At 47.2% G+C, this 72089-nt stretch overlaps 1 protein-coding gene across 3 annotated transcripts; it reads right to left on the bottom strand.

Annotated features, from left to right (window-relative positions):
• Positions 1-34800: 34800 nt before the first annotated feature.
• Positions 34801-70160, bottom strand: RAE1 (ribonucleic acid export 1). 3 transcript variants are annotated; one of them, XM_044299154.1, is made up of 13 exons: positions 70050-70160; positions 69793-69892; positions 69606-69710; positions 59792-59884; positions 59234-59320; positions 58664-58750; positions 57782-57853; positions 45892-45999; positions 44475-44581; positions 44321-44396; positions 43927-44121; positions 43768-43853; positions 34801-35357 (listed from the first exon to the last, which is right to left on the bottom strand). In XM_044299154.1, coding segments are annotated over exons 2-13 (1110 nt in total). In that variant the 5' UTR covers positions 69886-69892; positions 70050-70160; the 3' UTR covers positions 34801-35356. The 3 variants fall into 3 exon arrangements, with proteins under 3 accessions (XP_044155089.1, XP_044155092.1, XP_044155090.1); XM_044299157.1 differs by having other exon boundaries at positions 69793-69963; positions 70050-70138; XM_044299155.1 differs by lacking the exon at positions 34801-35357 and having other exon boundaries at positions 43767-43853.
• Between the last annotated feature and the right edge of the window lie 1929 nt (positions 70161-72089).

The raw sequence follows: 72089 nt of genomic DNA, 5'->3' as shown, positions 1-72089 counted from the left end.
CCTGGACTCACGCCTGGTCCGCGGTCGGTTGCAGTTTTTGGTCCATTGGCGTGGTTATGGTCCAGAGGAGCGTTCCTGGGTTCCCTCCACAGATGTCCATGCTCCTGCGTTGCTCCGAGCCTTCCACGCACGCTTCCCTCTGAAACCGTTCCTTACTCCGCGGAGGAGGGGCCCTTGAGGGGGAGGTACTGTCATGGTCTTACCTTCTCACTGTTCTCCTTCGTTTGACATGTGCTGGCGGCCATCTTGGTTTCTGGGTTTCTTGTAGCCTCCCACCCTGCGGCTCCTCCTTCCCACTGGGAGGAGCTGGATGCCTAGCTCATATATATAGAAGGTCTGTGGCTTCAGTTCCTTGCTTGGTCCTCCTGTGTGCACATGCTTCAAAGACTGCTGCTGCTTCTGGTTCCTGATCCTGGCCTCGTCTGACTACCCCGTTGGTTCCCGATCCTGGCTTCGTCTGACTACCCCGTTGGTTCCTGATCCTGGCTACGTCTGACTACCCCCCTGGTTCCTGACCTCCGTCTACGCAAGACCCTGCTTCAGTTTAGCCATCCGTTTGGACTTTAGCTACGGCTTGATTTTCAATAAAGCCTTCTTATTCCACCTATCTCTGTTGTACGTCTGGTTCATGGTTCCATGACAATATGTCATAGAAATATCACAAAATACAGCAAAAGTTTTAATTGGTGGGGGTCTGAGCGCTAAGACGCCCCCACAATCCCTAGAACAAGGGAGAGAAAGGTGCAGATATCACACTCTCTCTCCTCACTACAGAGGACGTAATCGAGACGCGCCCATAGACTTCTATGGAGCCTGTCCTGTGCAGCACATGCTTCTCCCCTCTCGTTCTAGGGATTGGTGTGTAATGCACAACACCCCTCTCCATGCACCTCTATGACATATCAAAAGTTTTGTGAAAAGTTAGTGACCCTTTAAGGTGGTCGTACTCATGAGATAACTGTTGGGTTGACAACTGTCTCTCTCTATCCCCGCATACACATGAACACTGGGCCAAGGATTGCATATGCATGTGTTGTGAATTGGGAGGAAGGTAAGATGCTGCTAGATACCTCTGGCGGGCAGCTTATCTCCCCGAGAACAAAAGGATAGAGACATTAAGGTCTGGCACTTATGGAGGTGGCTTATCTCGCTAGAAAACAAAAGAATTGGGTGTTAAAATTGAAAGCAGACAGACAATCCTTTTCTCCTCCGACATCATCTGTCAGGGAAGAGTCGGGAGCTCCCCATACACATAAGGTTGTTTCCTTGGATGGATTTGAACCCAGGACCCCAGAGTTGTGGTCAGTCCTGCAAAAAACTGTGTTCGCCCAACCATACTATCATGTGAATATGAGTTTTCATGTGTGTCCTGAAAAATTAAGGCGGTGTACAGTGAAAAAATGGCTGTTAAAGGGGTTATTCTATGATGAATCTAAAAAATGAAAAACAGATCTAGTACATGATAATCTCTTTCTAACAAAGCTAGAACCAGCCTTGTACCTCACATTGATCCAGAGATCTCCTCATTCATTGCTTCCATTGCTTTGTTAGGTTTATATCAAGCTGGCAGCTTGAAGGGAGTGTCCTTCCTGCTGCAGCTCAAGAGGGAGTGTCCTTTCTGCTACAGCTCTCTCCCTATCACTGTGGCAGGTGCAGCACTATGAAGGGCCTTTTGCGCTGTGGCATTAGAAGAATTTTGATATCTCTGACTTTTTAGTCTAACCAGACTGTCTATTACTCTGTAATTCCTCTAGCGCCGTTCTATGGAAACATGACGGAGGTATTAGTTATCTGTCGCTCGACCCTCCCCCCCCCCCCACCATCCCAACTACTTAATTGGCCCATGTCTCCCCCACCTGATCCCCACAATCCAGGTTAACTAACCCCAAGAAGACACGGACACCAATGTTGGATTAAATCGGCCACAGCAGCCATTTTTATTACCATAACATGCATATAAATAAATAACCCTTTTAATACTATAACCAAAAACGTATGTATAACCTATACTCCTCAATCCAAAAGGGGGAGGTTGTTGAAGCCCCAAAATAAATGAGTTACCCCACCGCGTTGAGTTGTCTTGCCACCAGCCATTAACCGCCAGCTCGGAGGCACCACTGACGGCCCCCCAAAATTCAGCCACAACCGACTGCCAACCCTGGGAGTCCAGCCCCAACCGTGGAGCCCTCCCATCCTCACTACCTGATAATCTCTTCGACTTCAAGGACCTCCCCCCGCCCCAGCCACCGTGACAAGATGCATACTTACTGCTGCCCCAGCCTCACAAACCCCCTTCCATTACCCAATCAAGACCCCAACCTGACCTCCGCCATTAAGCCGAAGCCTTCAAAACCAGGGTGGGTGGGTGGCAGCTCACGTTGCTGAGCAAAATGGCCCCTTCTCTCCCCAAACTATAACTATTTAACCTCTTGGTTCCCGCCCCCTTACTTAAACTAACCCTTCACCACCCGGGGTCTCCCTCAAACCAACCCCCCGTCATGACGGCCTCTCCTAAAGGCTTCTGCCCCCCCAGTCCGGCCATTACTTGACGGAGGTATTGGTTATCTGTCGCTCGACCCCCCCACCACCATCCCAACTACTTAATTTGCCCATGCCTCCCCCACCTGATCCCCACAACCCAGGTTAACTAACCCCAAGATAACACGGACACCAATGTTGGCCACAGCAGCTGTTTTTATTAACATAACATACATATAAATAAATAACCCTTTTTTAAAAACCAAAAACATATGTATAACCTATACTCCTCAATCCAAAAGGGGGAGGTCCTTGAAGCCCCAAAATAAATGAGTAACCCCACCGTGTTGAGCCATCTTGCCACCAGCCGTTGACCATCAGCTCGGAGGCACCACTGACGGCCCCCCAAAATTCAGCCACAACCGACCGCCAACCATGGGAGTCCAGCCCCAACCGTGGATCCCTCCCATCCTCACCACCTGATAATCTCTCCAACTTCAAGGACCTTCCCCCACTAATAACGCACAGGCTTGACCTCTCAAGCCTGCGCGTCCCTCTACACCCACAACGCAGTCTCGATACCCTCCTGCAAGGCCATACACCACATATCTAACGCCAGTGCATTCAGATGAACTCCGTCCGCCCACCCGCCAGAAACCACCAGTACCTTTCTCAAGCTCCACGTGCCTCACTGCTACCACCCCATTCCTCGCCATGAAACGCCCAATTGCCCGATTAACCTTCACCCGGGCCTTGTTCAAACACTCCAACGCGCCCCTTCCTCTGCACTATATCCGACCAGACAGTTACCGACCTCGGGAACATCGCCCACAACCGAAGCAAGTCAAATTTTATATCCCGGACTAATTCCCGAAAAGGTCGCGCCCCAAATCGTTGCCCCCGATATGCACGACTAGCACATCCGGAGCCCTGTCCTGCTTAACAAACCTGTGGACCTCAGGCAGTACCCCGCCCCACACCATTCCTCTGTGACCCAGCCATCTTACCACCGCTACTGAACGAGGAAACCCCAATTGCTGCCGAACCGCTGCCCGGATGACTCCACAGAAGACATACGAATGTCCTAGAATCCAAACTAACGCTGGGTCCGCACCTGTAACGAGACAAGCAAAAACACCAAGAAGCAACTCTACCGAATAAAAGGAGTGACTAGAATAACCTGCCTGCCCTATGCCCAACTGAACCAACTACTTCCTAAAAACAAGAGACTGTAAGTAAACTGGACTGTCAGTCCTACTGTGAAGTTAGCATTAACAACTGCTACATACCTTTGAACGCTCATATCACCGGACATCGGTACTGGGTGACATCATCACCATTACTGCTCTATCAGGATTGGCCATAGTGCCATTGCTACCATCGATTTGGCCATAGTGCCATTACCATATTATTAATACTGTTCCATCAGGATTTGGCTATAGGGCTACATTATCAATAGCACTATACAACATTAGGACTCTGATTGGGACATTGTCGGCACTAATACCATACGCACAGTGGATTGGGACATTGCTGCTGCTACGTAGAGGTCATTGTGCAGGAGTGTTGCATACTATATTTTCCATACCATTGATGTGCGTTTTTATGTACGTTTTATATTCATTTTAAGGGAGTGTTTTAGGGATCTGGAAAAAGGTCCACATCGTCCCCAAACAACCCCCACTCCCCCCCCCCCCCATCTCCTAACCGTCGGACAGACCAGTTCACCCAAACGCAACGCTCCAAAAAATGCCAGTGAAAAAGCTAGACGAAACAGCTGTAGCTCCCACCCTGACCTACAAACACTACCCAACTGTTCCCCCACCTCAAACAAAACCGCCGTCATATCATCTACCCCCGCCCACAAACAACGTCAACCAACCTTTTAATGCCCCTACCACTAAAAAAGATTTCGTGACATCCGTCAACTTCCACAGCTTTAAACCAAAAGACAACCCAAAATATAACAATTCATTTTAGACACTGACCACCCCTCTTCCCTACAATGACCTATGAACAACAACAACAGTATTTCCATATCATCCATCTCAACCCCCAACTGAAACCGCCACTCTTCCCAACACCGCCAGGAGTATGTCTCACACGTACCAAGCGCCAATGATGACTGGATAAGCCCCGCTAAGGTGCCTCCAGAAGTTCCCATAGGCAACTAGGGCAGCCAAGCCCAACCTCCTCCGCCTCCGGAGCCAGCCGACGAAAACGCTCCCACTGTGAACCAGAGAGAGCATCAGCAATGGAGTTGTAAACCCCGGGTACATGCACAGCTACCACCCACGCATTGAGTGACCAGCCGCTGTAATAGTCGCACGACTAAAGGCGACGAGGCCGACAACCCATTGATTGCCTGAACCACTCCCAGGTTGTCACAGTATAAGTGAACCTTCTTGTTTTGGATTAACTCCCCCTACAACATTATGGCCACTACAATCGGGAGCAGCTCCAATAAGGCCAAGTTTTTAACCCAACCTTTTTCTACCCAGCTCTCTGGCCATCTACCCGCGCACCACTGACCCCCGCAGTAAACACCAAAACCTCCTCCCACTGCCGCATCGGAAAAAAGCTCAAAATCGAACGAATCTACCACTTCCCCCATAAACAACGAACAACCATTATAACTCTCCAAAAATGAACCCCAAACTTCTAAATCCGCCCTCCCAGCCTAACCTAATGTAATGATAAGGTGCCGCTATCCCCGCTGTTGTCCCCGCCAGCCTCCTGCAAAAAATCCTACCCATGGGCATTATCCGGCATGCGAAATTAAGTTTTCATATCAACAAAAAGAGAATCGGTACAACATATTACCCAATAAAGTTAAATTTTATTATGACATACCCACATATAAACATACATGTAGAGACCATACAGTGTGCCTTAAGAACCAGTCCACAGTAACTCAGCCGTCTGCAGATATAATATCGTATGATTTCCTCAATCACAGTGGGAGTGTTGTGAGTGCAGGTCTAGATCAGCATATATTATTCAAAGCTGAATCTAGCTATAACAGCACAACTTTCTCAATGGTGTATATTAAGGAGGTACACCCTTGCTAACACAAGGCTGTGTTTGATCCAGTTGAAGAAATTAAGTTTTCCCAGAAGCGCCCCAGCCTCGCAACCTCCCCTTTGAAGTCTTCCAGCTTATCCAGGGGGAGCCTACATTCCATCCGCACCGAATCGATCACTTTTCCTAAAAAAATTAATTCCATTGTCGGTCCCACCGTTTTTTCTGCCGCCAAGGAAACTCCAAACGACTCAAACAGCACCCCCAGTGTATGCAGCAACAACGAACAAACGCGCAAAGCCGGGGGGCCAATACACAGGAGATCATCCAAATAGAATTCACATCCAGACAAATCCGCCATCGCCCATTCCAGAAAATAACTGAAAGTTTCAAAATACGCGCATGATAGAGAACAACCCATCGCCAAACAACGGTCCACAAAAAAAAAAACCCGTCCCAAAAACACCCCAGCATATGCAAACTATCCGGATGCACTGGCAATAACCTGAACGCAGACTCAATATCCGTCTTCGCCATTAACGCCCCTTCCCCGAACCTTTTAACCCACTACACTGCCGCATCATTGACCGACGATCCCTTCGGGAAAGACAAATGGTGAATAAGACGAAACGTATTCACCTCCTTTTTTGGAACCACCCCCAATGGTGACAACCTCAAATCCGCCAGAGGCAACTCCAAAAACGTCTCATCTGGGTATCTACCGAGAAACGGTTCCATCCTTTCCAGATGGACCGGCGTCTCCCCCTTTGCTATTACCCTCACCCCCTCTCTGCCTGCACCCCCTGAAGCACCGCGTGGCTCCATGGGATCCACCACAAGTGGAGCACTCGTGTTTAAACTTAAACTTGGCTCCAAATTTACATCCCCCCTCATTAAATAAAAAGCACAATCCCCTCGCGGATGCCTTCGCAAAGCCAGATTGCCCCCCGCCTCCCGATTTGCCCTGAAAGAACTGACCCGCCCGAACTGGCGCTGTCACCTTCAACCACAAAGTGATGTCTTTGTGATCCCATCTAAAATTCGGGCGAACTGCCTTCCGCTGCCTAAACTGCTCATCATATCCCAGCCAAGCCAGTCCCCCATAAACCCGGTAAGCCTCCCCAATGGCGTCTAAATAACAAAAAAGCATCGGGCAACACTTCCCCTATCATACTTGCCAATATCGCGAACGCCTGCAGCCAGTTCGGGAACGTAAGCGGTGCCTACGTTTTTCCTCGTCTTCCTTCTTTACCTCATCTTTCCTTGCCCTATCCAAATTGAACTTTTACAAGGGGAGAAGGGAAAAAATATCTACATACTCCCCTTTCCAAATCCGCTCCCTCACGTCCTGTTTTAGATGTGCCCCCAGCGGCCCCTAGAAGCAAACATATACTTCTCCCTTCGCTTTATCGTCCACCCATACCGCTTCCTCCTCTACCGAACCCCCCGCCTGCGTTTGAACCGACACTGTGCTCCCCCGCAAGCCTGAAATGGCCAACCCTGAACCCCCGGAGCCACTAGGGCTTCCCCCTATACCCCACGCCTGTAACGGGATCGCCCCCCCATGTTCCAATTCGCCAACAGCCCTGCCAAACCCCCCAAAAACTGCCCTAGTCCCCTACTCACATCCATCTGGGGTCCCCCAGCCCCCCCACCAGCCGAACTCACCCCCATCTGAACTAAAGGTCCCCATAGCATCTCACCTGGCTGCCTTGGTGCTGTGACCCCATCAGCCGTAGATCCTGTCTCCTGATGTCCCGTCCTCTGCGCCGCTCCAGGCGAAGTGAAATCCAATGGATGTCCCCCGGCTGGAAGGAAACCAGGGACTTGGAAAACCGGGTTTTCACTCCTCACCTCTGGGGAGGCGGAGCCTGCCGTCTCCTGATGTCTGGACGCCGAGGGCCTGCTGCCTCCTGCTACGTGGCTTGCAGCAGCCCCGTTCTGTTACTCATGCTGCTCTCGCCGAGGGGCCCCTTCTTTACCTCGGTCCTAAAGGGGGCCCGCCGTTCCTGCTCCCGCTCCTGTGCGTAGGCTCCGCCCACTGGCCGGATTCCTTCCCCGCCTGGGCCCCCGGGCTGAAGCATTACCCGAGGCCTTCACGCGGGAAGGGTCCCGTGAGGGGCTCCGTCTGCGGCGCTGAGTCCGAGGGGGGGACATCTCTGGACTGAGGCGGCCGTGATGCGGGCGGCTAAAGCGAGGTAGTAGCTGCCTCAGCCTCCCCCCTCATCACCAGTTGGATCCGGTCTTGAAGCCAGCTGGCACCCCACACTGCTGCTGCCGCCCTCAGCATCCCCAACATTGTGTCCAGCTCCATGGTAAGTGGCTGGGAACAACACTGCTGTCAGCTTACCTGGGTGGGTGATAGCTCACGTTGCTGGTGGGTGGGTGATAGCTCACGTTGCTGAGCAAAAAGGCCCCTTCTTTCCCCAAACTACCACTATTTAACCCCTTGGTCCCCCCCCCTTACTTAAACTAACCAATCACCTCCCAGGGTCTCCCTCAAACCAATCCCCTGTCATGACGGCCTCCCCTAACGGCTCCCTCCCCCAGTCTGGCCATTACTGTAGGTTTAAAGAGCACACCAAATGCTTGAAATAACTTCTTTATTAACTTCAACTTTTCTTCATATATAACACTGCCGTCTCCGCAGCAGATAGTCCATGTACATAACACGTGTTAAAAAGATATCACAAAATGGCGGTATGCATAAGATGGTGGTTCAACTGTTCAATCTTGTCATTCAACATAAAATGGTATATCTAAGGTTAACCAATAGTTCTACTTGCTGAATGTGGTCGCTATTTGCAGATTGGTTGAGTATGATCTGGTATGGTTGTATGCAATTTGGATTGCAATATGGAATTTGAATTTGGATTGTGAACTTTGTAGTTTGCAATTGGTGGAACTGTAAGTAAACACACATATAACTTGTTCAGTATACAGTTCTAATCACTATATTAACAGTAGGAACATGATATAACTGTTTAAAATACCTATTTTGGCCTCTCTGCTTCCATAAAACACAGCTCTTAGTGGAGTAAATGTCTGTTCAGCTTCTCTCTCTGGTGAATAATAATTTCCAGAAGCTTCTGCTAGGGAATTTCCCACAAAGGTTGTGTGTGAGGCTGGCTGTGATTGGTCTAGACTCCTGCCCAAAATACAGAAATAAAGGTTCTTGAGAAGGGTCTCTCCTTTGTCCCAACATCCAAGTACAATCCTTTCAAAACTGTAGTGGACTTGCATCTCTTTGCCCGCAAATTGCGATGGTACAAGTACTTTTGTAATATAAAGAAAAAACAAAGCATAGAGATGGGTGTCCCTAGAGACATGGTATCAGATGTGAAACTGCTACAAAGTCTAACGACTGCAAATGAACCGATCTTAGGTGAGGGGCCTTTTACATCTCTCAAAAATAAGAGTAAGAGGATACCCCCCACAGGCGAGACCAATTGTGTGGATGTATCCTTGAAACTGGTCAGTACTGACCTGGAAACTACCCACCTGTACTCAGCATCACAAAACTGTACTCAAGATGAACTGTGTGCACTGGACGACTTGTCTAAAAATAAAAATATTGTCATTAAACCATCGGACAAAGGTGGTAACACAGTCATTATGAGTACAATTAACTATGAAGCAATGTGTGAGGCTCCTCGAGACTGCTATGAAATCCTTCATAGCGACCCCACCATTGTCTATAAATGAACTAAAATGCATTTTAGATAGGGCAAAATCCGCCAAATTGATTAACCAAGAAGAACTGGATTTCCTTTATCCTCAGTGTCCTCAAGGTCATGAGCCCCTAAAAGGGCGTCCGATTGTATCGGGCGTTGATAGCCTAAGCAAAAACCTAGGAGTGTATATAGACAAAATTCTGGCACCCTTTGTTCTCTCTCTTTCTTCCCATGTGAAAGATACCGGTGACCTCCTTAGACAACTGGAAGGGATCCATCTTGATAAGGGCTGCATACTAGGGAGTGTAGATGTGGAAGCCCTATACTCATCTATCCCACACAAGTGGGGTCTGTATGCAGTATGCTATTTTCTATCTACAAGGGGGAGACACTTTCAGGCACACAATATTTTTGTACTCGAACTGCTTGAATTCTCATTGAAGAGGAATTACTTCCTATTTAATGGGTGATTCTACCACCAGTTCAGGGGCACTGCGATGGGGAGTCCTTGTGCCCTGTCGTATGCAAATCTGTTCCTGGGCTGGTGGGAGAATACTATAGTATTCAGAGATGAATCTATAGTGGAGTTGCAGTGTGTTCAAAAGTGGGCACGCTTTATAGATGACATGTTCGTCATCTGGAAGGGGAGCCTGGAGACCTTCTCTACTTGGGTTCAAGAACTTAACAAGAATGAGATAGGCCTCCATTTTACATCAGAGTGTCATCCATCAAAACTCCCCTTTCTTGACATCTGTGTCAGTATAAACCATAGCGGCTGTCTGGAGACTTCTATTTATCGTAAACCGACCTACACAAATTCCCTCCTGAGGTGGGAAAGTAGCCATCCCTACCCCCTCAGGAAGGGAATACCGCGGGGTCAATACCTGCGATTAAGGAGGAATTGCTCCAGACGCTCGGATTTTATCAAACAGGCCGAGGATTTGAGAACCCGATTTCTTGACCGGGGTTACCCGGCAGGTGTACTGACACCAGCGTACCAGATGGCCCTTAATAGGGACAGAGTGTTACTTCTAACCCCTCAAAAGGATGTCCTCATGGCTGATGGATGTAAAGAAAACAGGGAGATCCATCTCATCAGCACGTACAATGGTTGCTCCCCCGCAATTAGAGATATTATCTCTAAACATTGGCATGTATTGCGGATGGACCCAGACATTTGTAAGGTCATAAAGGAGCACCCCAGCATCACCTACAGGCGCGGTAGGAGTATCCGTGACCTTACGGTGCATAGCCACTATACATCAGTGGCAACTTTAGATGTGGAGGATGCGTGGCGTGCCCCTTTATGACCAAGGCAAAAACATTCAGGAGTAACAACACCGGTAAAACATACACAGTAAATGATTTCATTAATTGTAGAAGCATGGGAATAGTCTACAAGATTACATGCGATTGTGGAAAAGAATATGTCGGTAAGACAATTAGAGAACTAAGGAGGAGGATAGGAGAACATGTGGGCGACATAAAAAATGGTAGAGATACACCAGTGTCACAACATGTCAACACTGAACATGATGGGAGGCCTGATTGTCTCTCCTTTATGGGGGATTGAAAAACTCAAGCCAGGAATGAGACGGGGGGATATTGACAGGAGGATCCTTCAATGTGAAGCGAAGTGGATCTTCTATCTTAAGACGGTCCACCCCTCCGGTCTAAATGAGCAACAGAATTACAGCTGCTTCATATGACCCCTGTCTATCTTAAATGCATTGTAGCAGGATACCATTATCCATAAGTGCGTTGAATAGGAGTCCATCTACCTGTTTGAGTTTTCCTAAATTGGTACATGCTCATCTATTCATGCGAGCATGCGAAGTATGATGGACGATCTTAGGCAGTAAACAATAGTAAGCATTTACATGGCACTGCTACTAATAGCACAGACGAACTGTATTGTAGTTTCCCCTTGGTTTTGCCGGTTGTTACTATGCCGGGTATCTTGGTATGTGTTTGGCTATCCTGTCAGATTAAATCCATATTTGCGATTCAGCATGAACAAAATAGCAGGCAAGTTATCATTTGCAGCTTTACCGGGCCGTGCGGATGTGAGCTTGGATGTTGCCAAGTAACTGGTGACGCTCAGACGCAGGTCCGTACCTCACTTCCGGTTAGCCCGCACCATGTGATTCCAGCTTCCGGTCCGATGGAACGCACCGGACAGGTGAGACAGGTAATCAGGGGGGCGTACACCCACTGGGAAGTAGGGTAATATAAGGAGGTGGACAACACTCACCAATTGCTCACCCAAATCACCACTGTTTGAGGTGAGACACACAGCCGACATGGGACACTTCCCGTGATACGGCATGGATAAGATTTACCCACTATCCAGAGTGAAAGTACGAGGCTAAAACAATCTTCATCTTTCAGTAAGTAATCTGAGTCCTTACTAAATTGATTAACATCTGGTACTCAGTAGTATATGTGACCTATGCTTAGTGTATGTTTGTAACTTTGTTTCTAGTTATCCCTGAATACTGTTGTGAAGTCCCCTGATGAGGTCTGAAAAGCAAGACTGAAACATGGCATGTAGGGCTTTGTAATTAGGGTTAAGTACAGTACTAGGCTCATACTGAGGGAAAGGTTCGGTATGGGGTCGTGTGTTAGGCAGGTGTTCAGAACAGCCCCTAGCCCTCATATAGGTAGGAAAGCCATAATAGGGTTTAATAGGAGTGCCAACACTGCCACCAGACACAAGCACCTTGGTCACGCCGGTTCCGGTCACCACCAACTACGAGGACCTCCCTCCACAGGTTGTGGAACCCACAAGACGTGGTAAGATCCACCCATTTATTCACTTAATGTGATTTATAATAGTGGAGGTACATGTATTTTGTTGTCTCTCACCCAGTGGTACCTATTATATTTTAAATTATCTAGTAAACGTTATGTTTTAAGATACCCAGTTCACAAAATAATTCTGCTTTAACTTGGGTGTGACTATATACCGCTACACACTTACTGTTGTGTGGTGGTATAACCAATATTATAGCCTCCTGCCCAGCAACAACAGTTTAACCCTATGCTTTCTGTTGTTTTTGCTGTGTCATTAAGCTTACCTCACATCCATATAATGAATCTTAAAGGCATATTATCTTTTCTGCTTCTGTGAACACAATATATATATAACAGTTATATGACATCCAAACATGATGTCACAGTAAATAACTCTGCTTTTGTCTTTAACACGCAAACATAGGAACTGTATTAAGGTTATTGGCAGGTCTAGCTGTATAAACATATAATCTTTATTAGCAACCTAGGACAGGTCTTATCTGGCCAGCTACAATCACAGTTCAGGTGGCAGTAAAAGGATGAAACTGAGCATGTGCGGCCATCTCAGTGAGCCGGACAAAGAAACAAAAAGAAGAAAACAAACAGCAGGTGGCGCTATACAGATACATCAAATACTGTAACTTAGTGGCTATCCAAATTTTTAATTGCATGCAATTACAAAGTATTCAGATAGAGGTCCTGGTTTAAAAACTGTAAATATTTTTTGTGGGACAGCCCCTTTAAAAATGGCGAAATGGTCTGTTTTTAAGGGGCGTTTTTCTCACCGATGTCTTTCTGAAAAACGGCTGTTAAAAAGGGTTCCCTTCAATTGTATGGGGGCTGTTGGTCCATGAAATCCGACAAAATAGGACTTGTCTTGTGAATAACCCCATAGACTACCCGTTCTTCACAGTTGTGTGAATGTACCAACCACTACAGTACTGCCTCTTATCTACATGTATATAGTAGCTATATTAATGCCTTGTATATATAAGAATATAATAAGTATAGTATGGACGGCTAAGAATATAAGTACTTTAGCACCATAACGACCATGTGCTGTACATATACAGCACTTGGTGCAGGGCTTTAATACATTTATGGCGCAGTACATCTCCTGCTCCTGTAATCTAGCAGGATGGGTCTCTCTGGTTGTCAGTGACAGCCGGGGACCCTGAGGAGAAGACAGAAATGCCTTATTACCACTTCTGCCTTCTCCTTTGCTCGGTGCATAGCACTCAGCGCTAATGCAGTGGAAAGAGGAGTCTGCTATGTCTCGGGCATAGCAGAGCTGCAGGGTCTTAGCCCCCTAAAGGGGGCTGTTTTGTCCTGTGACTGGGTCTCCTTTGAAAACCCCAGTTATTATTTTATTTTATTCACTTATATAGTGCTAACATATTCCACAGCACTTTACAGCCATTAATATCACTCCAATGGAGCTCACAATCTAAGTTCCCTATCAGTATGCCTTTGGAGTGCAGGAGGAAACCGGAGTACCCGGAGGAAACCCAAGCAAACACGGGGAGAACATACAAACTCCATGCAGATGTTGACCTTGGTCGGATTCCAAACCAGGACCCCAGTGCTGCAAGGCACCAGTGCTAACCACAGTGAAACAAGTGCAAATTACTAAAAAAAAGTGTCAGTATCCCCCAGAGGTCTCTTGATGACCTCTTGGGGAACATTTTATATGTCAGAAATAAATTAAAAAAGTTAAAAAAAACCATAATAAAATACAAATAAAAAAATAAAATAAAATCGCCAACTGAAACTGTTGCCATAGTTGCCCCGATTCACATGTATCTATACATAATATACACTCATTGACAAAGAAATTTCAGATGATTAAATGATTACAGGTGTGATCTTGCCAGAAGTGGGTGTAAAAGTGCTTCTTCTATTGCCCTATAAAAAGGCTCTCAGAGGCTACTTTTGGGTAGTATATCTTTTGGTGATAGATTGTTGACTGCTAGGCATGCCTCTATGCCACACTTGAAGACTAGTTGACAGACCTGAACTGACATGGACTGGAACTGTATTATCTTTGGCAACACTTCTTTGACCTGCCTGGTTGCCATATTTATCGCCAATCAAGCATTTATGGGACCAGCTGGGATGGCAGCTTTGGCAACTTATGACTGTGCAGGATCTACAGGCCCAGCTGCAACATCTGTGGGCAAATGTGCCACAGGATACCATACAGAACCTGTATGCCTCCATGCCCAGCCGTATCTCATCTTGTATCTGGATTCAACAGGGTCCTAGAGCCTACAGTTTTCCCCAATAAATTTTCCCTTTTTCTCTAATATTACAATCTCTTACATCTATCATCATTACATTTTGGCCTCATTCACACAACCGTGCCGTTTTTTGCGGTCCGCAAACCGCAGATCCGCAAAAACAGAAGCCGGCAATATAAATGCCTATTTGTCCGCAAAGCGCGGACAAGAATAGGACATGTTATATTTTTTTAGCGGGGCCGCGGAACGGAACATTGGATGCGGACAGCTGTCCGCATCTTTTGCGGCCCCATTGAAGTGAATGGGTCCGCATCTGAGCCGCCAAAACGGCGGCTCGGATGCGAACCCAAACAACGGTCGTGTGCATGAGGCCTTACACATACACAGTTGACTCACATTATTATGACAACTTCCTACTTTTGATGTCGGCATTGTGTAGCTCATGGAGGAAGTCATGTGTCCTGAGCTGGCTTGGTGGGTATATACACATATCTCTTGTTGCAGTCATAGGTAGAAGGGCGACTTATCAGAGTTGCAAAAAGGGATGATTATTGGCGTTTAGGCCAAGGGTGGCAGCATTTATGAAACTGCGCAGTTCCTGTGGTGAAAATGTATCATGAGTGGTCAAATGGCACCATTGCCAATAAGTGACATGGAAACTGTGGAGCACGATGTCCCATGGTGAACGTCGGCTATGAAAGTGCGTGAGGGCGGACCAAAACACTACAGTGGAGCAGCTGATCTCCAAAATAAACCAGGGGGCTACCAGATGTGTGTCTAAAACAACAGTTCAGCAAACCATACTGCGCATGGGTCTCCAAAGCAGATGGATGTTCACTGCTCCTCTTGCTAATGAAGTTGCATCAGCAGAGTTAAACCTTATTCAATGGGTTATGTTTTTTGCTTCATTGAACGGATCGACTTGACGTGTCAGGTGAGAAACATCAGAGAACAAACACCCTGCAACCATTAGGCCTCCTGCACACGAAAGTGTGCTGCCCGTTGCCGTATTGCAGACCGCATTTGCGGATCCGCAATACACGGTCACAGCTCCGTGTGCATTCCGCATCACGGATGCGGACCCATTAACTTCAATAGGTCCGCAAATCCGGAGATGCGGAATGGTGCGGAACGGAAGCACGGAACGGAGCACTATGGAGTGCTTCCATGGGGTTTCGTCCCATACTTCTGTTCCGCAAAAAGATAGAACATGTCCTATCTTTTAGTGGAATGGCCGGATCGCGGACCCATTAAAGTAAATGGGTCGTGATCTGCTGCGGCTGCCCGACGGTTGGTGTTTGTGCATCGTGGCCCCCATTTTGTGGGCCACAGCACGGCTACTGGGCGCACTCTTTCGTGTGCAGGAGGCCTTACTGGAAGAACACGTTGGTGGTGGCAGTGTTACGGTCTGGGGAATGTTTTTGTGGCATTCTCTGGGCCCCTCATCCATGTGGAGCACTCTCAACCGATTTAGATATGAAACCATCCTTCCAGATCATGTACACTCAAACATGCTGATTGCCTTCCCCCGGACAGATGGGATCTTCCAGAAAGACAGTGCAACATGTCACATGGCTAGAAATGTCCGACATTGGTTGGAAGAGCATGACCAAGATTTTCAAGTACTACCCTGGTCCCTTAATTCTCCAGACTTGAACCTAATTGAGCATCTGTGGGACCACCTTGATAGTTGTGTTGACTCTAAGGATTCTCCCCACACTCACCCTTCAGCAGCTGTGGGGTGAACTGCAGTCAGCATGGCTCCAGATACCTGGGATAACCTACCAGGAACTTATTGAGTCCCTCCCAGCCTGTCTATCTACTATCCAGCTGCACACGGCGGTTACTCTGGATATTAGCTGGTGGTCCTTATAATGTAACTCGACTGTATAAAGATTAATGTGATTCCAACAACTCCTTCATGGTGTAATATCATTTTTTGTCAATGAGTATTTATTAACAGCGCAGTACCGCAGTACGAGACTCTAGTGTAATAATAAATACATAACCCCAATGCAGGTTGCTATACATTTTCTGCAGGCAGCTGTAGGGTCAGTGACGCCACATTTTCTATGTTCATACAGTTATTGAAGGAACCCTGCTGAAATCCTTCAAAAACTCTGTACAAGTGTACCTGGAAGAATTGATGCTGTTTTGGGCACTGGCTAATCACACCAAATATCGATCTGATTTAGATTTCACTTTTGTTCATTCACTTTGCATTTTGTTAATTAATAACAATGAACTATTAACACTTCTAGTTTTTGAAAGCCTTCATACTTTGCAGCATTTTTTCCACGCCTCCCTAAAACCTTTGCATAGTACTGTTTATGCATAGGAAGTTATACAGTTACCATTGAGTGCAATGGATGCTGTAAAAATCGCTTTGCACTGAGCTCCTCCTGGTGGTGACGTCATGAACATGCAGTGTTTTCATGTCAGCACAAGAAGAAGCTGTTCAGTCCTGGGCCTCGTAGCGGTCACATGGTCTGCCTCCATGGAAGGTGCACACACCGCTGCCGGAGATTTCACGTGATGCCCCCTATGTACAGTGGATGATTTGCCGGCTGAGACAGTTGTCCCTGACTTAAGCATATTTCCGCATTCGCCAGTGTCCTTGCAGAGTGCACAGCAGGTTTCATTCATATAGTAACAGGGCTCAGTGTAGTGCAGCCAACAGCTGGGAGATTTTCTCAGGACTGCGACTTTCCTCTGGATTTCATGTGTGCTCCTGGGCTGAGCTCGTCCCTGCACCAATTCCTTTTTTGGTATCTGTCGGTGCATTGTATGTAAACAAAATAAAATTAAGAAAGGCTCCTTCCAGTCATCCATCAGGGAACTGTCACACTCTTGGCCATGTGTGTAACTTATGGAGAGGTACATGCAGCTGACTGACCTCCTCGAATACAGAGCTGTAGGCAACGGGCATCCATTAACCCCTTCACTCAGCCCCATCAGCATCTACCACTGACAGGCCTTATACAACTGCCACTACTTTCACATTTAAATGTTTATTCCAAAAGTAAGTCTGCGATTTAAAAAAAAAAAAAATTTGTCCTGAATCTCTCTCTCTCTCTCTCTCTCTCTCTCTCAATTTCCTGGACGTCCTACGGCAGCACAAGTACAAGTACAAATAGCTTAAAGCCCTCTGGGTACAACCAGACAGACGCAGGTTAATGAGCAGAAAATGATCAATCAATTAAAGGGGTTTTCCAGGTTTTTTACTGATGACCTTTCCTCTAGACAGGTCATCAGTATCTGATCGGTGGGGGCCTGACACCCCCCCCCCCCCTTTGATCAGCTGCTGTTTGAGAAGGAAGCGGCGCTCCCTCGTACAATGTATAGCCGCTGTGCTTGGTATCGCAGGTCAGCCCCATTCACTTCAGTGTGGCTGTGCTGCGCCTAGGCCATGTGACCGATGAATAGAGTTGTTGCGATACCAAATTTTTTATTCGATTTCGATACCATAAAAAAATATTGCGATACTTCATACCATTCGATACCATGCGAAAAAAATGCAGAATTTCGCAGTTTTCATTTTTTATGTTTTGGCGTTCACCGCATACAATTTTTTTATATTTTAATAGTTTGGACTTTTTGGACGTGGCAATATGTGATATGTTTATTTATTTATTGTTTATATATTTTATATGTAAAATTGGGTGATTTATACTTAATTTTTTATTTTTTACTTTTTATTTTATTATTTCTTATTTAAACTATTTCCCCCCTTAGGGGCTAGAACCTGGGATTTTTCATCCCTTGTCCTATTCACCCTGATAGAGCTCTATCAGGGTGAATAGGACTTGACACTCTCCCTGCTGCTCTGTGCTTTGTGCACACAGCAGCAGGGAGCCGACTATGGCAGCCAGGGCTTCAGTAGCGTCCTGGCTGCCATGGTAACCGATGTGTAATCCTGGGGCTCCGATCAGAAGCTACCACTGCACCACCAATGAGACGAGGTGAGGGGACTCTGTGGCCACTGCCACCAATGATTTTAATACTGGAGGGGTTGAGGGGGGAGGGGGCACGGCGCCACCAATGATTTTAATACTGGGGGGGAGGGGGGCGCACTGCACCACCAATGATTTTAATACTGGGGGGGAGGGGGGCACACTGCACCACCAATGATTTTAATACTGGGGGGGAGGGGGGCACACTGCGCCACCAATGATAATTATTACAGGAGGCAGGTACTGGCAGCAAATTAGCGGCAGTTAACCCCTCAGGTGCCGCACCTGAGAGGTTAACTGCTGCTGATCGCAGCTGCCTGTCAGAGGCAGTGTGATTCTGCTGCCGGCACCCACCTCCTGTATTAAAAGTTAAAGACTACATTTTGTGGGTTCGGGCTCTCTTTATATTGTAAAACCTTGTCTCTGTTATGACCTACAGAGAAATAAAATACTAGCTCCTTCCTTCTGCTGAACTTTTTAGGGTCCATAGTGATTGATTAAAGGGGTTTTCCGAGATTTTAGTTTTACTAATAACCTATCCTCCGACACCCAGGACCTCCACTGATCAGCTGTTTAAGAAAGGCAGGGGTGCTTACAGTAGCACTATGGCCTTCTCCAGATTTGTCTAGGCCATGTGATCTCCCTGCACCTACTATTCCTGGGTGCCGCTCCGTTCGCCCGCTGTGCCCCAGTTACAGTCTCCTTCTCGGAACGCCCAGGAGAGAAGCTGATATCTCCTCCCCATCGCTCCGATAGTAGTAATTAGCATACGGAGCAGGAGACAGTAATTGGGGCACAGCGGGCGAACGGAGCGGCGCCCAGGAATAATAGTACGTGCAGGGATATCCCTGGGTGCCGCTCAACATGTCCTGCTAACTTAACTAAGTCCGAACCCATAAAAAAGGTCGTCCTATCATTGGTGGCGCAGTGCGCACGCCCCTCCTTCGCCCTTCTCTCCTCATTGGTAGCAGTGGCACAGGGGGAGGGAGAGACTGCTTCCTTCTACCCTGTGCTGCTGAGGGAACATTGGGTAACGAAATTTCGATACCCGCAACAACCCTACCGATGAATGTGACATCACATGGCCTAGACAAAGCTGGAGAAGGCCATGGTACTACTGTAAGCACCCCTGCCTTTCTTAAACAGCTGATCAGTGGAGGTCCTGGGTGTCAGAGGATAGGTTATTAGTAAAAAAAAAAAAATCTCGGAAAACCCATTTAATCAATCACTGTGGACCCTAAAAAGTTCAGCAGAAGGAAGGAGCCAGTATTTTATTTCTCTGTAGGTCAAAACAGAGACATGGTCTTATAATATAAAGAGAGTTGTATACAGGGAGGGGTCGGTCTCTGTCCCTCAGCTTGAAGGTGCAGCAGATGGTTTGACTAATGTTTAATACATTGCACCTCTAGCAGCCCTTATGCACGCCACACTTCTCCAACACTCCAACACCCTTTCTGGCCCCCCTGTCTGTATGCCACCTTCCTGCTATGTGAGTTAGATGTGGTGTGTCATTGAAGCCTATGCCAGCCTATGTGACTTTCTGGAAGATTGTGCCGTTAAGAAGAGGGGACTGACTGAAAAAATTATCTTCTGTATGGTCCAGTACGCCATCAGAAACTTGCATCTCCTCAACAATAAGGAAGCTCTTTGGACATGAGTTCAGAGAATTCCTTCCAGATGTCTTTTCCCAACACAGACAAGAATTCGGCCTTCATCTCCAGGAATTTTTGGGAAAGGCGGTATTAGAAGTACCATCTTCACAGATAGGTTTCTAGTGAAGAGGAAATTCAAAATGAAGACTATTCGATCAGTCAAGGTGTTGTTGGAGAAGGATGATATCCTGGCCACAATCCTTCAGATCTCTACCTGCATGTACTCATATCACCCAGCCAGTGGAAATGTATCAGATGCACAGTATTCACTTATTTAGACATTCTTCTGCTGTAATTAATTTGCCTGCTCTTCAGCATTTCATCTGCTCCTAGAGTTTTACCAGGATCACAGTAATTCTAACAGGTCCCTAAGGATGCATGGTGTAATTGACATCCCATACTTCGTAAATTGGCGGGTAAAGGCTTTTGGTAAATCTGCACACAACCATGCAGCTGTGTTACAAGATCATTGCTTTCTGATCAGTTACAAGGGGTCATAGCTAGTCACAACTTAGAAGCTATAGTACTTGGTTTCATCATAAATTCTCATCAGCTAACAATAAAGTTATCAAAGAGGAGAGACGCAATCATGAATGGGGCAAGTCTTCTTTTTCCTCACTTCAAAGTGTCTTTTTGCTGTGCCATAAAAATGTTGGCTCTTGTAACTTCATCAATAGATTTAATTCTGTGCCCGCAACTCATTTCCGCTCCCTTCAAGACAATATACACATTTCTTGGAACAGGTGTCAAAAGAAACTAGACTCAGGACTTTTGGGTGTATTCATCATCTTGCCAAGAGCTAAAACCCCAGTATTTACGTGAATAATCTATGATTCCCCAGCCTCAAAAAGTACACTACAGATGCCTTAGGCTGGGGTGCACATATAGACAAATTGTGGTTTGAAAAAGAAAAATGGCCACAAGAAGAGGTTGTCATCCAATCTGAAAGATCTCAGGGCTGCTAGTTAGGCCTTAGCTCTCTTCAGACCTCACCCACGCAGCCACCAAATGCTTTGTTCAGTCAGTCTACTTACCAAGAGGTTTATATCAGCAAACAGGGTGTCAAGGAGCTTCACCAGAGGAGTGGAGCCTGAACTCTACAATAATCTCTCAGATAATGAAGAAGTGAGGAAGACCAACCAGGGTATCAAGCTTTGCTCACACTCTTACTATGCATGAGCATCAGGCGGTCTGTCGATCCACTGGGAGGAGAAGCAAGTGTATGAAATCTCACAGCTTTCATCAGTGCTGAGAGTGCTCAGGAAGATTCAGGAGGTGCAGGCAGAATTTACAGCCATGCACCCATTCTGCCCTCACAGACCCTGGTTCTCGCTTATGTGGTCACTTTGGAAGAGCAGGTACTGGAGACTGCCAAGCATGCCAGACCTTCCTTCTCAGAGGGAAATTTTTCTTCCTCATCAAGCTACATCCCTCAGCCTGGGAGCACTCAAGGTGCAGTCTACAACCATGAAAGCACAGTGGCAAAGCAAGGTTTCTAACCATCATCCTGTTAGGTCTTCTTCAGTCCAGCTTTTCATTGCCCTGCTTCTTGTGACATGTTTATAGTGCTAGCTGCACTGACTAAATATCCGTTTAAGTAATTGGAAGACCCTTCTTTCAGATTCATTGTTTTCAAAATCGTATTGATAGTTGCCTTTATCTCTGCATGACATATTAGTGAGGTACAGGATTTGTCATACAAGGAACCTTATCAGAGATCTAGATTATCTGAATATTCAAAACAGAGGTCAGGAACAAGAGGGATGGCACTCCCTTGATGTCAGAAGAGCTGTCTTAACATACAGATATATTCAGAAGATACTGTACACTGTATATGGCCCTGCCTCTTCAACATCAAGGGCTCCAGCCAGAAGTAATACCACTAGCTTGGTGGATCAGAAGTACTATTGATGAGTGCTATGAGTCTCTTCAGTTTTAAGAACACACTCTATCTGCTCCAATGCATCTCATAAACTAAAATGGGACATACTCCACTGGAACAAATTTACAACTGTGCCACATCATCAACAGGTCATCTTCATTTTTAATGAACTTCAGGGTGGTCATTCCCATTGCAAAGAATCTAATTTTGGCAAAAGAGTGAAAAAATATATAAAAGATAAATTTAATATTGCTCTATTAAAATGTACGGGTTCCTGCCTTCTGCTCAGCTTTATTGGGTCCATGGTGATTAATTATTAGTCCGTATTAACCTGTCTGGTCTAGGTTGTACCTAGGGACTTTAACCTATTTGTGCTTTTGCTACCTACGGACTACAGGAAATTAAAATTTTGGTAAGTAAATTTTCATTATATACAGCGGGACTTGAAAGTTTGTTAACCCTTCAGAATTTACTGTATTTCTGTATAAATAAATCCAAATCAAATAGTCAAAAATATTAGACTTGGTCATGTATCTATTGAGGAAAATGATTCAATATTTCATGTCTATGAGTGGCAAATGTATGTGAACCTTTAAGATTAGCAGATAATTTGCAGGTGAAATTATAGTCAGGTGTTTTCAATCAATTGGAGGATAATCAGGTGTGATTGGGCGACCTGTTTTATTTAATAAAGACGAATTTATCAAAGTATTGTGGTACAAAAAAGTAAATGTCTTAGGACCTCAGGAGAAAGGATTCCACCAATCTACAGTCAGACAGCAGTGAAGTCCATATCCCTGTATAAGATTTAATGGGACAAAGTCCCAAAGCCCAAAGTCAAACCAGTTGGTTGGCACAGTGGTGCCACACCCACTGCTATAACACACTACATTCCAGTATGAAAACCTCATCCCATCTGTGAATCAAGGTGGTGGTAGTATCATGGTTTGGACCTGTTTTGCCAAATCTGGGCCAGGATGTCTTGCCATTAGTGTTGGCCCGCCTATTAGGGTGCTTTGATGCCATTTGGCGGATCATGCTGGTGGTGGTGAGGTTGCTAGTGTTTACGTCCCTGCTCATTTTGGTACGGCGCAGGTTGCAAATTACAATTCTTTTATCATCCACACTTTCCTCAAAAAAGTGCCAGACTGCGGTACACCTACCCCTTTCTAAGGGAGGCTGCCGTAAGGGGGTGCTCCGGGGAACAGTTGCGGGCCTGTTTGGTGTGGCCCACCGTCTCCCTTTTGACACCCCACTGCCTCTTCCAGCCTGTTGCAGTGCCGCAGATCCCTCCCCCTCTGTACTGCTGTCCTATCTTGGCTTGCCACCTTCCCAGGTTGGGTCAGTGATTTCATCTTCCACCACCTCCTCTTCCTCACTCTGGTCATCCTCCTGACTTGTTGACCTAACAAGAACCTCACTTATTGACAACTGTGTCTCATCCTCATCATCAACCTCTTGAGACACTAATTGCTGTTGACTTATTGTCAACTGTGTCTCATCATCATCATCCACCTCATGAAACACTAATTGCCGTTTCCCACCGTCATCTTCTTCTGACTGTGGATGCTCAAGTGTTTGAGAATCAGTGCACAAGATCTCCTCATGTCCCTCTTCAAGCGGGCTTGGCGAGAGGCCCAAATCAAGGAATGGCGATGAAAAGAGCTCCTCGGAATATCCGAGTGTGGGATCACTTGTTTGCCAAGACTCTCTCCATGGTGGGAGGAAGATGGCTCAGGGTGAGGATTCTGTTGACCAGACTCTTGGCTACTGAGACTGGACTTTGTGGAAGACAGGTCGGTGCTTAAGCGACTGGAAGCATTATCTGCTGTAATCCAACTGACCACCTGGTCACAGTGGTGTGACTTCGAGAGTGGTGTCCTGCGCCTCCCTGCAAACTGGGACATGAAGCTAGGTATCGTGGATGAGGGTGTTTCTTGTGCTCTGGCAGCAGGCACAGTTTCACCGCACCCAGGTCCACGGCCTTTGCGTGCACCATCAGCAGCACGGCCACTTCCCCGTCCCTTACTGCTCACCTTAAGCATATTAAATGGTATATATGCTTGCAAATATGTCACACGTACAGTAGCGCAGGTTTTGTAAGTGTATGCACAAATAACTTACACTGAATGTCACAGATATTTAGGATGCGCAAACATAATACAGAGATGTAGTGCGGGTAATGTCGCTGTCACCAGCAGCTAAGAAAAAAAATACACTGAATGTCACAGATATTTAGGATGCACTAACGTTATACAGCAGATGTAGCGCAGGTAATGTCGCTGTCACCAGTGGCAAAAAAATTACACTGAATGTCACAGATATTTCGATATTTAGGATGCGCAAACGTTATACAGGAGATGTAGCGCAGGTAATGTTGCTGTCACCAGCGGCTAAGAAAAAATTACACTGAATGTCACAGATGTTTAGGATGCGCAAACGTTATACAGGAGATATAGCGCAGGTAATGTTGCTGTCAGCAGCGGCCAAACAATTGCGCTGAATGTCACAGATATTTAGGATGCGCAAATGTAACACAACAGATGTAGCAGAGGTTGTGTCACTGTCAGCAGCGGCCAAACAATTGCACGCATATTATTGCAGGTTGCGCTAATAATATACAGGTCCTTCTAAAAAAAAATTAGCATATCGTGATAAAGTTCATTATTTTCTGTAATGTACTGATAAACATTAGACTTTCATATATTTTAGATTCATTACACACCAACTGAAGTAGTTCAAGCCTTTTATTGTTTTAATATTGATGATTTTGGCATACAGCTCATGAAAACCCAAAATTCCTATCTAAAAAAATTTGCATATCATGAAAAGGTTCTCTAAACGAGCTATTAACCTAATCATCTGAATCAACTAATTAACTCTAAACACCTGCAAAAGATTCCTGAGGCTTTTAAAAACTCCCAGCCTGGTTCATTACTCAAAACTCAATCATGGGTAAGACTGCCGACCTGACTGCTGTCCAGAAGGCCATCATTGACACCCTCAAGCAAGAGGGTAAGACACAGAAAGAAATTTCTGAATGAATAGGCTGTTCCCAGAGTGCTGTATCAAGGCACCTCAGTGGGAAGTCTGTGGGAAGGAAAAAGTGTGGCAGAAAACGCTGCACAACGAGAAGAGGTGACCGGACCCTGAGGAAGATTGTGGAGAAGGACCGATTCCAGACCTTGGGGGACCTGCGGAAGCAGTGGACTGAGTCTGGAGTAAAAATATCCAGAGCCACCGTGTACAGGCGTGTGCAGGAAATGGGCTACAGGTGCCGCATTCCCCAGGTCAAGCCACTTTTGAACCAGAAACAGCGGCAGAAGCGCCTGACCTGGGCTACAGAGAAGCAGCACTGGACTGTTGCTCAGTGGTCCAAAGTACTTTTTTCGGATGAAAGCAAATTTTGCATGTCATTCGGAAATCAAGGTGGCAGAGTCTGGAGGAAGACTGGGGAGAGGGAAATGCCAAAAGGCCTGAAGTCCAGTGTCAAGTACCCACAGTCAGTGATGGTCTGGGGTGCCATGTCAGCTGCTGGTGTTGGTTCACTGTGTTTTATCAAGGGCAGGGTCAATGCAGCTAGCTATCAGGAGATTGTGGAGCACTTCATGCTTCCATCTGCTGAAAAGCTTTATGGAGATGAAGATTTCATTTTTCAGCACGACCTGGCACCTGCTCACAGTGCCAAAACCACTGGTAAATGGTTTACTGACCATGGTATTACTGTGCTCAATTGGCCTGCCAACTCTCCTGACCTGAACCCCATAGAGAATCTGTGGGATATTGGGAAGAGAAAGTTGAGAGACGCAAGACCCAACACTCTGGATGAGCTTAAGGCCGCTATCGAAGCCTCCTGGGCCTCCATAACACCTCAGCAGTGCCACAGGCTGATTGCCTCCATGCCACGCCGCATTGAAGCAGTCATTTCTGCAAAAGGATTCCCGACCAAGTATTGAGTGCATAACTGAACATAATTATTTGAAGGTTGACTTTTTTTGTATTAAAAACACTTTTCTTTTATTGGTCGGATTAAATATGCTAATTTTTTGAGATAGGAAATTTGGGTTTTCATGAGCTGTATGCCAAAATCATCAATATTAAAACAATAAAAGGCTTGAACTACTTCAGTTGGTGTGTAATGGATCTAAAATATATGAAAGTCTAATGTTTATCAGTACATTACAGAAAATAATGAACTTTATCACAATATGCAATTTTTTTTAGAAGGACCTGTATATTGCAGCCAGATAAAACAATAGTCCTTAATAGGACTTTTGGGTCTCTTACACCTTTCAACACTTAACCCTGCCTAATAAAAAATCAAAAAAATCCTGTCCCTACACTATCTGTCCCTTCTGCTGCAGCTCTTCCTGAGTAATACTGAGCCGAACCACATGTAATCAGGTGCTATATAGCACCCGATTACGCGTTCCAGCCAGACAATCACTGTAGCGCCAGTAACCAACATGGCTATGGTATTACAGTGAGCACTTCCCTGCACGTTTATTGGCTGTGTAGCCTCATGCGGTGCTCGAATCAAAATGGTGTTCTGCCGAGCATGCTCGCCCAACACTACTTGCCATTATTGATGGAACATGAATTCTGAATTATACCAGCAAATTCTAGAGAAAAATGTCAGGACATGTCTGTAAGCTGAATCTCAAGAGGACTTGGGTCATGCAGCTACAGAATGACACTGAGCACACAAGTCTAATGTTTTTGACTCTTTTGTTTGCTTTCGTTATCTTTATTGGTCAAAAGTATGCAGAAATATAGAAAATTCTGAAGGGATCACAAACTTCCAAGCATCGCTGTATATACAATCCTCAACATTGAAATTGCAACGCCAAAAAGAAAAAGCAGAAGGACTTTGTTTGCGAAATCACGCATTTTTCACTGAACGAATTCGCAACGCACCCGGACCTAATCCGTACACACTCGTCTGCAAGGGACCTTAGTGTACTTGAAATTAAGACTGGAGGGGTCCGGCTATTGTTCATTATGCCTCCCAACACCTCAATGCCAGGTTTAGTGATATGACGTCTAATTTCCCTTGCAGTACAGAATGGATCACTACACATCATTCTTCTAATCAGACCATAGGTCTGTGCAGAGTTTCAACTCTTGCCGTCATTCAAGTTTATCGTTGTTCACCCAAACACCAGGACACACAATGTTGAACAGTGCTGACATCTTGGCCTTGGGGCATAGTGATCTGCCGAAGTGATAAACCATGGTCTCTCAGTTAAAGGATTCTGTCCCTCTCAGTTTGTAACAAGTGGTGATAATTGGCATGTTGATGAACAAGAGGCATCAAACAATCGTCCCACATGACCTGGTTTCATGTGGCAAAAAAACTTTGCTTTCGATCTGGCTTTTATGCCCATCCCACATGTCACAGATTGGAGCTAGGTGCTTGAAAATTTGATCATTTGGCTACTTTCACACTAGCATTAATATTTTTCGGTATTGAGATCCATCATAGGGTCTCAATACCGGAAAAAAACACTTCCGTTTTGTCCCCATTCATTGTCAATGAGGACAAAACGTAACTGAACAGAACGAAATGATCCAAAATGCATTCCGTTCCGTTCTCATACAGGAGAGCAAACTGCAGCATGCTGCCGTTTTCTTTCTGTCCTGGGATGCGGAGCAAGACGGATCCGTCATGACCCACAATGCAAGTCAATGGGGACGGATCCGTTTTCTCTGACACAATCGAAAACGGATCCGTCCCCCATTGACTTTCAATGGAGTTCATGACGGATCCGTCTTGGGTATGTTAAAGATAATACAACCGGATCCGTTCATAACGGATGCAGATGGTTGTATTATCAGTAACGGAAGCGTTTTTACTGAACCCTGCCAGATCCAGGAAAAACGCTAGTGTGAAAGTAGCCTTAGCGACACCTGCTACTTCCTTGAGTACTGTTATGGCTTGTCCTTCCTGGTGTTCCAATTTGAGGAGTGTATACACCGATGTAGCATATTGATTCTTAAAGGGAATGTGTCATCATCAGAAAATGACCTATTGCTTAAATCAAGTTTTTATGTTAAGCATGTTTTGGTGATGTTTTTAATTTTCCAATTCACTATTTGTGCTAAAAACAAATCCTGCAGTTTTCACACTGGCCACTAAGCCTAATAATACATGCCACTTCTTGGTCTGTACACATCACTTTTCATCAGTCATCTTCTTATCATCACAGACAGGATTAGAATGACATATAGCCACTATATATGTGGACAACAAAGGATCCACCATTTGTGATAGGTGATATCGAATCTTTTCTACTCTCTCCTGACCTCTGCACAGCTCACAGAGCATGCTCAGCCGCTGCCCATTGTGTCTATGTTCCATGGTGGCTGCTGTAAAGCTTATCTCTAAATGCTATTCATGGTTTAGGAAGATTGCTTTCTGCATAATCAAAAAAATAGGAAATAAAAACTGATTAGAAAAGAGAATACGTGTCACTATTTGATTTTATCTGGAAGAAAAAATTATAGGTAAAACATTCCCCTTTAATGTGTTAAACAATGGCAAAAAAATGTTTGATATCACACTCATGTTTATAACTACTCCATTTGTATATACAGTATATGGACAAAAGTACTGGGACACCTACACTTTCAGAAGATATCATAAATCCTTATACATTAAAGGTTTCTTTACCTGTTTCTTACTGATGATCTATCTCAGGGATGGCCAACCTGTGGCTCTCCAGCTGTTGTAAAACTACAACTCCCACCATGCTTTGCTGTAGACTGATAGCTATAGGCAGTGTGGGCATGCTGGGAGTTGTAGTTTTGCAACAGCTGGAGAGCCTCAGGTTGGCCATCCCTGATCTATCTTTTGGAAGGGTCATAAGAATCTGATTGGGACCCCGGCAATTTCCTGCAGGCCAGTGACATCATGACTATGTCATCTGGCCTGGTCGTAGCTCAGCCCCAAACAGTTGATCGTCAGAGGTCCTGGGTGTCGTACCCCTGCGATCAGAGGCTGATGACCTATCCAAAGGGTAGATCATCGGTAACCAAAAGGTGAAGAACCCTTTTAAGACAGTCTCTTTGCAGCTGAGTGTGTGTATGGGAAGTTATGCCCTTTCATCCAGAAGAGCATTTATAAGCTTATACATTGATGTTGGACAAGAGGGCCTGGCTCATAATCTTTCATGTTTATTCCAAAGGTGTTTGATGGCGTTGAGGGCAGGCCAGTCAAATTCTTCTACATCAAACCCACCCAACCATACCTTTATGGACCTCGCTTTGTGCACTGGGGCACAGTCATACCGGGACAGAAAATTGCCTTCTCAAAACTGTTCCCGCAAAGTTGTCAAATTATCCAAAATATTTACCTTCACTGTAATCAAGGGGCCTAGGCCAACCCCTGAAAAACATCTCCATAGTATTATCCCTCCTCCACCAAGTTTACAGTTGGCACAGTGCAGTCAGGCAGGCAGGTAACGTTCTCCTGGCATTTATTAAACCCGATGACCAAATAGATAAGTACGATCCATCACTCCACAGAACGTTTCCACTGCTCCAGAGCCCGGTGGCGGCGTGCTTTACACTACTCCATCTGATGCTTGGCATTGTGCTTGGTAATATAAGGCTTGCATGCAGCTGCTTGGCCGTGGAAACCCAAGTCCTGCTGCAGTTTTTGTGCTGATGTTAATGCCAGAGGAGGTTTGGTGCTCTGCAGTTATGGAGTCATCAGAGCATTGGTGAGTTTTATGTACAATGGACCACAGCACTTGGCAACCCTGCTGTGTAACCTTCTGTGGTCTCCACTTCGTGGCTGTGGTTCCTAAATGTTTCTAGTATGTAATAATACCACTCACCGTTGATGGTGGAACATCTAGGAGGAAAGAAATCTCACAAACTGACTTGTTGCAATGGTGGACTCCTATTAGAGGACCACGCTGGAATTCAGCAAGCTCTTTAGAACAACACATTCTTTCACAAATGTTTATGCCAGACAGCATTGCAAGGCGCTGGACTTTATATATGGTACCTGTGGAAATGGGACATACTGTATGTACAGACCAAAAGTTTGGACACACCTCATTCAAAGAGTTTTCCTTATTTTCATGACTATGAAAATTGTAGATTCACACTGAAGGCATCAAAACTATGAATTAACACATGTGGAATTATATACATAACAAAAAAGTGTGAAACAACGGAAAATATGTCATATTCTAGGTTCTTCAAAGTAGCCACCTTTTGCTTTGATTACCGCTTTGCACACTCTTGGCATTGTCTTGATTTATTTCAACCAACTCTCCGCCCATAGAAGAATGAAAGAACGAATTTTCTTAACTTGGTTAAAAGCGAGCTTGTGTTCACACACAGCAGCAAATCTTAACAAGCAGAGCTGTTGTGTAAAGCATGGCGCGTGCTTTGTATACGATAAAGAGGTACCAGCACTTACCTGTGACTCTTTCAAACAGCTGATCAGTGGGGGTGTAAGACCCTAATGGACTGGCCCCTCAGTTCATTGCTATGTTCAGTAGGACCAGCTGACAGTCTAATCTGTATGGTGAGCTCCTGACTCACCCGACAGATGATGTTGGAGAAGGATTGGGAGATTTAAATTTCAATGTCTGAACCTTTTGTTCTCCCAAGAGATAAGCTGCCACCAGAGGTGCTGGTAGTGGATTTCTACTCTCTTTCCAGTGAAAATACATACATGCTTGGCTGTACCAAGCATGTGTGTGCCTCAGAGCATCGGGATAGTCTTTGGCCGAACAAGCATTTAGCAGACATCTACTGAAAGTGTATAGACACCTTAAAGGGGTTATCCAAGACCTATAATACCCCCCCCCCCCCCCCCTCGACTGGGCCCCTCGCACAGATAGTGCTTACCTAACTCCCTGGCACCTGCGTTGCTTCTGATGCCGGCACGACCGCCACTGTGTCTCCCCATCGCCCGGATGAAAACATCTGGCATCAGGGAAGGGGGCAACCAATATCAGGCTATGTCGGTAACGAGCCTCTCTAGCGTCACCTGGAACCAGATGAATACTGCACAACTCCAGGCACATTTAAGGGAGGCGAGAGCCACCCAAGTGTCACGTCAGACCATTCAAAACCACTTACATCAGGGTCGTCTGCAGTCTAGACGACCTGCAAGGGTACCTGCCCACACCAGGCATCATCGTCTTGCATAGGCTAGGGAGCATATACGCTGGACCAGTGGGCCTCAGTGCTGTTCACTGATGAAAGTCGATTCACACTGAGCAGAAATGATGGCTGCCAACGATGCATCAGCCATTATTGTCACCAGACGAGCCTTTGGTGGTGGTGGTGGTGTTACAGTATGGGCAGTCTAGTCAATACAGAACTGTCCTACACTTTGTGAAAGGTACAGTGACAAGCCCATACTACTTGAATAATATCATTGTGCCTCTGAACAACACAGGTCTAATTTCATCTTCAAGCCAGCTCATCGAGGTCGCATCATTAGGGAACGGCTGCTGGAGAGTAGGGTACCCTCAAATAGAGTGACCTGCACGTTCTCCAGACCTGAATCCCTAATGTGATCAGCTGAGTCGCGTGTAGAGGCTCGTAACTCTGTACCACAGAACCTCAATGACCTGAGGAGCGACCTACAAGAAGAGTGGGATGCCATGCCTCAGCAGACAATACAGTAAGTCAACTTGAGATGTCTTGACATGAGACGTCGTTGTTAAGCTGTAATTGATGATCAAGGCCACATGACAAGTTATTGAGACATTGACATTTTTTGTGGGGGTATACCCACCATTGCTGTTGGCTTTTGTTTCAATAAATTGTTTGAGGTGAGGAAATTACCATTGCATGCTTCTACTTAAATGCCCTACTTTCATGATGTATCACTGTAGAGTGAACTTTTTACATTTTTCAATAAATTTCACCAGGAACCCAAATTTTCCAAACTTTTTGTGAGTAATGTATATTATTTATTTAATGTTGTACCTTTGAAGAAATCTTTTTAAGCAGGTCTGTAGTGTAATGGTAACTCTTCTCCCTGACATACAGAAGGTCTGGAGTGGAAAACCTGTCAAATCGTTTCTTTAGTAAAAGTTTATATGCTGAAAGAGGGCCCCCTCCCCCAACACATAGTCAACACAGCTTTGTTAGTATTCACTGCATTGAAGTGAAGGCTGCTGGCCCTGCTTGGATCTGTGATGTTCCAGCTGGGATTGGAAGGAGAGGCAGAGAGATGATGCTAAGCACTCCCCATAAGCCTTGCGCTGGGATGTAAACACAAGGTGAAGGTCACAGTTCGCAATTATGTTGAAAGAGTAAAAATGCACTCAGAACCTCATCATCTGACTTATATAATTCAGTAAGGTTGACTGCTGGTGTAATTTATAGTTCTGTGTAAATGGAAAACCCCTTTAACCCCTAAGAGTCCTTTTACATAGGCAGATTCTGCCTGTTACGAGAACAGATCAATGAAAACAGCATGGTGAACATCGCTCATTACATGTGATACCTATCATTAGTATGGGCTGATATAATCATTCATCCCCTTCATGTGTGCTGTCGAAAGATGATTTTTAGTGCTGCACAAAAGTAAATACTTTTATTTCCAATGAAATAAGAATCTTTTTATAACTCTCTATTGTGTTCTTCCTCTGTTACTCCTCCTAGAAATGTATAATAATTCTCCTCCTGACAAATAAAATTGTTTCATCCGAAGACAAGAGGACACATCAGGAGAGCTGATGGGTTGTTTTTAACCCACTTGGGCTATTACAGTTAACCACAATGGTACCCATTAGGGATAGGCGAATCGACTTCGGATGAAACATCGAAATTTGATTTGCATAAAACTAGATAGCATACAGAGCAAGTGCTCCGTACAGTATTAGAATGTATTGGCTCCAATGAGCTGAAGTTATTACTTTGAAGTCTTGCGAGACTTTGCGTAATAACTTAATAAATTAATTTACAAGTATCCAAGTCTCACTTCCTTCTGGGATTCGCGTCCCCACCTATCCCTTGCTTGAACTTTTTTCAACTGTATTAACTATCTAAAGAGTTAACACTAAAATCTCCTGCAGAGCTCATCAGACCCCCCTACATATCCTTCCTTTCTGCCTTGATTAATATCACCAAATATAGCATGAATTACCTAGATCGGCTTCTCTGCTACAGATAAGAGCATCTCTGCTGCCAAACGTCTCTTGTTTGTGTTGGCTGGAAAGTACCTGATAGAAAGCAGTGATCTTACAGCAGTAAGAGTAAGTCAAGAGGATGGAGGATGATCACCAGCAAGTACCGATATAGACCATACTGGTATAACCTGGCCATCTCCTGTATATAATTATATATGTACAGCTGGTATATGTTATACATCTTCTTGTATATAGTGATATGGACCATGCTGGTATAACCTGGGCATCTTATCTAAATAATTACCGTAGTTTTCGCCCTATATAGGGAGAAAAATACTGTAATTATTTAGATAAAAACCTAGGTGCGTCTTATCGGCATTCTGGTATAACCTGGGCATCTTGAGGAGGAAAATAAGAAGAAAAAAAAATTTAGAACAAAAGGTGTGCTTTTGGTAGGTTTTGAACTAATGGTGGTCTGTGGGTGACACTGTTATGGGAGATCTGTGGGTGGCTCCTATTGGGGTCTCTGGATAACACTGTTATCCCCACAGATCCCCTCCATAGAAGTGTCCCTGTAGTGTGATTGACCCCCAATACAGGGGGTGGGGGTCGCATCTGGTTTTATAATGACAGCGTGGCCCGTGCAGTGACTATTTTACTACACGGGCCCCGCTCACTGTATATACCGTAATCTTATCTATAATTGTGGCATTGTTAATAGTAATCAGCACTGTGTATTACATACAACAAGCGCTCGGTAGCAGAGAGGAGGTAGGCCGGGCGCTGGCAGCGCGAGTCACTACGTCATGCACCCACAATGCCTGCTTCATTCATAAAGTGGGCGGTGCAGGCGCGTGACGTAGTGACTCACGCTAACAGCGCCCGTCCTCCCAGCCTGCCTTCTCCCGCCTCTCTGCTACCGAGTGCTTGTTGTAAGTAATACACAGCGCTGATTACTATTAACAATGCCACAATTATAGATAAGATTACGGTATATACAGTGAGCAGGGGCCCGTGTAGTAGAATACAGTCACTGCACGGGCACCGCTGTCATAAAACCAGATGCCGGCCCCTCCTCCCTCTCAGCTGATACACCCGCCACGCAGCATCATGGCGCGGCGTATCATTGACAGTTCGGCAAAATGCAGCATTCGCCCCATAAGATGCACTGCTATTTCCCCCCCCCACTTTTTTTTGGGGGGGGTTTGGGCGTCTTATAGGGCGAAAAATACAGTATATATGTACAGCTCACATAAATTTAACATGTTCCTGTATATCATGATGTGAAACATGCTGGTGTAACCCTTGCACCTTAAAGCGGAGCCACACAATACTGATACTTTAGTTTTTGTTCTACTTCATGCAAAACAGAAACCTGTGACAGGTGCTGTACTGCCACCATGTGGTTATGCTGGCACATTGCAGGAAATGTTTCAAATGCTAGCAGACAGCCCCACATCCTTTAAGACATCTGAGAGAGGACAATAATACCAAGGGATCTAAATTTCTTAACTTAAATCCTCTTAACATTTACAATACATTAAAGAGCTTGCATCAAGTGGAGACTAAAACCACAAGTCTTCTGCACTAGAAACCTCTGGTGCCATGATAGCACTTTCTGCACTCTGTCAGCTCGCCATAAGTGAGGGGCCTCAATGAATCCTATTTCTTCCTTCATTGGAACTGTACTGTGATTGGTTGCAGCTGGCCAGAATATGGGAAGAAGTGTTATCATGGGGGCGGAAAATTTTATGTCGACCTCTAACCAGTCTTGTGGTGGTTTTCTTTCAAAGTGTTGATAACATCTTCCCCACTCAAAATTGCAGCCTGAAGGAGGAGAATTGCATCTGGTTGGCAGCCGCTGGAAGTGAGGGTCCTAGATCTTCTTACTGGTGACTCAGCAATGCAGTGAAGAGGAAATAAGGAGCACAAAGTGAGAGTACAAGACGACTTGGTGAAATCAAGGAAGACAAACCTTACAAGTAAAACCACAGGGTCCTGGTCAGATGTCTTATAAATTACAAAACACAAAGACATAAATGACAAAATGTTCCAACATAATGAAACCGATATCTTATCTAAACCCCTCAGTCCTAGGCAGCAAGCCATATATCACCAGGGGAATCAAAGTACCCGGAGACTGGGTAAATAAGGCAATGCTCGGCCCCGTGACCCCTTGAGCGTTTACTAAAAATGATGCTTTATTCAGATATAAAATAAAAACCAAAGCAATTAGTTTTCATTTTACACAGTGGATTTAAGGCAGTTTTATCTGTCCGCATGCTGAGGCCTCACCGTCCCACAACAGTCACAAAGTCCCACAGAGGCAGCAAGGGATGGGGAGATAGAGGCCTGGGCAGGGCTGAGGTCGTCCTACGTACTCGGTGATCTGTACACAGTAGAGTGAAGTTGGCGGCCGCCAGGACACGTGTCATTGTATGTCAGCATTCCGGGGTTATTTTGACCACAAGGAAGAATATTGCAGAGCTTGATAGATGAAACCCGACGAGTTCAGAGAACATAAGAAAAAGACATCCAAACATCGTGATCCATCTGTCAGGGAAACAGGCCGTGATTAATACAGGGGAAGGTTTGATGGAGAGTCCCAGCACGCAACAGGCTGTTCTAGATCTCTGTAACTGGCATAGTACATTGCAGTCTATAGAAGACGTGCAGAAATTATAGGCACACATGGAAACGCAGAAGGCTTAGGCATCCACCTGACAAATGCTTTCAATGTGGATAAATGTAAAGGTAAGGATCTGGGTGCAAATCTACATGACACATAATGCAAAACTTTTAGAGACATAGTGCCCAAACCGCAACCCAAAACCCATTCATCGCAAAGACAGCCCCGCTGATCAGCTGTATGAGGAGACAGCGGGCACAGTGAGCACCTGCCGTCTCCCGTATCTCTTTCAGTTCACCGGATAGACGGGACACGGCAGTATTAATAATGCCCCATTAATGTCCCCCAGTAAAATGAATGTCCCATTAGTGCCCCCCCTAGTATTTTTTCCTCTATTAGTGGCTCCCAGTATTATTAATACCACCATTAGAGGATATGTCCCCATTGTCTTATAGGTGTGATGGTAATACTTTGAATCCGATTATACAACTACAAATAAAAATGATCCGATAAAAAAATAAAATAAAAATTATCCCTACACCACGGAGAGGTGGGAACAGACTTGCCCTTCTCAAAAAATGTGAGATGCGATGGATTGCTAAACTAAATACTATAAGACCACAGGGATTAAATGTTGATTACAGGCCCTGGTTATTGTCCTAGGCGATTGTGCTCTTGATTCTGCTCGCTTGCTCTTATGTTGAGTTTTAAGTGGTTGTGCCCCTTGTTTATATAACAAGGTGTTCTTATATATTGTTTTTATTACCCTCAGGATTATGGTGAACATTGTGTGTACCCACAACAAAGGGTGAGCGCTGGAAGATTCATCCACTGGATCATGATGGGACCTATATATATATATACACCGTTTACCTTACAGTTTTTTTACAGTTTTATTTGTTTTTTCTTTTGAATAACGAGATTTTTGTATAACTTACCAGTAAAATCTCTTTCTCGCTCTTTCCTTGGGGGACACAGAAGACCTTGGGTATAGCTCATCTCCATAGGAGGCGTGACACTAAGTGAGAACTGTTAAGCCCCTCCTCCACAGCTATACCCTCAGCCTGGAGAGAGAGACTGCCAGTTGCGTGTCCAAGTAGTGAAAAAAGGCAAAGTCCAAAAGTGGAACCAACAAGCCAACTACCCAACGGGTAACACAAACTCGGAAACCGTGTCGAGAAAAACAAATGAATGGGTGGGTGCTGTGTCCCCCAAGGAAAGAGCGAGAAAGAGATTTTACTGGTAAGTTATACAAAAATCTCGTTTTCTCGCCCAGTTTCCTTGGGGGACACAGAAGACCTTGGGACGTTCAAAAGCAGTCCAAAAGGGGAGGGACCACAGCACCAAGGCGAAGCACACGAAGGCATCCAGGAACCGCCGCCCGCACACCCAGGCGGGCCAAGGCAGCATCCGCCGAAGCCAGAGTAAGCCCCCTGCAGAACTCGGTAAGGCGTGCAAGGAAGACCAGTGGCCGCCTTGCCCAAATGCATGGCCGAAGCCCAATGCCTCCGGCCCAGGAGGCACCGACCGCTCTGGTGAAATGAATGGTGACATCAAAGGCAGACCCCTGCCCCTGGTGCGGCAACCTCAGCAATAGCCAAACTGATAAAGCTGAGAAAAGCCATCCCGGAGGCAGTCAACCCTAAGCACGGACCGCCTGGAAACACAAGAGACCGAACGTCGACAAGAGTCGGAGATCTCCAACCAAAACAGCAAAGCCCAAACAACATATAGGCAAACACCACCTTCAGAAGGAAGGAAGACATGGGATGTAGAACAGCCCTGACCTGGGGAAAGACAGAAGGCTCGGAACAAGAAGGGCCGCCATTCAGGCACCCGTCCGAGACACGACGGCTACGGAAACAACCGTACAGGACAGAAGAGGTAGAGAGAACTTCTGTAACGGCTCCAAGGGAAAGATCGGAGCGCCGAGAACTCAGCATGCAGCTCCCAGGGCGGTACCGGAGGACAGTACAGAGGAACCAAAGAGCCACTCCGAGGAAGAAGGTCTGGACAGGCCCCGAGGGCCGGGGAACGCTGGAAGAGGAAGGACAGCGCCGACACTTGACACTTCAAGCAAAAGAGTCCTAGTCCCAGGTCCAGGCCGGACTGGAGAAAGACAGAACCATGGGGGGGGGGGGGGGGGGGAGAAGGGCAGAGTGGGGAATGCCCAGCTACCCACAGACACCCAGACAAAAAAACCCTAAGTCCAACGACAGATCCTGGACGAAACCCAGCCAGGAGCGAACAGTAGCGAGCCCGCTGGAGTCACCTGGGCAAGCTGGTAAAAACCCAATGTGACCAGGCGCAGACCAGTAACACGGGCAGAAGGGTCGGCAAAACTGGTCCCGTCGGCCTCCGAGCAACGTTGTCCCGTATCCCCCGGAGTGGGGGAGCAGAAGGACAGATGGAAGGGAACCGAAGGGTCCGCCCAGCATCCGCCAGATGCCAGGACAAGACAGGCTAAAGTCCATGCTGATGTAGCCATCACAGGAAGACTATCTACAGTCCTGGTGTGGGAGATCTAAGGACGATCTGGACCGAAGGGCAGTCCCCCCAAGCTACCAGAAGGTAAGTCTACAGCAGGACCATAGCCTAGAATGGAAAGCGCAATCTGCACCCAGCGGGAGGACAGAACGCGGTAGACCCAGCAAGAGGCACACAGCTAATACAGCCAGTGTGAACAAGGGAGACAGTACGAGACCAAAGGAACACCGGAACCATCCACATGAACAACCATGCTCCCCCCAGAGGGGAGGACAGTGAAGGAACAGCCTCTGAAGCCTGGCCGGGGCAGAAGCCACATCGGAGTGATCTGTACCGAACGGGGAGCCAAACAGAGCCGGCGAGACAAGGTAGTCGAGACAGAGGCCGGCATCACACCCTCCAACCGAAAGGAGGAGTGGGCAGCAGGGAAGCCATAGGACAGCCCAAAAGCAGAACCCTGCTACACTGTGAGACGCCCGGTTCACCGCCTCGCAGAAGGCAAATACCCTGAAGAACCCAAGGTGGAGGTCCTCCGGACCTGGGTAATCGAGCATCCAAGAGAAGTTGGGTGATCTTCCCGAGAAGAGTGGCCCGAACCTGGTAGCAGATCAGACCGAAGCGTAGAGGGCGCCAAGAGGAAGGACTCATACCACACTGCATCCGAAGAGGAGGAAATGGTAGTAGGCGAAGGAACCATAGTCCCGACAGAGCCAACGAAGAATCCGAGGGCGCTGCAGACAACAGCACGCATCTAGGAACCACGAACACTTCCCGGGGGGAAGGGCCAACGAAATGAATGAGTACCACCCAGCTCGGTGCAGTAGAGAGCATAGAGCCCTCCGGGTCAGGTGGACAGAACGATCTCTGTAGAGACGAGTGCAAGGCTTGCGGCAAGTAACCCAAGAGAACAAAGGGATGTCGCAGGAAGGAGGGGAGGCATACGTACGAGCAGCCCCGTAAGCAGTGAGAAGGCCAACCCACCTACGGGAGGAGAAGGCATAAACGGCCCAAACAACGCACAAGAACGGCCGCTCCCTGCAAAAAAGCCACTCAGAGAAGAGGGCCAGCCACAGAGTGCCCCAGCATCTATGGAAGTGCAAAGTGCAACCTGAAAGGGAGTTATGCACAAGCCTAGCATGGCACGCGATGGAACGTAAGCAGTCCGCCCCGAAAGGGGGGAATGTACCTGGCAAACTGCAGTCGGCAAGAGTGCAAAGGCCCACCCCAAAAAGGGGATGACGCCTAAGGCCGTATCTACTCCAGAGACATAGGACATACCATATAATCCAGCAGGAACGCAGGAGGTCCACCTAGTGGAAGGGGGACATGCACAGGGTGATCCTAGCATTAAGAGAGCGTGCAATAATTCCCCCAACACCGAACTTTGTGAGAGTGCAACCACTCCGCCAATGAAGGGGACATGTACAAGTCCAGCACAGCACGTACAAGGACAGCCGTGAATCTCATGAGCGTGCAAAAGTCCGCCCATGGAATGGGGTGGTCACGCACAAGGCCAGCACCGAATCCAATGGGAGTGCAAGCGTTCCACCCATGTTAGAGGCCATGCTCATGGCCAGCAACGTATCCGGCTAGAGTGCAGTATGCCGCCCGGAAAAAAAGGGGGGGGGGGGGGCAGCATCTCATCCAGGGAGAGTGAGAGCACCCTGCCATGTACGGGAATCATGCACATAGCCAGCAACGTACTGGCGAGAGACAAACACAGTCAGTGAGAATGTGTGTATGTCGCCTGAGGAAGGGAGGCATGCCCATGGCCGGCAGCGAATCCAGTGAGAGTGCGTACACCGCCCACGGAAGAGGGGCCATGCATATGGCCGACAGCGGATCCAGCGAGAGTGCAAGCACCCCGCCATGGAAGGGGTTCATGCACATGGCCAGCAACGCACCGGCGAGAGAACAACCACAGACAGAGGGAGTGTATGTATGCCGCCTGAGGGAAGGAGGCGTGCCCAAGGCCGGCAGCGAATCCAATGAGAGTGCAGCATACCACCTATGGAAGGGGGTCATGCCCATGGCCAGCCGCGAATCCAGTGAAAGTGCAGCGTTCCGCCTATGGAAGCGTGTCGTGCACCTGGCCAGCACCGCATCCGGTGAGAGTGCAGATTTCCGCCTAAGAAAAAGGGGGACATGCACATGATCGGCAACAAATCCAGTGAGAGTATAGCGTTCCGCCAATGGAAGGGGGTCACGCAAATGGTCGACCGCGAATCCAGCGAGAGTGCTGCGTTCCGCCAATGGAAGGGGGACGTGCACATGGCCAGTACCGTATCCGGTGAGGGTGCAGTATTCCGCCTATGGAAGGGGGTCACGCACACGGCCGGCAGCGAATCCAGTGAGAATGCAGCGTTCCGCCTATGGAAGGGGGACGTGCACATGGCCAGCACCGTATCCGGTGAGAGTGCAGTATTCCGCCTATGGAAGGGGGTCACGCACACGGCTGGCAGCGAATCCAGTGAGAGTGCAGCGTTCCGCCTATGGAAGGGGGTCGTGCACATGGCCAGCACCGTATCCGGTGAAACTGCGCAGCCCACAAGAATCTGTTAGACATCTGTTTATTCATTATTATTTCATATTTTATCTATTTCTTTATTTTATTTTTTTATTTATTATTATTTTTATTTTTATTTTTTTTTTTAAAACAGCCTCTCTGAGGCTAAAGGGGAACCACCAAATAGGGGCACAGATTCTCTTGAGGCAAGAAAAAAAAAAGGGGTGGCCAACCATACAGGCCCATTGGGAGCCGGCCTGCACCCAAAGTGTTAACAGGGAGCCGGCCTGGGGGCCGGCGCTGCGATCCACTGGGGGCGGAGGAAGCCCCAGGCGGGAAGAATTCGCGCCGGGAGAAGTACCCGCCCCCTCCAACAAAGGCCAGAATTTCGCGGCCTAGTAGGCCGTAAAGCCGGGGGCCTAAATTTGTGCGGCGCCCGGCCGACCGGGGCCCGCATAGTATTATATACCGCCGGGACTGAGGCGGAGCGGCGCATTAAACCGGCCGCGGGAGGCCACCCCGCAGGCCGGAAGAGTCAGGGGCCCAAATGGAGTGCCGGGACTGAGGCGGAGCGGCGCATTAAACCGGCCGCGGGAGGCCACCCCGCAGGCCGGAAGAGTCAGGGGCCCAAATGGAGTGCCGGGACTGAGGCGGAGCGGCGCATTAAACCGGCCGCGGGAGGCCACCCCGCAGGCTGGAAGAGTCAGGGGCCCAAATGGAGTGCCGGAATTGCGGCCCCGCAGGTCATTGCGGCGCCCGGCCGCACCGGACTGTCCATGCCGGCCGGAGGCGAGGTCTGTCAGGAGCGGGCCCCCAGGCCCTGACAACGCTCCGGTAAGGAGATGGGGGGACCCTGAGATCGGGTGCCCGCGCAGTATTACATACCGGCGGGACATCAAAAGATAAAGGGGGACAGCAGCTGCCTGTCCTATGGGGGCCGGGGGGGGGGGAGCAGGGAGCAGATTGCCGCCCTGCGACACCCCAGGGGCCAGCCTAGATCCAGCAGTGGAAGGGTTAAGGTTTGTCCAGGGATTCGAACTCATGACCTCTGCCATCAGAGGCAAGGCATTCACCCTCACAGCTATGAAAGCTGTTCAGAGAGGCACAGTATGGGGGTCAGGCCCGCAGGAGACCGGGTGGTGGTGGTGGAAAGGGGGGGGGGACGTAGGGCTGGAGAAGCCAATCTCTCACCATAGCCGTCTTCACCCTCGGTCCATTCCAGCAGGGTCGCCCCTTCAGCTACTGGCACCGTAGTGGCAGGACGCTGGAAGAGGGGCTTGGCGTGCGGGCGACCCTTGCGCTGGCGGGATACAGGGGAGCTGGGCTGCCCTGGTCCTCCTTGCCTTCTGTGGGGGAGGCAGCAGTGCGGGTGACCGGCACTGGCGCAGCTCGACCCCGGGAGAAACAGAGAGGTCTAGTGCGTCTCTGTTGTCCCTGATTATCTGGAACAAAAAGAAAAAGTAAAAATCAAAAATTAAACAAGGAGAAAAGAGCCCTGCAGAGCAGGGAGTGTCTTGCCTCCTTGGACACTAAGCAAAAACTGGCAGTCTCTGTCTCCAGGCTGAGGGTATAGCTGTGGAGGAGGGGCTTAACAGTTCTCACTTAGTGTCACGCCTCCTATGGAGATGAGCTATACCCAAGGTCTTCTGTGTCCCCCAAGGAAACTGGGCGAGAAAAGATGTTTTTATAACAAGATTGGTGGGATCATGTCTCTGTGCACAGTAGGTTATACAGTCATGTCTTATGCATTGCAGGACATATGATTGTTCTCCATACAGGTGCACGGATACATAGATTCCCTTGACACTTGTTTCTTTTCTTGATTTGTATGTAGGCATTTAATTATACACAGGTGATGTTGGAAAACCTGGGATGGTTTGGTTGCTATACCCATGCGCTCGGATTTACATATGGACAAGCCTCTTGAGCCACCAGTCTCGGGGAGAGTATTGACATGTTTTATGGATATATATCAATGTGCCCCCGGAATCTAGAGGATGATCCCGGGTCTGCCATGTTGCATTTCCAGGGATGGTATCCAACGGACAGGGGGGACAAGTCAGGTTGGGACTTTGTGATAACCACATAAGTCCCATTTACTGAAATCCTCGTTTAGACTAGGGGGCTATTTAACAACTAATAAACTAAGTCTGCACATTGAGGAAAGCGACGGTACTCCCGCCTAGTACATTTAGCTTTCCTGTACACAACAATGGTACTTCCAGTTGTATATACTTATTTATTTTTTTCTCCCAGATTGATGGGTGACACATGAATGGTACTGCCCATGTGATTCGATGCGCCTGGGTCGGCAATGATCCTGTAACGGGTGCCCACACTGCCATATGTACTCCGCTACTTTTCATGCTTGCCTACATAATCTTATTATCTTATGTTTTTAAGATGATTCATTTCTTTATACTTTGGATATTTATAACTTACTTTAGGTGTTGTATATATGTCCCTTATAATGATCCTTGGAAATAGATCTGTCTAATCATGCCTTTCCATGTGTTTTGAATACCATTGAACACTTGAATTTGTAAGTTCGTCTAATCCGATCATGTGACAGACGGAAGCACATGATCGGATGATTTACTTGAACACATGATCAGAGGAGTGATCACATGCTGTGATCACATACTCACAGGTCCTGCGACATGCGCACTATATCGAATGACCAGAATGGGTGATCATGTGATCGGATCCCCCAGGAAGGTCCTGAGACATGCGCATTGGTTTGCCTGAGACGCCGGGACCCATGTGTTCTGACTCCATCGCACATTCCTGCAATCTAACTCATCATTCCACTGAGGTACACCTGCACTGTTTAGTTATTATAATGATACACACCTGAATTATGGTTGTCATTGTTATATTTTATCTGTACACTGTACGTTGGATTTGATACGGGTATCGTCTGCACTGTAACACTGGATGTAGTTTTATGAAATGTTACTTTACAATGATAACACTGCTGTTGTCATAATTTTTTAACCATATCACTTTAAATGATGGTAATTTACTCATTGATTGTTTGATTATGTCAATGTGTTTAAATATTTACTATGCACTGCCCACTATGTCACTGCTTGAGAAAAATCCCATTGAGAGGATTGAAACGTCGCATGCTTGGTGATTAAAGCTTCTTTTACTTCTTCACTACTTGGATGTGCTGCGGATTTCATTTAATATATATGGGTCGAAGTACTGTCTATCTGAAGGGGCCAATTTTTTATTTTTATTTTTAACCTTCCTTTTTTTAATCAAAATACTGATGGACTAATGTCATCAGTCGATCAGAAATAAAAAGAAAAAACAGTAAACACTGTAAAACTTACTATTTCTTATTCCGCGGTTTTAGCTCCTCAGCAGCATTACGCAGGAAGATGTAATTTTTCTTCTGTGGATTGTAGAACTCATGGCCCTGGGGGGAAAGGAGGATTAATGACTGCTAAGATGGGCGCACTGGGCAGACAGCAAACAATGGGAGTACTCACCTTGGACCAGTCATAGCTGGAGGAATAGGCAAAGATGTTTCCGTTGTGGTTGAAACTGCAAGCAGAGATGGGCTGGTCCAGTTGCTCTGAAGTCTTCAGTTTTGTCCGAGCGTCCTTGTCCCAGAAGCTGAAGCGTCCATCAGAGCCGACCGTGGCCAAAGTGCCGTGTACCGGATGAAAGGCGATGCCGTTTACCTGACGGGAGAAGGTTAGCCATCAACAGTGTACAGAAAAATGACATTAGTTTGGCATAAACAGCATTCCTTCATCATGCTGGACATCGGTCGCTGGCTCCCTGATACACTGGACCTCAACGGAAAGTCTAAAAGCAGACAGGTATGAATCGTGCACCCACCACCCTCACAACTACAGAATGGAAAATCCCAAATCTTACTGCATAAATGTCCTGAGGAGCTGCAGTGTTTGTCCCATTGGATCGATGACATTTGAATGTAAAGTTGTCTTTGGCTCTGAGGAAGAGACTTGAGTTACTGCTGTAAAGTGACCCACAATGCATTCTGCTCAGTCCTCACCAGTGGAATACTTACGGATTTGGGGGGTTGATGTAATGGATGGCGACTCTTCCTTCAATACTGCCCAAGGCAAAGCCGGTTGGCTTGTTCTGTTTATCTTTAAATATGGCGACACATCGGTGCTGAAAAATGGAATAGACACAGAAGTCCCCAAATTATTATTTAAAAAGGTTTTCTGAGATTTTAATACTGGTGAGCCGTCCTCAGGATAGGTCACCAGTATCTGATCGTGGGGGGCTGACACCGGTGCTAAGAGTGACTACTGAACGTCAACCCACTATCCCTGCCATCCAGAAGACCTTGGGAGGGTAATACCAAAACATCAATCCATCCATCTCGTAGGGCTTTAAATTTATTAAGATGTCTCATTTTCACACAAGTCCCCCTTTCCAATCTTCGAATAGTAATAATTAATAAAGCTCTGTTTAGTGGGCGGAATGGCCTGGATACAGTAACAAGTAATCGATTTTCACATCTGGAATAAGACCCTCTAAATACCCAAGTTAGTTATGTCATCTCCCACCCGGTCCCCAATAATACCTAAAATACACACTCCCCAGGGTCAAATGGGATATCTGTTTAAAATATGATCCGGATAATTCCAAAAACTTCTCTCCAATATGTCCTCAACGGCATACAGTCCCACATCATATGTAATAAGGTAGCTGGGACAAACGTGTATATGGGGCATGAGGAATCACTCAGAATCCCAATTTTATGCATAAAGAAGAGTCTTATGCACCCTGTGTATTAGTAAAAATTGTGACATGCGCTGAGCTTTGCACAATGAAAACTGAAGGATAAGGCGTCATGTTTTATGATAGTCGATGGTATTGCACTGCGACTGTCGCACAAAAATACAACTTGAATCGATTTTTTGCAACTGTCGTGTCGCAGTGCGACACCATTGACTAGGATTATAATATATATCACACGACATGTTGCAGTGTAGCCCTAGGTAAGCATGTCAGACTATGTGCATCCTTTAAAGGGCATCTGTCAGCAGATTTGTACCTAGGACACTGGCTGACCTGACATGTGCGCTTGGCAGCTGAAGGCATCTGTGTTGGTCCCGTGTTCATATGTAGCCGCATTGCTGAGAAAATTATGTTTAAATATATGCAAATGAGCCAGTTTCATAGGTACAAGTCTGTTGACAGATGACCTTTAACCAGCTACCTAGTACAGAACCAGTGGAGACTCATTCACGTGACTGCTGCAGATAATTATTGGCCTCAGCAGTCACATCTAAGCACTGAGGCCAGGGATCATCTGTAGCCATCGCCAGATGGGAATAATGTATTTTTTTTTTCTTGATTTTTTTTAAAAATAATTTCTTGCTCTTTTTTTTTTTTTTAAATCTCAGAAGAACTAACAAGCTCCACATACACAGAAGATACCAGGCAACAAGCCACCACACTCAGCACATTACCTGGTGTTTTAAGGGAGACTCAATCCTTCGGAACTCAGAGGGCTGGTTCTCTAGCTGGTAAACTATTAACCCTCTTTCTGCAGTGGCTACAACGGCCATAGGATAGACCTGAGGAGAACACAAGAAATTAACAACTTGATGAGCACCATGGCTCAGTTCTAATAGACCTTACATACAGAAGACTATAGCATTTAGTTTACGGACGGAAAACAATCGCTCTTACCGGTAATTGTTTTTCTTGAAACCTATGATGGCACCCATGCAACTAGGACCTCCCATCCGGGACAGGAGACCTGAAGAGATAAAATGGTTCACACCCCCACCACACCTCAGTGATTCTAATAAATCAAACTCCGGAGGCGTGCCAACCACCAAGCAAGAAGGATTAAAGGACAGAACACAACATGTTAAGTGGAAAGAGGAGAATCCATCCGGTAGTTCCTCCTAATTTCCAAGTAAAAGAGGCTCTATTTTATTTATTTATTTATTTATTACGGAGGGAAATTTTTGGGGTGCCATCATGGGTTTCAAGAAAAACAATTACCGGTAAGAGCAATTATCGTTTTCCCCTCACCTATGACGGCAGCCATGCAAGACTAAACTATAAAGACAGAAATTAGGGGGGACGGACTACTGCTTGTAGCACTTTCCTCCCAAAGGTTGCATCCAAGTCAACATTCAGCCTGTAATGTCTGAAAAAAGTATGGGGAGTGCTCCAGGTAGCGGCTCCACATATCTGGGCCAGAGAAGCATCTGCCCAAGAGGTCGCAATGGCCCTGGTAGAATGAGCCCCAAACCCCCTTGGAGGGGGCAGACTAAAGGGAAGAATAGGCAAGAGAAATAGCATTCTTTACCCATCTAGCAATAACGCTAGTGGGAGCCTTGCGGCCCCCTACACTTTCCCTGATACTGGATTAGGAGATTGTCAAAAAAAAAAAAGCAGACACCTCCTAACATTTAGGCAATGTAATTTTTCTTCTGACTGATTACCTGGATTTGGGAAAAAGGAGGGAAGAACCACATCCTGACTTCTGTGAAAATCTGAGACCACCTTCAGCTGGAAAGATGGAATTGGTCTGATGATAACTTTATCGTCAAAAAAGGTGGTATAGGGAGGGAAAGCAGAAAACGCTTGAATCTCAAAAACCAGTCTAGCAGAGGTTATTGCTAGAAGGAAGGCCATTTTAAAGTAGAACATTTTAAAAGAAATCTCGTTTAATGGATGTAATCTAGAGGCTGCTGACAAGAATCTTTAAATCCACTGAAGATCAGCTAACCTATAATCAAAAAAATAAACTTAGGGCAGCTACCTGAACTTTTAGTGTGGAAGCTTTAAGATTCCCATCTAGCCCTGCTTGCAAAAAATCTAGGATTCTTGGTATTTGTGGAGATTTAAAGGGATCTGGGCTGTGACCTAGGAACGTACAAAAAAATATTCCAAATTTTAATATATTTTTTTTTTAGAGGTAACTGCCTTACTACTTTTTAGCAAGGTGGAAACCACCTTGTCCGACAAACCCCTTCCTGACCAGACCTCCCTTTCAAAATCCATGCCGAAAGCTGAAGAACTTCTAGGCTGGGATAAACTAGCGGACCCTGGTAAAGAAGGTTCTCTCTCAATGGTAGGGTCCACGGAGGCTGTACTGCCAACCTCAGAAGATTCTAATACCAGGACTTCTTGGGCCACTTTGGAGCAATCAGGATAACCTAGGCATTCTCTTTAATACATGTGGGATGAGGCAACTTGGAGGTAATGTGTACCCTAATTCTTGGCTCCAGTCCTGAGCCAACCCATCCACTGCTGATGGGCTGCTCAAATGATTGAGGGAGAGTACCTTGAGGCAAAAAGGTCCACTGTAGGAAGACCGTACCTCTGTACTATCTGTAAAAAAAAAAAAAACTTTTGTTTAGACACCATTCACCCGTCTTATGGAAACTCTACTTAGGAAGTCTGCTATAACATTTTCCTTCCCCTTCAGATGTACCCGCTGCAAGGAAAAGCATTCTTCTCTCTTCTATACAAAAGATCTTCTGGCATGGATGTCGTTCCTCCTTGACGGTTTACGTAGGCCACCACTGTTGAATTGTCTGAATAGAAACAATCTTTCTATTATTTCCAGAAGCGCCACCGTCCGTGCCCTCCTACTGCTTTTAACTCCTTGAAATTGGAGGATGCTTTCATCATATTCAGATCCCACCTCCCTTGCCAGTATCTGTTTTGGGAGTGGGCTCCCCAACCCCAAGGGCTGGCATCTGTGGTAATTATGGTTTGGTCTGAAAATGTCCATGGCACTCCTGCTGATAGATTATCTTGGTATCATCCACAACAGGGAGCGTCTTGCCTTTGAGGAAAGGTGGAATTTTTGATCCAAAGAATACGGGGAGCCGTCCCAGGATCTTAGGATGTCCGCTTGAAGATCTGTGCATAAGGTACTGCTGGGATTGCTGATATATGCCCTAGCACCGCCATCGCTACAGTGGTAGGACAGGAAGACTGACCAAATTTGCTCCATAATCGCCTCTCTCCTTTGTAGTGGAAAGCCGGAATTAGACTTACCGGTAATTCAGTTTCCACGAGATCACCACGACGGCTACAAGGAGATTGACCCCTGACCTCTGTAGGGGCAGGAACAGAGAGAGGGTTTAAATCCCCCCCTCCCACCACCAGCACCAGTGTGTCCAAAATTACAGAGACAGAAATAAGTGGTGAGAACAGAAAATTAATGAACCGAGAGGGTATTACTTCATAACCTCCCAGGTAAGACTAAGGAAGGGTAGGGAATATATGTGCCGTCGTGGTGATCTCGTGGAAACTGAATTACCGGTAAGTCTAATTCCGGCTTTCCACCTCATCACCACGACGGCTACAAGGAGATATAAAAAATTATAGCTTAGGGGGGGACGACCGCCTGAAGGACCTTACGTCCAAAAGACAAGTCTGAAGTAGATAGGTCTAACCTATAGTGTTTAGTAAAGGTGTGGATGTTAGACCAAGTAGCAGCTTTACAGATATCCTCAAGAGAAGCTCCGGCCCGCTCGGCCTGGGAGGAGGACATAGCCCGGGTAGAGTGAGCTCTCAAATTTGGGGGGCACGACAGACCTTGGGACTCATAGGAGATGGAAATAGAATCCTTTATCCACCGTGCTAAGGAGGACCTGGAGGCTTTTTGACCCTTATTCTTACCTGAGAATAAGACAAACAGGTTGCTGGATTTACGGAAACCTTTTGATACCTCGAGATACCGTAAGACAGAACGTCTTACATCTAGAGAGTGGAAGCTAGATTCCCTAGTATTAGAGGGATTACTGCAAAAGGAGGGTAAGACTATCTCCTGGTTACGGTGGAAATCTGATACCACTTTAGGCAAAAAACCTGGATCTAACTTAAGAATGATTCTGTCATCGGTGATACGGAGATAGGGTTCCTGTATCGATAGTGCTTGGATCTCGCCTAGCCTTCTTGCGGACGTGATGGCCACCAAGAATGCAGTCTTAAGCGATAGATGTTTGGTGGAACAACTAGATAGGGGCTCAAACGGAGCAAGAGTCAAGCCAGTGAGTACCGTATTGAGGTCCCAGTTGGGGATCCTAGATTTTAGAGAGGGACGTAGTCGGGAGGCAGCTCTCATGAATCTTTTAATCCAGCGATGACTGGCTAGATCTTGATCAAAGAAGCAGGCAAGTGCCGAGACCTGTACCCTCAGGGTAGAGGGTCTAAGACCTAATTCAAGCCCCTGCTGGAGGAAGTCCAAGATTTTCAAAAAATTGGGCGGCTCTAAATTTGGGGCAGGGTTGCCCATCCAGGTACAGAATCTCTTCCAGATCTTTAAGTAAATTGAGAAGGTAACCTTCTTTCTACTCGCTTTTAGGGTGGCTATCACTCGGTCTGAGAGCCCCTGGGACCTCCCACTGGACCTCAGGATCCATGCTGATAACCTGAGGAAGCTCGGATCTGGGTGTAGGATTGGCCCCTGGTGAAGCAGGTCCCTCCTGGAGGGAAGAGGCCATGGATCCTCTACTGATAGATTTTTTAAAGAAGAGAACCAGCTCCTTTTCGGCCAGTAGGGGGCTATCAGAATTAGTGTCGTATCTTCTAGGTAGAGTTTCTGGATTATCCTGGGAAGTAGAGGCAAAGGTGGGAATGCATAACTGAGATCCCAGTCCCAATGAATCGTCAGCGCATCCAGCGCCCAGGGATTGTCCCGTGGGTTTAGCGAACAGAACGTTGGTACCTTTGCGTTCTTTTTGGAGGCGAACAGATCCACTTGTGGGGTGCCCCATCTTTCTGCCAAAACCTGAAATACTTCTTGATTCAGGGACCACTCGGTATGATCTATTGACTGGCGACTGAGATAGTCTGCTTCTACGTTCAGTATTCCTTTTAGGTGAATTGCGGAGATAGAACTCACATGGGATTCTGCCCAGTTGAAGATCTTTCTTGCAATAGACATCAGTTTCTCTGATCTCGTGCCTCCCTGGTGAGAGAGATAAGCCACCGTCGTCGTGTTGTCTGAAAGGATCTTTACGTGCTGACCCACCAGAAGAGTCTCTGCAGCCTTCAGGGCTTTCCAGACTGCTTCCAGCTCTCTGAAATTGGAGGACTGAGAGCGGATTGTTGGACTCCAGGAACCTTGGAACAAATGATCTCCTACTTTCGCTCCCCATCCTTTTCCGCTTGCATCCGTAAGTACTTGAATGTAGGGAACCTTCTCCCAGGCAACTCCCAAGGACAGATTGCTTGTGCTTCTCCACCAATTCAGGGAGGTCTTCACCGCTAGGGGAATCAGAACTTTGTGATCCAAGGAGGACTGTTGTTTGTTCCAAGTTCTGAGGATCCATGCTTGGAGGGATCGGAAGTGGGCCTGACTCCATGGGACGGACATGATACAAGACGAGAGCAGACCCAGGAGGCTCATAGCTTCCCTTATGGGACATGACCTCCTGTTCTGGAAACGTCGAACCTGTAATTGAAGGTTTTTGACCTTGTCTGGTGGAAGGAAGGTATGCTGGGTTCGGGAATCCAGGATGACGCCCAAGAACTGGATAGTGCTGGAGGGCACCAGGTTCGATTTTTTCATGTTCACCAACCAACCCAGATCTTGAGTGAGAGACAGGAAGGTTTGTAGGTCTGTTCTGAGTTTGTTCTCCGAATTCCCAATTAGTAGGAAATCGTCCAGGTACGGTATAATCACCAGACCTTTGTGTCTCAGGAAGGCCACCATCTCGACTACCAGCTTTGTAAACACTCTGGGTGCAGATGATATCCCAAAGGGGAGGGCCTGTAAACTGGAAGTGATGAGTTACTCCCTTGAGGTCCTGGATGGCGAACCTCAAGAACCTTTGTGACTCTGGATGAATTGGGACGTGATAGTAGGCGTCCTGAAGGTCTACTGAGCACATCAGGGCGTTCCTCCCTATTAACGGAATCAGGGACTTCAGGGATTCCATCCTGAACTTCCGATAAATGACAAACTTGTTCAGGGCTTTCAAGTTTATAATTGTGCGGAATGAGCCCTCTTTTTTCTCTACCAAATACAGGTTCGAATAGAACCCTTGCTTTTGCTGTGTTGACGGGACTTGTACTATCACGTTCGTCGCCAGAAGACCTTGGACCCCTTGCAGAATCTTTTTGCGCACTTTGGGGGAACTTGGGTTGGTGACAAAGCGGTTTGGGGGAGATGAAGAAAGTTCGATGTGGTACCCGGATTTTATTATGTCCCGAACCCAAGGGTTCCGGGTAGTGGACTCCCAAGGAGTCAGAAAATTCTTCAATCTCCCCCCAACTCTGGCGTCACTGCTTGTCCGAGGGCTTATTCTGGGAGGAGGAGGGGTTGCTTCTACCCCTGCCCCCTTTTGGGTAACTCCAGCGTCCTGACTTCCCTTTATCCTTAAAGGGTCTATTCTGGCTGGTGGGGGCCCGAAAAGGATATCTCCTTTTATAGGGTCTCTCCTCTGGGAACCCCTTTTTTTTGTCCGCCGCTTTCTCCAGGATACGGTCTAGGACAGGCCCAAAGACATATTCCCCCGAGAACGGGATGGAGCATAGTTTCATCTTTGATGTGTTGTCGCCTGACCAGCTCTTCATCCACAAGGCCCGGCGGGCCGCATTAGAGAGCCCTGCATCCTTTGCCGCAAATCTGACAGACTCGGCTGAGGTGTCTGCCATAAATGCTGTGGCGGATTTCAATAGGGGGAGGGACCTTAGGATCTCATCCCTGGAAGTATTATCTCTGATGTGAGATTCCAGTTCCTCTAGCCACAGCCTCATGGATCTTGCCACTGAGGTAGCTGCGATGTTTGTTTTTAAAGTGAACATCGCCGCTTCCCACGATTTTTTTAGGAGGCTATCTGCCTTCCTATCCATGGGATCGCGCAGCTGAGAAGTGTCTTCGAACGGCAAGGCAGTCTTCTTATTGACCTTTGCGACTTGAATGTCGACCTTTGGTGTTTCACTGAAAATTTTTGCTTCGCTTGAGTCAAACAATAGCCGGTTCTTAAAGGACCTGGACACCCCCAACCTCTTTTCCGGGTTGGACCACTCGTCAAGTACCATATCTCGTATGTTCTCGTTTATTGGGAACACCCGGGTCTTTTTAACCCTGAGTCTCCCAAACATCTCATCCTGGACCGAGTGGGCTCTAGGAGTTTCTTCAACCCCCATAGTGGCCCGGACCGCCTTTAGAAGATCTGGCATCTCATCCAATGAAAAGCAGAATCTTCTATCTGATTCCGAAGTATCAATATCAGAGGAGGCCCCCTCGTCCTCCCAGGCTCTAGATGATGAGGCATCTTCCTCTATCATCTCCGGGTCTGATAAGGAAGGAGATGGACCCCTACGTCTTTTTGGTGGAGGTGCATCCCTGGGTGAAGGCATCTGGGATAAGGAGGTTCTTACTTCCTCATGGATCATGGACCTTAATTCGTTAAAGAAGGAAGGCTGTTTTTCAGCGATAACGCTAGAGATGCAGTCTTTGCAAAGCTTTTTGCGATAGTCGTCCGGAAGCCGTTTAAGGCAGGACACACACTTTGACTGTTTTCTGATTTTTTTCTGGGCCTCCTTAGCGACCTGGGAAGAATAACCCCCATTAGCCATCTAGGTATACATGGAACTAACAGACAGAAGCCCCAAGCCAGAGAAGTGGAGGAGGAGGAACAGGCAACCTGGTACAGTGTCTAGGAACAAGTAACAGGGTGGAACAAAGCGCTTCCCCACAGGGGACTTACTGCAGGCGGCACAGAAGGGTCTCCAGGGGAGCGGGGTTCGGTCGACATGACTGCACGCTGCTCCGATGTACGCCGGTACACTGAGACATTCGGCACCGCTGGCGCCGAAAATTTGAATGTGAGACGCCTCTGAATGACGTCACTTCCCTCGTCCACCGGAAGTGACGTCTGCCGCTTTCCTGAAGCGCTTAGGCGCGCACCCGGCGATAGCCAAGCAGGCCCGGCGGGAGAACGCGACCCGGGAGCAGGCTCACATATCGTAATGGAGCGAGTCCTCCCTCCTTCACCCCTGCCCAGCGTTAGTACGAGGACCGCAGGAGGGCAGGGGGAACACCCGGTAGGTGTCAGGACGTTACATTCTCTTCATCTCCCCGCAGGGAGACTCTCTCTGCCCCTGTCCTCTGTAGGGACAGGAAACACTGGTGCTGGTGGTGGGAGGGGGGGGGGGATTTAAACCCTCTCTCTGTTCCTGCCCCTACAGAGGTCAGGGGTCAATCTCCTTGTAGCCGTCGTGGTGATGAGGTGGAAAGAAACATTTTTTGTAAACAAGAGTCCAACTGAATTCCCCAAAAAATGCAAGCTTGAGAAGGAATCAGATTAGATTTTTTCCAATTGATTATCCACCCTAGGTTTTCTAAAGTGGAGCAGAGGAATTTCATATCTTTTTCTAGTCCTTCTTTTGACAGAGATTATAAAAAAGAAATCGTCCTGATGGGCAGAGTAATTTCTGACTGTCTTAAAAAGGCCGCTAATTCTGCTACCACTTTGGTGAAGACTCTTGGAGCTGTGCTACACCAAAGGGAAGCACCCTGTACTGGAGATGCAGAAACTTCCCCTGAACCCAAACGGCTGTTCTTAAAAACTTTTGGGAGGAGGAATGGATTGGGACGTGATAATATGTGTCCTCGAGATCCAGGCTTGCCATCCAGCAATCCTGGAAGAAGAGGCTCACAGTTGTTTTTATCGTCTCCTTTAGAAATTTCTTGTAGACCAGGAATTTGTACAGTTTCTTCAGATTTAAAATAACCCTGAACGTACCATTTGGTTTCTTCACCAAAAATAAAGGTGAATAGAACCCCTTTCCCCTCTTTGTCTTGGGAATGGGAACTAAACAAACTACTCCGCTTCCGAAGCTTTCCTTTTTCCTGATTTTTGGGGCGAACTGCGAGTGAAAAAAAATTGGGATGAGAAAGGAACTCCAGCCGGAATCCGTTTTCTATTACACTTAGGATCCATTTGTTCTGAGAAATGGACCCCCAGACTGGGAAGAACTGAGAGTCTTCCTCCCACCTGACTTCTGGCGTCATTGGGATTTGTCTTGTCATCTGTTTTCTGGGTTTAAAACAATTCTCCCCTCCCCTTCCTGTTAGCGCCGCCGGCAGAGTTTTAATGCCCTGAAAGAAGCCGCCCAGGTGCGCATGCGCAGAGCACATCGGGAGCACTCTCTGCCATCTTAGAAGTCGACCGTTGCACTACCATGGACCGGGAGCTGTCTGAACACGGCCACAGCGGCTCCCCAATGAGGCTTGAGGCTTTGGGAGGAAACCTGAACTGAGGTGTGGTGGGGGTGTGAACCATTTTATCTCTTCAGGTTTCCTGTCCCGGAAGGGAGGTCCTAGTCGCATGGGTGCTGTCATGGGTGAGGGGAATAGAACTTCAGGGCTGCACAATGCATTGAAAATTTTTATTTTGATATGTCTACAAGTTCAGTACTCAAACAAAACAATAGCTGATCTCAGGGAGACCAACTACAAAAAACACAGTGGAGCCTCATTTAAGAGTCTCAACAAAGCAATCCAAAGTGCAAAGCTCCCTGGGAAACAGTAATATAAAAAATAACAGTGGAGCCCCACGTGTAAGCCAGATATCCCCCCAGGGAAGGAAAACCAAGCAAAAGGGGTGTCCCTATTATAGAGATCACCAGAACCTCCATGTCAAGATCCAGCTCTTTCACAAGCCTTAAGGCTCTTTCACACGAGCGAATGCTGTACGGGTAATCCGCTGCGTAAAAGAGAGAGCCAAGCCCCGCTCTGGACAGCAGAGACACGGAGCATTAACATGATTAATAATGCTCCGTGCCTCTCTGACCTTTATTCTACAAAATCACAGCGAGATAAAGTTGTCACCGTGATTTAGTAGTAAAAAGATCAGAGAGGCACGGAGCATTATCAATCATGTTAATGCTCTGTGTTTTCGATGTCCAGAGTGCGGCTTGGCTCTCACTCTGCGGATTACCCGCACAGCATCTGCTCGTGTGAAAGAGCACTTAAGGTTGTGACAGGGGAAGACCTAAGCCAGTTATTTACCCACAGACAGTTGTTTCGGGGTTTACTCCTCTTCAGTGCGGAGTCGGATTCTGGCTAACCGGGAGCAATGCCTTGGAGACTACTCAAAAAATAGCTGATCTTAGGTCCCTTTCACACGAGCGTGTTTTCCGCGCGGGTGCAATGCGTGACACATGAGCGATGTTTACATGAGCTGTGTACATGAGCGATGTTTTTCACGCATCAGTTCTGCATTGCGTGAAAATCACAGCATGTTCTATATTCTGCACTTTTCACGCAGCCCTGGCCCCATTGAAGTGAATGGGGCTGCGTAAAAAACGCATTGCATCCGCAAGCAAGTGCGATGCGTTTTTCACTGATGGTTGCTAAGAGATGTTGTTAGTAAACTTAGTTTTTTATCACGCGCGTGAAAAAAGCATCAAAACGCACTAGCGCTGAAAAAACTGCACGCAATCGCAGACAAAACGGACTGAACTTGCTTGCAAAATAGTGCGAGTTTCACTGAACGCACCCTGAATGCATCCGGACCTAATCCTTCACGCTCTTGTGAAAGAGGCCTTAGGGAGACCAACTAAAAAAACCACAATGTAGCCTCATTTAAGAGTCTCAACACAGCAATGGATAACTGACTTAGGTCTCCCCTGTCACATCTTTAAGGGTACTTTCACACTAAAGTTTTAGTTTTCTGGTATTGAGATCAGTCATAGGTGCTCAATACCGGGAAAAAAAAGCTTCAGTTTTGTCCCTATTCATTGTCAATGGGGAGAAAACTGAACTGAACGGAATACTCCAAAATGTATTCTGTTCCGTTTAGTTGTGTTCCCATACCGGAGAGCAAACCTCAACATGTTGTAGTTTGCTTTCCGTCCTGGGATGCGGAGCAAGACGGATCTGGCATGATCCCCTATGCAAGTCAATAGGGACGGATCAGTTTTCTCTGACAATAGAAAACGGATCTGTCCTCCATTGACTTTCAATGAAGTTCATGACTGATCCATCTTGGCAATGTTAAAGATAATACAAACTGATCCGTTCATAATGAATGCAGATGGTTGCATTATCAGTAATGGAAGCGTTTTTGTTGAACCCTGCCGAATCCAACAAAAACTCTAGTGTGAAAGTAGCCTAAGGCTTGTAAAAGAGTCTGGACATGGGGCCGCTTAATAGAGTGGATCTGGTGATCTCTATAATGGGGTAACCTTTGCTTGGTTTTCCTTCCCTGGAGGGATATCTGACTTTCACCATGTTGAATACCCATAACTGGGGCTCCACAGTTATTTTGCATATGTACCAGTTCAGTACTGACACTTTAAAGTTGCATGTCCATCTCTACAGAGTACATGCTGTGAGCCCTATGGCACACACCATGTTATTGGTCTTTGCTCGCTGCTCTTTAGTGCTGTGGAGCCGGTCACATCACAGGAGGTGGGAAGTTTGCTCCCCCATCAGTGATCTTATGGAGTCTGGACTAGACTGGGAGAGACTGAAGGGACCACGTGAAGGGAGGGAAGTGAATAGCGCGAGTGACACAGCCGGTGAGTTCCTGATGTGTCGTACCACTGCCTGCATCATTTATGTCATTGAAAGTCCAGGTTTAGTACAGTGTCTGCGCCAGTAATATATGGGAGAGGAGGACAGTGACCGCCCAGGAAGGTATTAGAGTCAAACTTACAGCTTGAAATAAAGGCAGACTATAGCATAAGAATGGCCAGCATTGAGGAACTTTGGGGTTAATGTGACTCCCATTAACCTCATTGTTTCCACTATGCGAGATAAATGATGGGGTCACATATTATTGATGTGAGGCATGTGGTCTTATTATTTAGTACCTCCATGAGCTTCACAATAGAAAGAAACCCCAAAAAGTACCACACACTAGCCCCACATAAGTTGCCCGTTTATCTTTTGGCGGCAGAATATTATCAGGGTTTCGCACAAAAATTTCATCAGTGGCCCATGAAGTCCATCTCTCTCCGTTTTAAATGGGAGACCGCACTGCCGTTCACACAGATGGCTGTTTAAAGCCGTAACCAGGCCAAGAAGGGACATGTCCCTTCTAGACACAGTGTCCAGACAGAAACTGCGGCTGGAGTTCACTCGTGATTTAGCCCCATTCAGCAGGGCTAACACAAGAGCGGGTCAGTGGCATCCAAAGTGAAAAGCAAAGGCAGAAACTGCGGTATATGTGGCAGATTTTGCAGCACTGGAGCAGCCAAGAACTACCCCAGGAGATGTTTGTTGTGGTTTTATGGGTGGAACAACAGATTTTTCGGGGCAAAGTATTGTTTTAGGATACAGAACTGTGAAACGATTCTTAGGATTTGGACTTTGATACCAATACAATCTCATATGTTCAGACACTGCCATCAGGGAGGACTTACCACATCTGCACAGTAACATCGCTCAGGAAGCTGAAGCGTCATCAGAGGGTTTGGGGAACGTGTGTCCCAAAACTAGATGAGGAAAAGAAGAGGGGTTGAGAGCTAAATATGTGACACCACTGATAGAAGACTACACTGCTTTTATTGTATCGGTTACGTTTTCTCTCTTTTTTTGCGCTTCATCAAAATAAATAAGAAAAAAAAAAAAGAAGAGCACCCATTAATACTAGTATAAAGGGGTTTTCCGGGATCACTTGGTTTTTCCAGTGTATGAGTATGTTTAAAAAGAAAACTGATATTACAACCACCCTTGCAAATACACTGCTAGCTCAACCTCTTTTCTAACAAATTGGGCAAAATACATTGTATATTACCTTAAAACACACATTTTATTGGTGTTCTTCAGTGTCTACTGTAAATTTTGATGTACTACATGTCCAATTGAGGATAATCAGGTCTTGACAGAGAACGTCAGGTGAACTTTTTTTTGGATTGAATCTGTCTGTTGAAGCCTATTAGAATGTCAGTGATCAATCATAGGACCACTGCGACCAATAGAGGCAGCGGCATATTTCCTGCAGATTTAGCTCGCCGAGGGGTTCCCCCTGTTACATGCTCTAACACAGAGAGATTGACTTCATAAGACAAGTCATTTTAGGTATAAACAGATTCAGCTATCGATATGTTGCCCAATGCGTCAGAAAAGGGGTTGAGCTAGCAGTGTATTTTCAGGTGGTAGCGATCGTAAAATCAGTTTTCTTTTGAAATACTTGCCCCCTGATCTATAGGGAAACTGTAAGAGGGGAAAAGGCATAATGCAGTAACCACCAGAGAAGCCTCAAAGGGACTGCAGAAGATGAAAACTTCAGCCGTGAATACTACCTTAAGGGTTTTGTCCCAGCTTCCAGTCATGATGCAGCTGTAGTTCGGAGCTTTTATCCAGTGAACGGTCTTTATCGGCGCATCGTGCTGACAGGAGGAAATGATGCAGTCTTAGTAGATGAACCTCATCAGTTGACCGGTACATGTTAAAGGGGTTGTCTGGTTTCAGATATTGATGACTTATCCTCAGGGTAGGTCATTAATATCAGATTGGCGGGATCCGACTCCAGACACGACCGCCGAAACGCTGCTTGAAGAAAAGGCAGAGCTTCACATCGCAGCAGCAAGCAGGTGTAATTAAAGCTCCTACGTCCCCATTTACTTGAATGGGAAGGAGCAGTTACACTCTTCTATATGCTCCTTCCTATTTGTAGTGAATGAGGACGGAGGTGCTGCAATTACTGTACACCAACTCGCCCTTGCAATGTTGACGGCGAGCAGGTAAACAGTGAAGAGAGGGCAGCGCTCGTACGAGTGCTGCCTTCTCTTCAAACTGATGATCAATACAGGAAACAGGACAACCCTTTCAAGAGCCGACTACATACACACTACAGTGAGAAGTCACTTTACCTGGGCGATCTGTAAGGACTGGTTACTGTTCAGATCCCACATTTTGGCTGTTTTATCACAAGAGGCTGTGAACACTTTACTGCCGTCCTGTGCAAAGACAAGAATAATTTAGAATCCACTGACCTGAGGAGACACTGAACCTGCAGAGAATCTTATTACATCCCTGAACTTGTGCAATGTATATATATTGTACAACCCCATCAACATTACAAATACTCTCCAACCCCTCTTCAGGCATTAATAATTGTGTATGCGATATCTCCGCTCTCAGACTGAAGGAGAGGTACTGCAGCTGCATCTCCCTCCTACCATTCTTCTCGTGCATTAGTTTGGAGCTCTGTGGCGACTTCTCATGTGACAAGTACACACTGATGTTACGCAATTTTCCAAGTAAAGTTAAAAATGTATTGACACAATACAGGAAACTGATGGCATGCAATACACTTTTAATCCAACCCTGTAGTGGGGAAAAGCATGCACAATTCCACAGCTGCATGTACATATCCAACTTCATGCTAAATGATTTATTACATGGGTAGATTCAAACGCCATACGTACATCACTCCAGCACACATCCAGCACTGGTCCTGTGTGCATCTGCTGAGCCTTAGGGATGGTCTGTCCATTGTCCTGCACTTCCCAGCAACGAACCTGCAAGAAAAAGGGTGGTCACTGAAAAAGACATGATCCATGAAATGACGTCAAGTCCTAAAAGGTGAAATAACACGGACAGACCCAACAGAACAATTCATTTTCAAAGAGATGTCACCACTGAAATCTGCTTCGGAGGAGAAGTGGGTAGTCAATAAAGGATAGTCCTACACCTGGCACCACAATAATCAGCGGTTTGAAGAGGCGGCTGGCGCTCCGGTGAGTGATGCGGCCTCTACACAGGATACCAAACAGCTCTGTTCCTTGTACAGCGGCTGTATTTGGTATCGCCGCCCAGGCCCATTTACTTAAATGGGACTGAGCTACGCCTAGATCATGTAACGCCGCGGTGCCCACCAGAGCAGTGCGGCCTCTTCAAACAGCTGATCGGTAGGGACGTCGTGAGTCGGATCCCCACCGATCAGATATTGCTGAGCTATCCCGGGGATAGGCCATCAACACTGCACTCCTGGAAAACTCTTAGGGGGTCATTTACTATGCCGAAATACCCCTAAATTAGGCGTATTTCAGGGGCACAGAGACGCAATGGTTAGTTGCACCGTTATTCGTGACTTCGCCCTGCTCACGCCAGGTCTAAAATTGTGAGCGTGGTCTCATTCACCATTTTCTATACCTGTTTTAGGAGTAGAAAAAGGTCTTAACGTAGGAAGCTGTCTTACATTTAGAACTGGCGCTGAAGTTATGGAGAGGCCGGCGCCTCTTCATAACTACGCGAATACACCGCCAGTTTGGGGATCTAAAACGTCGGTCTTAATAAATGTGCCTGCGATGGACTGGGTGCCTCCGCCAGGATCCAGCTTCCAGTGGGTAGAACCGTGTTGTAGTCCCAGGGGAGTATAATACCGATAGCAATCCCCAGAGTAAATATAACTCTTCCCCCCCCTACATGTTGAGGGTGAAACAAATCAAGAACTCTCTATTGAAGACCAATTCAGTATATATACAGTTCAAGAAGTCAAACATCATAACTCAAACAAACATGAACAGCATGCAAACAGACAAGCCCTCCCCAGTGTCTTAAAGAATAGGGAGAGAGGAGACACATGTGATGGAATTATCTCATGAGTGTATCATGGGGTGATCTACTCCTCTACACCGGAGTCAGCTATCTTAATCCTATCACAATAGAACAAAGGGACAAATAAACTAACACATTCATTGGGAGTCTCAGTGCAGAGTTAACCCTTTTTGTATTGCGGGATTCACACCCTGCACCTTTAATGGGCAATAGGAAAGATGTGGCCTATAACTCCACACATAAATCAGGGTTAATAGTTCCTTGTAACCCCAAGAGGTCTGAGGGGGGCCTCCATAGTTCATAGGTCCATAGTCCGTAGGAAGGAGGCTAGCCCTCAGGCTTCTCCAGCAGCCCCATTGACGGTTCAGTCCGTCACAGTGCCCCTAAAGGTATTTAATCTTTGGGGGCAAACAAATGTTCCCATTCACTGCCAGCAAGCAGACAAGTTTATGTTACAATCCATCATCTGTCTACAGATCAGTTTGGGTCAGACTGCTGGTACCCCAACCAATCGCTATAATGGGGGTCTGTACCTCTCTGGACCTGTGGAATGCTTGCACACAGCCTGCTCTACACAACTCTATGGGAGTAGTGGAAATTGCTCACTAAGATCACTTAGCTGTTTCTAATCAACTCTAAGCCCAGGCTTAAAGGAATTGTCCAAGTTATAGAAAAGAAGAGGGAAAAAAAAAAAAACACACGGCAAACCTAATGGTCAGGAATATATACATAAGTGAAGCACCTGCACGGTCTTGGTTCTCTTTGCAGAACACCATCCATGGTTACTTACTCACACCATCAGCTTTGCTGCTCTTAGCTAAGGGCTCTTTCACACCTGCGTTCTTTTCTTCCGGCATAGAGTTCCGTCGTCGGGGCTCTATGCCGGAAGAATCCTGATCAGTTTTATCCTAATGCATTCTGAATGGAGAGAAATCCGTTCAGGATGCATCAGGATGTCGGAACGTTTTTTGGCCGGAGAAAATACCGCAGCATGCTGCGCTTTTTGCTCCGGCCAAAAATCCTGAAGACTTGCCGCAAGGCCGGATCCGGAATTAATGCCCATTGAAAGGCATTGATCCGGACTTAAGCTAAACGTTGTTTCGGCGCATTGCCGAATCCGACGTTTAGCTTTTTCTGAATGGTTACCATGGCTGCCGGGACGCTAAAGTCCTGGCAGCCATGGTAAAGTGTAGTGGGGAGCAGCATACTTACCGTCCGTGTGGCTCCCGGGGCGCTCCAGAGTGACGTCAGGGCGACCCAAGCGCAAGGATCACGTGATCGCATGGCACGCTCTGACGTCATTCTGGAGCGCCCCGGGAGCCGCACGGACTGTAAGTATACCGCTCCCCACTACTACTATGGCAACCAGGACTTTAATAGCGTCCTGACTGCCATAGTAACACTTGCGTTTTTCCGGATCCGGCGTGTGATTCCGGCAAGTGGAGAGTGGAGTACATGCCGGATCCGGACATCGCAAGTGTGAAAGAGGCCTTAGCCGAAGAGATCCATGTTCTTGTACTGCAGCTCTTCACAGTAGTTACTGACCTCACTCAGACATTTTTTTCTTCTGTTTCTTCTCCTGGCTATTTAAAGGGGGGGGGGGGTGTTCTGTCGTCAGATAAGTCGCAATAAAACCATCTCACCTGAGACAGGTGCGCTTGACAGTTGAACATCATGGTCCTAGCTAGGGCTGCAACGATTAATCGATGTAATCGATTATATTCGATAACTGGATTCGTTGTCGACGAATCCAGTTATCGAATAATCGCCGATTCGTTGCTATTCGGGCGGTCGCTGCATCTTTATTTTACCTTTTTACAATGACGCTCCCGCTCCTGTAACAGCCAGGCAGAGCGGACGGCGGCGTAACGTCACTCACGTGACACGCCTGCTCCGCCTCCTTCATTCATGAAGTGGGCGGAGCAGGCGAGTCACGTGATTGAGTGACGTTACGCCACCGTCCGCTCTGCCTGGCTGTTACAGGAGCGGGAGCGTCATTGTAAAAAGGTAAAATAAAGATGCAAGCGCCGGGGCTGTTAGGGGGAAGGGGGGTCTGTGTATAGCACTGCTATGGGGAGGGGGGAGGATCTGTCTATAGCACTGCTATGGGGAGGAGGGGGGGTCTGTGTATGGCACTGCTATGGGAAGGGGGGTCTGTGCACTGTTATGAGGAAAGGGATCTGTGCACTGTTATGCCCATAACAGTGCACATATCCCCCTCTCCATAACTACGCCGTCCACATATCCCCCTCTCCATAACTACGCCGTCCACATATCCCCCTCTCCATAACTACGCCGTCCACATATCCCCCTCTCCATAATAGTGTCGTCCACAGATCCCCCTCTCCATAATAGTGTCGTCCACAGATCCCCCTCTCCATAATAGTGTCGTCCACAGATCCCCCTCTCCATATAGTGTCGTCCACAGATCCCCCTCTCCATAGTGTCGTCCACAGATCCCCCTCTCCATAGTGTCGTCCACAGATCCCCCATAATAGTGTCGTCCACAGATCCCCCATAATAGTGTCGTCCACAGATCCCCCTCTCCATAGTGTCGTCCACAGATCCCCCTCTCCATAGTGTCGTCCACAGATCCCCCATAATAGTGTCGTCCACAGATCCCCCATAATAGTGTCGTCCACAGATCCCCCATAATAGTGTCGTCCACAGATCCCCCATAATAGTGTCGTCCACAGATCCCCCATAATAGTGTCGTCCACAGATCCCCCATAATAGTGTCGTCCACAGATCCCCCATAATAGTGTCGTCCACAGATCCCCCATAATAGTGTCGTCCACAGATCCCCCATAATAGTGTCGTCCACAGATCCCCCATAATAGTGTCGTCCACAGATCCCCCATAATAGTGTCGTCCACAGATCCCCCATAATAGTGTCGTCCACAGATCCCCCATAATAGTGTCGTCCACAGATCCCCCATAATAGTGTCGTCCACAGATCCCCCATAATAGTGTCGTCCACAGATCCCCCATAATAGTGTCGTCCACAGATCCCCCATAATAGTGTCGTCCACAGATCCCCCATAATAGTGTCGTCCACAGATCCCCCATAATAGTGTCGTCCACAGATCCCCCATAAGTGTCGTCCACAATTTGTTTTAATATGGCCTTTGAACATAATTTTTCAAGTAAGATCATATAAACCTCTGTTTTGTAATTTTGTCGTTTTTCCCGATTAATCGTAGAAATTAATCGGCAACTAATCGATTATTCAAATAATCGTTAGCTGCAGCCCTAGTCCTAGCCCCATCTTCCTAGATGTCCGCATCCCTGTACACTGAACGAGCTCCCGCGAGACTTCAGGGCTAGGCGTAAATATGTCTTCATTGCCTGGCCCTGTCAGTCAGTAGTGGGAGCGTGACATGAAAGGATGTGAAACCCAAAAAGAAATCCCGTAGGGACACACATACATACACAAAATATGAAGCCTTATTAAATAATTAAATACAAATAATTACAAAAACACATGATAAAGGACAATGCTCTAAAAATGTAAAGCGGCAAAAGCGGAGCGAAACGTACGTCGGGGTGCGCTCATAGCTGACCGGAGGTGGGATCCCTGTATTGTACCATTGCCCAGGTATTTTCGGCTCTTTCTCCTTTAGTTGCCTGTATACCCACTATTGGTTGCCTGCTGGGACCTTGTGGGGACTGCCTACATACAGGGCACTTAGGAATATCAGATAGGCTTCCAGGGCACTATTGGTACACATATATATTTTTTCTGGCACTGCTGTAATTGTCCTTGTGCCGAGTTTATTTTGGATGTTGGGATCCTATACCATGCCGGTCAGCATGTGAGCTACCATTCGCAACACTACCTGTATTGCCGCTTTACATTTTTAGATCATTGTCCTTTACCATGTGTTTTTGTAATTATTTGTATTTAATTATTTAATAAAGCTTCATATTTTGTGTATGTATGTGTGTCCCTACGGGATTTCTTTTTGGGTTTCTATATGATGTCATACATCTTACCAACAATTTGTTGGTTTAATAGGTTGCATGAAAGGATGTGAGCAGAGCCTCTGTGAGCAACAAGGTGCAAAGGCACCACCCTCATTGCTCCTGGGGATCTTTTGCATATTATAAAACATCAATTTTCTCATGATTGCGGGCACCTAGGTTTTATTGCAACGTATCCGATGACAGAACCCCTTTAAATCCTGCAGCTTCTTCCATTCATATAGGCAAAGTATTTCACCTGTTACAGTCCACTAAACCCAACCCTTTCCCTCCTCCCTGTTGGGTTTTACTGTGATCGGAATACTTCTGCTCAGAGTTGTGAAAGCGAACGCTAAGCCATTCCATATTCTGGCTCCGGTAACGTGCACTGGGAGTAGTGGCTTCTTGCTCTGACAAGCTCCGCCCACATGCTGGACCTCAACATTGATGTCAAGTGCAGTCGTGGCTTCTGACAAGCTCCACCCACATGCCAAGCCTCAGTACTGATGTGCCATGCTCATGACTATGACTGGTACACACTGGCTGCTGCCTGAAAAAAGCATGCATGCCTGACAGCTAACATTGGATGGTGCAAGTGCGGTCCCACAGAGCGGACGTCAGTAGTGACGAACTGTGGCCGGTCGCTCCAACAAGCGGAGCCCGTGGATCGGACGCTGGCCGGTCGCTCCAACAAGCGGAGCCCGTGGATCGGACGCTGGCCGGTCGCTCCAACAAGCGGAGCCCGTGGATCGGACGCTGGCCGGTCGCTCCAACAAGCGGAGCCCGTGGATCGGACGCTGGCCGGTCGCTCCAACAAGCGGAGCCCGTGGATCGGACGCTGGCCGGTCGCTCCAACAAGCGGAGCCCGTGGATCGGACGCTGGCCGGTCGCTCCAACAAGCGGAGCCCGTGGATCGGACGCTGGCCGGTCGCTCCAACAAGCGGAGCCCGTGGATCGGACGCTGGCCGGTCGCTCCAACAAGCAGAGCCTGTGGATCAGACAATGGCCGGTCGCTCCAACAAGCAGAGCCCGTGGATCAGACAATGGCCGGTCGCTCCAACAAGCAGAGCCCGTGGATCAGACAATGGCCGGTCGCTCCAACAAGCAGAGCCCGTGGATCAGACAATGGCCGGTCGCTCCAACAAGCAGAGCCCGTGGATCAGACAATGGCCGGTCGCTCCAACAAGCAGAGCCCGTGGATCAGACAATGGCCGGTCGCTCCAACAAGCAGAGCCCGTGGATCAGACAATGGCCGGTCGCTCCAACAAGCAGAGCCCGTGGATCAGACAATGGCCGGTCGCTCCAACAAGCAGAGCCCGTGGATCAGACAATGGCCGGTCGCTCCAACAAGAAGAGCCCGTGGATCAGACAATGGCCGGTCGCTCCAACAAGCAGAGCCCGTGGATCAGACAATGGCCGGTCGCTCCAACAAGCAGAGCCCGTGGATCAGACAATGGCCGGTCGCTCCAACAAGCGGAGCCCGTGGATCAGACATCAGTGACATTTCGTGCACAGAGACAGGACTGCTCCCTTCTGCACAGAACGACATCATAGCAAACAAAGAAGCTGACTTCACGGCCATTACTTTTGTTTAAAATAAAAGAATAACTTGGACAACCCCTTTAGGTATACAGAGGTACACTGCACTTTAGGTCTGAGGCATCTCATGTTTCATTTTCTTTATGGCCTAGATTTTCAACCTGTGGTATATATCCCCTAGAGGCACGGGACCTGTCCCCATGCTGCGCTATTAACAGATGCAGCATAGTCTATGGCAAAAGCCATGGGAGCAGTTCTATGTTATTTGTCAAGGGGCTTTTAGCTTAACATTGTTCTAATAGACACTAGGGACAATATAGCAAGAGGTTTGCTGTCAGGAGATGACAGCTGGAAGTTGCCCAATAATAATGGAGAACATCAGCTTCTCCAGATGGTAACTCAAGATCCAAGCCAAGGAACACCTAAAATCTACAGTAAAGGATCTACCAGGATATTACAGTACATAAGTAACAATGACTCCATTTATCTACAAGAATATCACCTACTGCGGTGAGAAATGTCAGCTTAGGGTACTTTCACACTAGCGTTTTTCTTTTCCGGCACTGAGTTCCGTCAAAAGGGGTCAATGCCGGAAAAGAACTGATCAGTTATATCCCAATGCATTCTGAATAGAGAGCAATCTGTTCAGGATGCATCTGGATGTCTTACGTTCAGTCTTTTTGACTGATCAGGAAAAAGATAAAACCGTAGCATGCTACGGTTTTATCTCCGGCCAGAAAAACTGAAGACTTGCCTGAATGCCGGATCCGTCCTTCCGGTTTGTGCATGTGCAGACCGAAAAAAAGGTGAAAAAAATAAATGCCCGATCCGTTTTGCCGGATGATACCGGAAAGACGGATCCGGCATTTCAATGCATTTTTCTGACTGATCAGGCATTTTTAAGACTAATCAGTATCCTGATCAGTCTTACAAATGCCATCACTTGGCATACGTTTTGCTGGATCCGGCAATGGAACTGCTTGCCGGATCACTGTGCCGCAAGTGTGAAAGTAGCCTTATACCAGCAGGACGTTTCAGCTCGCACACTGTCTTGTTAAAGGGGTCAACCTGGAAAAGATAATGATGACCTATCCTCAGGATAGGTCATCATTATCACACTGGTGGGGGTCCGAGTCCCGGTATCCCCGCAGATCAGCTGTTTCAGGGAGCCTCTGGTGAGTGCAGTCGGCTCATGGCAGCTTTCCAAAAACGGTGCCGTACATCGTATAGTGGCAGTGCCTGGTATTGCAGCTTAGCACCATTAACTTGATTGGGGCTGAGCTGCAACTAGGTCATGTGACCAATGTACGGTGGAATCTGATGGCCTAGGAGGGAGAGGCCACAGCGCTCTAAGCTTCCAGCCTGTTTTGACAGCTGATCCGTGGGAGTCCCAGCGTACATGGGTTCCGTTAGGGCTCTTTCACACTTGCGTTCTTCTGTTCCGGCATAGAGTTCCGTCGTCGGGGCTCTATGCCGGAAGAATCCTGATCAGAATTATCCCCATGCATTCTGAATGGAGAGAAATCCGTTCAGGATGCATCAGGATGTCTTCAGTTCCGGACCGGAACATTTTTTGGCCGGAGAAAATACAGGGCGCTGCGCTTTTTGCTCCGGCCAAAAATCCTGAACACTTGCCGCAAGGCCGGATCCGGAATTAATGCCCATTGAAAGGCATTGATCCGGATCCGGCCTTAAGCTAAACGTCGTTTCGGCGCATTACCGGATCCAACATTTAGCGTCCTGGCAGCCATGGTAACCATTCAGAAAAAGCTAAAGTCCTGTTTGCCATGGTAAAGTGTAGTGGGGAGCGGGGGAGCAGTATACTTATCGTCCGTGCGGCTCCCAGGGCGCCCCACGCGCATGGATGACGTGATCGCATGGATCACGTCATCCATGCGCATGGGGCGCTCTGACCTCATTCTGGAGCGCCCCGGGAGCCGCACGGACGGTAAGTATACTGCTCCCCCGCTCCCCACTACTACTATGGCAACCAGGACTTTAATAGCGTCCTGGCTGCCATAGTAACACTGAACGCATTTTAAAGACTGATCCGTCTTCAAATGCTTTCAGTTCACTTGCGTTTTTCCGGATCCGGCGTGTAATTCCGGCAAATGGAGTACACGCCGGATCCGGACAACGCAAGTGTGAAAGAGCCCTAAGAATAGGTCATCAATATATTTTCCTGGATACCCCCATTAAGAATACAGGCTGTGTTTTCATAACAGTCTATACACTGAAAAGCCGCAAGGAACATGTCTGCATCTCTAGAATTGTGTTGGGGAATCGCTTTCACACAGTCAGTGTTTGACCAGTGACTTTCATCAGTTCTTGGGAGACAAAACCAGGTATGGATCAAAAACACAAAACAGGAGCAAATCTTCCCATTCCCATACCCTCTCTGTGTGTAGCCCCCACTCTTGATTCTGGCTCACAATCACTGACGGAAACCACTGACTGCACATCTGCGAAATCCTGCAAGAATCGGCAGGACAAAAACCGCAGCATGCCGATTCTATGCATATTTACTTAAAGGGGTTTTCTTCTTCTCAGACAATAGGGGCATATCGCTAGGATATGCCCCCATTGTCTGATAGGTGCAGGTCCCAATTCTGGGACCGCACCTACACTAAGAACAGAGCCCCAAAAGTTGTGGAGGGCGCACTGTGCATGCGTAGCAGCACTCCATTCAGGTCTATAGGGCCACCCAAAATATCCGAGCGCTCGGCTATTTCCGTTGGCCCTATAGAAATAAATGGGAGCGGTGGCCTCGCAAGCGCGATGCCCTAACATTCACTACAAAGGGGAGAGCTTGGAGGTGGCCTGACCTGGGGTCTTCCAGCCATCAACTTCCTAGTTCCATTCTCAGAGGTGGGACCCGCACCTATCAGACAATGGGGGCATATCCTAGCGATATGCCATTGTTTCAGATGGGAGTGGCCCTTTGATGGGGCCGGTGGGCATTCCGTTTGCATCCAGCGGTGACGGAACCGGAGAATTCCGACAGACTCTTCTCTGCCGGAACAGTACACGCCGCAGATGTGAAGGTAGCCTTATAACAGACCAGGGCAGTGTTCCCCAACATACAACTACAACTCCCAGCATGCTTTGACAGCAGTGGCAGGTCGAAGGTTAACGGAACACTGCCACCACTTCTAACGTCGCCCTGCGAACAGAACTTACATCGTTGGCCCAGGAACCGGCGATGAGGAAGTTCCCCGGTAACGTTGGGGGGCTGAAGGAGAGGCAGGCGATGCTGTCATCAGGGGGGGAGGTGACCTCAATGTCCTGTGTAGGAGAAGACCAGTGCATGTTACTACAAGCTGTGGGACATATACTGGGACCGGTAAGAGCGGCGCTGGCTACCGACCTTCATTGGATTATGGTTATCAGTGGTTGTAGCTCCTCCAAACATTCCTGTCCCTCCAGCGCCAAAGCCCGCGCTGGAACTGAACAAGCTCATTTTGGTCCTGGAAGGAAACACGGGCCATCAGATGCATACATATACACACCCACGATGCGTTCAGCAATGGCGGAGAACCTGCACATGTAAACGCATCGGGCATTATCAATGATCTACTGGGCTGTAGGGCGCTGTACACACACAGACCCCCGCCGCTTCTCTACCTCTTTCCTCTGCCCGGTCCCCTCTCCGGTCTATCCGCTTGTCAGACGCGGCCGGCAGCACCTCCCGCGCACCACGCTTCCTAGGCGACAAATGACGTCACGGGAGCGCCGCTCAGCAGCCAGGCAATCAGAGCGCCACCTGGTGGACAGCGCGCGGATCTGACAGAACGCTGGTGGTAACCTACTGAGCAGGTTCTAGAACTCCTGGGCAATATTACAGAAAGGGAACACAATACAGTGTGAAAGAGGACTGAAAACTCCAACTGAAACAGTGATCGATTGTTATACTAAAGCAGGACTTTTAATTGCAACAATATTAAAATGATAGACCCTAAAATTATTAGATAAAGATTGTTGACGCAGGTAAGAAGCAACTCGGCCCAGCGGCGCTTAGTAAAGAACACCTGGTTCCTACCGCTCTCTTGTCAGGATCCAGGTGAAAGCGATTCAGTCCACTTGGAGGAGACTGGATGCTGCTGTAGCTCATGGGATTTAGGGTCTATTATATCCCTAAAGTTAGGCTACATGCACACCGTATGTGTTTTGCGGATGACATCCGTTTTTTGTAATAATGCCTATCCTTGTCCGCAAACTAGAAAAAATTAGGACATGCACTTTTTTTTGCAGGGCAACGGAACAGTTGCCCAGCAACTGTACTTACCGCCGATCGCACTATCATTTGGTGCGCTCTGACGTGATCACGGTATCACATGCCACTAACGTCATCACGTCTCTAATCTGGGAGCCTGCGTCCTCGCACACGCGTAGTCTAGCTTTAGCTGGCTCACGTGCCCACGCGGGAGGCGCGGCCGTCATGGCCTCGTTCTGCCGTAGGTAAGCATTTAAAAGCTGGCGCCTTTTTCAGCGCGGGTGTCATTATGCCCCTGTGAGAGGTTAGGGAGGGATATCTAGGTCTCCCTCCTTACAACTTTTGGTTGGTGAGGTGTTATAACTAGTATCACCTCTCCATCTATATAGGGATCAGTCTGTTGATTGTGGGTGGGTTGTACTTTGATACCCCCACCACAATCCCCCCTTGGCTTCTTCCCTGCCTAAATATCCTGATTAGTTCCCCTGATGATTGTTCTATCTGAATATAAAACGTGCATGTAGGGACTGGGATTAGGATAGGGCTGTATCAGGGCCAGCAAATAGGGAAAGGTTCCAGACGGCGTTGCCCTTTTAAGGTGAGGCTGCTCTGACATCTAGAGGCTAGGGCCATTCTACCACAGGGTAACTTTAGGGTTATAATAGACCCCAAATCCCATGAGCTACAGCAGCATCCAGTCTCCTCCAAGTGGATTGAATCGCTTTCACCTGGATACTGGCTGCTCCCTGGATCCCGATGACAGAGCGCTAGGAACAAGGTGTTCTTTACCAGGCGCCGCTGGGCACTGAGCTGCTTACCTGCGTCAAATCGAATAATTTTAGGGTCTGTCATTTTAATATTGCTATAATTAAAAGTTAAATATTACAAGACAGCAGCGCCACCTGCTGGAAATCACGAGAAATTATCACATAGAGGACTACCGCGGCAGAGAGAATCAGGGCTGCTGGCTGTCAGTGAATAATTACAATCAGTACAGAACAAATGTCCAGAAAATAAAGGACATCTATTGCCTTTTTGGCTGGATACAGTGTATCACTGCAGGATGTGTCCATAGAAATGCTGCTGTAAGGTTGGAGTTCAGTTGTCAGTGAAAGAAGTGATCACTGGATTGGGTGATGGTGCCCAGACAAGCTGAGAGGCTTCAATACAGGATAAAGATCATTGGATGTAATTAAGTATAGTCACTAGGTTATCCAGTAAAATGTATTTGTATAGCGCCACCTGCTGTTTTCCTTATTTCTCTGTCCACCTTCCTGAGGTGGACACACAAGTTCAGTTCCATCCTTCAGTGTCCACAGCCTTCAGACAGCCACCTCCGGACCGCGATCCTGCGTTAGGCGGTCCGGAGGCGGTTAAAGGGAACCTGTCACCAGTTTTATGGTGTCCTAACTAAGGGCAACATAAATAAGTGACTGATTCTCTTAGCAAAA

Source organism: Bufo gargarizans, chromosome 6 (assembly GCF_014858855.1).
Source record: "Bufo gargarizans isolate SCDJY-AF-19 chromosome 6, ASM1485885v1, whole genome shotgun sequence".
Lineage (NCBI taxonomy): Eukaryota > Metazoa > Chordata > Amphibia > Anura > Bufonidae > Bufo > Bufo gargarizans.
Note: the sequence above shows the minus strand (reverse complement) of the source record. Positions and strands in the feature narration are given on the sequence as shown.

Bases quoted from the DNA above. Each gene is read 5' to 3' on its own strand.
- RAE1 (XM_044299154.1), bottom strand. From the start codon at position 69,885: ATGAGCTTGTTCAGTTCCAGCGCGGGCTTTGGCGCTGGAGGGACAGGA. The intron at 69,711-69,792 runs GTCGGTAGCCAG...TCTCCTACACAG, and splicing joins ATAACCATAATCCAATGAAG to GACATTGAGGTCACCTCCCC. The intron at 59,885-69,605 runs GTAAGTTCTGTT...TTTTTCTTGCAG, and splicing joins CCGGTTCCTGGGCCAACGAT to GTTCGTTGCTGGGAAGTGCA.